The 72,089-nt window shown below is 36.5% G+C and overlaps 4 protein-coding genes across 4 annotated transcripts; 2 read left to right on the top strand and 2 right to left on the bottom strand.

Annotated features, from left to right (window-relative positions):
- Nucleotides 1-14,652: 14,652 nt before the first annotated feature.
- Nucleotides 14,653-24,075, top strand: LOC108676009. The gene is made up of 8 exons (XM_018164054.2): nucleotides 14,653-14,732; nucleotides 18,919-19,137; nucleotides 19,596-19,768; nucleotides 20,028-20,295; nucleotides 20,701-20,890; nucleotides 21,177-21,467; nucleotides 21,804-22,226; nucleotides 23,043-24,075. The coding sequence occupies exons 2-8, from the start codon at nucleotides 19,065-19,067 to the stop codon at nucleotides 23,863-23,865; spliced, it is 2,241 nt and encodes a 746-aa protein (XP_018019543.1). The 5' UTR covers nucleotides 14,653-14,732; nucleotides 18,919-19,064; the 3' UTR covers nucleotides 23,866-24,075.
- A 4,116-nt stretch (nucleotides 24,076-28,191) lies between these two features.
- Nucleotides 28,192-44,451, bottom strand: LOC108676006 (acetylcholine receptor subunit beta-like 2). The gene is made up of 12 exons (XM_018164052.2): nucleotides 44,276-44,451; nucleotides 43,486-43,637; nucleotides 42,918-42,962; nucleotides 42,491-42,600; nucleotides 41,318-41,498; nucleotides 40,798-40,954; nucleotides 39,249-39,376; nucleotides 38,787-38,962; nucleotides 38,078-38,192; nucleotides 37,797-37,920; nucleotides 37,175-37,290; nucleotides 28,192-31,759 (listed from the first exon to the last, which is right to left on the bottom strand). The coding sequence occupies exons 1-12, from the start codon at nucleotides 44,334-44,336 to the stop codon at nucleotides 31,580-31,582; spliced, it is 1,545 nt and encodes a 514-aa protein (XP_018019541.1). The 5' UTR covers nucleotides 44,337-44,451; the 3' UTR covers nucleotides 28,192-31,579.
- Nucleotides 44,452-45,970: 1,519 nt separating this feature from the next.
- On the bottom strand, nucleotides 45,971-52,440 carry LOC108676005 (ficolin-1). Its single transcript, XM_047881510.1, has 4 exons — nucleotides 52,361-52,440; nucleotides 47,373-47,504; nucleotides 46,773-46,906; nucleotides 45,971-46,343 (listed from the first exon to the last, which is right to left on the bottom strand). Exons 1-4 carry the CDS (start codon nucleotides 52,438-52,440, stop codon nucleotides 46,138-46,140), a joined length of 552 nt encoding a protein of 183 aa, XP_047737466.1. The 3' UTR covers nucleotides 45,971-46,137.
- Nucleotides 52,441-53,640: 1,200 nt separating this feature from the next.
- Nucleotides 53,641-71,295, top strand: LOC108676007. The gene is made up of 5 exons (XM_018164053.2): nucleotides 53,641-55,588; nucleotides 57,874-58,150; nucleotides 58,467-58,649; nucleotides 68,081-68,161; nucleotides 68,684-71,295. Exons 1-5 carry the CDS (start codon nucleotides 55,041-55,043, stop codon nucleotides 69,227-69,229), a joined length of 1,635 nt encoding a protein of 544 aa, XP_018019542.1. The 5' UTR covers nucleotides 53,641-55,040; the 3' UTR covers nucleotides 69,230-71,295.
- The last annotated feature ends 794 nt before the right edge of the window (nucleotides 71,296-72,089 follow it).

The raw sequence follows: 72,089 nt of genomic DNA, 5'->3' as shown, positions 1-72,089 counted from the left end.
GATGAATTTGGTCCTCCAAAATTCCTAAATAGTCACGGCTGTTGATTCTTTCATGGCGATCACATTTTTCCACTGCTCGAGGGATCAGTTCTGGAGGTTTTTGTGCACTCTAAACTCTTTGAAGCATTTGTATATGAAACTAGAGGTTTTCTAGTGGCAGCTTTCCATAGAATCTAGATTTGTGCAGCTATTAGAGTACACATGTAAAACTACGGAAATTGCATGGGTTCTGTAGGTGACCATTGAGGTCCACAGTAATTTTAACAGCCGTGGCCTTTCGATTGTCCCTCACAATTCGATTTAGGCAGTCACGGTATCTCTCAGACAACTTCGACTTTCGGTCAAGCTTGCGCTTTGCTGAGGACGTTTTTCCTTTTCTTTCATAAGCAGTCAATACTTATGAGACAGTACTTCTAGAAAAGCCAAGCATTCGGGAAGTTTCTGTCACACTAGCATCTGTCATACGGGCACCAACAATATAGCCTCTTTGAAAGTCAGAGAGGTTTGTCATTTATCGTTTAGGTTATGGTAATAAAAATTACTAACAATGCCGGTGCAAGGATAAAATATTAATTAGCATCAAAAAATTAATAATAAAATATGTCCCGTTTTCATTGTTTATAACATGTTCAAAAATTACGTTATCAAAATGTCAGGTGTTTCCCTTAATTTGTCCAACCCCTGTACATGTACCGCTGAAACAACAAGTACCGCGGCAGTGAATGTTTTACAAGTTCCAAACCTCCTACGAATTGCCCAATAATTTGAGTCCTGTTTTGTCCTCCAATATAGGCGATTTCATGCCTCCTTACAATTAAACTCCAACCGCCAACCGGTGGCCGCTACCAACTAAATATATAATCGATGCAGTATTAATGTAAAGTGGCTAGCTGAAAAAGAAAAGATTATGGAATTTTCAATAAATATTAACCGATTATAAATACCCTCAATCAATTATATTCATGTACATATTATAATAAATTAATACCGAACATCCGGATTCATGGCTTAGCGAAAACATGTACCAAAATAAAAGATGAGCGAATTGTTTAGAGTATTATTCTTGCAGTGAAATTTATCGAGTGAAAATGAAGCGATTACGTCTCATTACCCAAGATAAAATGGAGCGCGCAGAATTTGCTACGGGAGTGATGGCGTCTTGAGAAAAAGAAGCCTAATTCAAGAATCGTGTTCTTTAAATAAAGAATAAGTTTCAGGCCGCATCGGGACTATCAATAAGAAGAATGTGCGAGTCTCAAGGGAAGCAGCCACTTCGCTATCGAGGCAGTGAGGCAAAAAAGGCGCGGTCAGTACAGCTCTTTAAATCACCCAAAATTACGACCCACACTTCGTCTCAACTCAAGCACAAAAACTTAAAAATGCACCACAAAACCGACTAAAGAATAGCTATTTTTATTCAGCGACGCTACATAAGAAGCTTTGAGAAGTTTTAGGCACATTATATTACTCAATATTCACTTGATTTGACCGGTGGAAGTCTAGTAACTTTTTCAAACTATCGTCAGTCTTGAGAAAATCCGGCCAAAGCACATGCTTTTGGATCATCTGTGAACAAGTCACGAAAAGTACAAGAATCTGCGACAGGCCACATCATGCCTACTCTTCAGCGCCGACATCACTATTGGTATGTTATGTTATGTTATGTTATGTTATGTTATGTTATGTTATGTTATGTTATGTTCCGTTGCGTTGCGTTGCGTTGTGTTTTGTTGTGTTGTGTTGTGTTGTGTTGTGTTGTGTTATGTTGTGTTGTGTTATGTTGTGTTGTGTTGTGTTGACACTGAGAACTCCACGACGACACTGAGAACTCTATCAATAACGTTCAAGAGTAGACTGAATTTGAGCACGGGTTCTAACGAAAACAAAAGAAACGTGTAACGACACGAAATAAGGTGTCGCAATGGTTGTTAACCCAGAAAGCTGAAGATCGACTGACTCCTTCCATCCAAGCCTTCGCTTTCTATGCATTTCCTCCTAACGTCAATTGATGATGCTTAACACACCGTCTCGTATTTAATTAATCAATCTCTCCAGCGTCTTAAGAACATTTAGTGAGTATGAAGTAAGTAATGTAGATTATCGCCTCATGTTATACAAATAAGTAAGTGATTGAAATTATGTTAAAAAAGAACAAAATCTCTTTTTCCAGTTCCTACATTTAATCACCAGATATTCCATGCCTGGCGCCTAGACGGTTGCAACATCCGAGAATTTGACGAATGGCGTCGCGCAAGGAAGAGTTATCATGTTCTTGCTCCACGTAGAGAGGGCAGAACGAGATTAATATTCGTTGTGTGAAGAATTAAAAGCATCCCGTCCTCAGAGGATCAAAAGAACTACAACTGCTGTCATAAATCATCTTCCCGGGCGTTTCGGTAGCTATATATACATACACTAGCAGCAGCGTCAGCCGCGGCTACAGATAGCAAGCACTGCCCGGGTTGTTGAAGGATGTATTTTCATTCAAAGGCTGAAGGATGCGAAGGAAAATTATTTGGGGGAATTCGAAAGACGACATCATAAACTAAGATGGGCACATGAATGAAGAGATAATCATTGATGTAAAAATGCGTCATCGGACCAGTAATTAATCGTATATTGGTCCAAGTGGAAATCTAATGTTGATTTATTGATAACTCTTTTGGACGATTTTGCGTCCAAAAGAGCAACTATTAACAAATAACGCAACTATTTCAACGTCGGCAGTAATAATGTAACTAAGATCTAAACAAATATTCATGAAAAAGAAAAATCTCTAACAGACGAGAAATCACTCAATAAAATTCCTTCACGTATCTTGTAGTCCATTTCAACAACCAAACATCATATGATCATTCAGGCATACTGTATCATGAGTTCTTGAGCGAAGATGCAGACCAAATAGAAAAAAGTCCTATACCATTTTGGAAGTAAATCATATAAATTACAGAAGTCTTCTTGTATTCAGCAATGCTAGCGCAAGACAGTGCACGGCACAGCGGCAGAACATTAGCGTCATCGGAAGCACCACAAGTAAAGCAAACTCGAAAGTTCAGGATTAAAGTTGCAAGGGATGCGCGGTGCTCGCAAATCAGCTTTCTATTGTCTGACGCAGCAAGCTAGGAGACTAGCACACCGTTCTGGGGGCTCGGAAGTTACCTTTTCTTGTTTGGGGAGAGCATGAAAAGCGAATATTATTACGCTGAGACTATATTTCTTGTACAGTAATGCAGGAAAGTACATTCTCTTTGCAGTACCGCAATATGAAAGGAGAAGCTCTAGATGTGTTGTGATTTCAGTCAAGGGAGGATGTTCAACAGAGTTCTATGAGCACGAGAGTGCAATCGGTCTTCATTGGACTAAAAATTATAGAAATTCCTAATACAAATATTTTATGAACAATGATTCGTTATGTATTTGTGAAAGCGTGAGAGTTCGTGCGTTGGTTTCAACTCTTGCTCTCGAATTAGAATGGGGCTGATCGAGTCCGTATCTACGATATTTATCAATTAGGGATACGCAATAATTAAAGCTGTTAATAAATTGTACTTATAGTGGAGGTGTAATTAGAAAAAATTAGATCAGTACTCACTGCAGTGAGTGACAGAGAAAGCATTTTCTCATCGACGAAAACGTGAAGTCACGGACAGACGACGGACAGACAGACATGACGAACACAATTAAAAGCGCATTTTTTCCATAAATCAGAAAATGCGCTAAAAATCAAGAGAAAGGCAGGAATCAAGAATTGAATCATGATTTCTACTCTGGTTGGGGTAAATTATATTCAAGAATATAAAGTTGAAATTTCATTCAGAACTAAAAACGGAAATCCAGTGCAAAATTTCGACTTACTAGGGCATTTTTTCACTAATGCACTTCAGTTTTCAAGTTATTAACTGGATTTGATGTTTGGTGTTGCTGTTTACAACTCTCTTCGGATCCTTAAATGTACCTCAGAAACTAATGTACATGTAAGCAACACCTCGTGTCAGTATTTATCACATGTTCGTCAGACGCTATCCACAAAACCGTATACCCTGTTGCCGTTATTTGTTCTAATCAACGTTACGCTTCATTACCAGCGTTACGCCGTTCGTTTACTCATACATTTGTGAAGACAGAATTTATTATTTATTTGAATTTATGTTTTTTGTTCCCTTTACCAAGTTCAAGATATAAATAAGTTTTTACATTCTTCTTTCTAGGTCATTATCCATTTCTACTCGATTCTTTCTTATTAGTATTTCATTATTTTTGACATTCTTTCACGATACCTTTGAAAATGCTAAGGTAAATTGCATTGTCAAAAAGCAAATGTTAATGCAAATGTCAAAAAGTTCTATTTGTCAATTATACGATGAATAAATATAAAGCTCAAAGAAAAAAGTTTGATGAAACTTCCAAAGCAAAAATCCAGATTTCGTTTTGGTTTAAGGAGATATTCGGTGTAGGTTTACCGCACTTAATGCGGTACAGACGATCAGATGAACCTTGTCTCCCCCATAGATGAACCTTGTCCCAACAGCTATATCCCAGTAAAAATTTACTGACGAGTCAGCTTCTGATCTGAAGTACCAGAAGCTGGGGCGACTCTAAATTTTGTTAGGGATGGAGCTCGCTTCCCAGCAGCTATCCAAGTAAAAGTTTACAGACGAGTCAGCGTCTGATCTGAAGTACCAGAAGCTGGGGCGACTCTAAATTTTGTTAGGGATGGAGCTAGCCAGTAGGCTTGCATGTGGAGAGGCAGCCGCTAGCCGGACCCACGCGTGGCATTGACTGAAGGAACCTCTTTGTTCTCCGCAGGTCATTAAGCAATGCATTCAATGGACGACCGCCACTCTGCTCAACCCATTGCTCCTATTAAATTTGACCTGTCAGCCTAGGGTAACGCTGGCTATTTTTTTACTGCTCTTATGAGCAGTAAAATATTTATTATTCATCTATTTATTTATTATTATTATTTATTTATTATTTATTTATTTAAAATTATTTATTATTATTATTATTCTATTGCCATGGGCCTATTTCTTCAGCGCCGACATTTCTATTCTATTCTATATTATTTTACTGCTCACCTCGCACAATAGTTGGGAGGAACACGAGAAACGGAGTACTACGAATTATGTAAAAAAATAGAAATTGAGTCTATATGATGATAGAGTTTTGTCGTGGCAGTTGAGGTTCCGTCGATGTAATCTATTTTCAGGATTAAAAAATATCCGAGTTGGTATAGTCTTTGATGGGAGATGAAAAAGAAAATTATTCAATAAACTTTTTCTCAATATTTTGCTTCATTTCAACTAAAGTATTATTAAACATGAGTCATTTCAGTGATAATAACTGCATACATTAAAATGCGCGACGTAAAAAATTTGTAAGTAATCATGATAACATACTTTTGTCGAGATCATTTTCAATGTTAATCGATGAAACAGCTTAGCCCAATTAATGCTCCATATGAATAATGATACATCAATAAGCATGATATATATCGAGTCGAAGCAATATGCATCGAAACAATTAAGGTATATGAAATCAAATCAATTTATTCACTTATATATAAATGAAAATTATCTGATTGTTTTTTCAATATTTTCACACGTTCATGTGATCGAATTGTGGATACAAGACGTCGATGACGCGACAAATGTAAATTATTTTTATTAAAATGTTCTTAAACCGAATGTAGTTCCATCACCCAAATCCAAGTGTAGCCATCATTTGATGAACCTCCTATGGAGCCGGGATAGAATACAATTGAGATATAATGGATAATCAATTTTATATTTATATATATATATTAAAAAATACCTTAATCTTATTTAATTCTTTTCTCAACGTATATCCTTGAGGCACAGTGGCAAGTTACGAGTATATATCAAGCTGTTCTACACGAATAGATAAATTTATTAGTCCTGCCGTCGTTATATGTTGCCTCAAATGAGACAGTCTGTATATTTTGTTGCTTATCTAACTATACAAATTGGTCGTCTCTAATTGCACTCTCTTTATATTTATGTTTTGAAAAATATTTTTCTTGAATTTTCACTTGTTGATCTTGTCATTAATTAACTCGCTTCATAATTATATAATGTCTTTCTATAAGATCATATTCTGAAATTCGTTCGTGTAAATGAGTGATAAAAAGTATTCAGTCGCTGCTCTGACGATAAAAATAATGAGCAGCTCATAATTTATGTGAATTCTATCCTTTGCAGCTTCTTCAGAATGAAGTTCGCACAAATGGGAATAATTTTAGTAGAAATTTGCTGAACTTGTGCTATGATCCGAAAATATTTCAGTCTTCTATAGGAATTAAAATTTGTTATTGTTTTTGTTAGGCCCGTTTTACGTCTATTAAGAGTGGCAGAAACAGCTATAGGCTGTTCTTACATGCAACTGTGAAATAGCTCTTTCAACCGCGTCTATTTTTTGATAAAGTTACCGTAGTCATCAGAGCCCATCGTATAATGACATAAGACATATTTCCTTGTCTGTGGTATCAATTAAGTTTAAAAACTAAGTTAAAACTAAACTAAAAACTAACTTAAACTAACTTAAGTTTAATTGCAGTGTTCCAAGTTACAAATTCCAGTTATTTGAATTAATGACAACTTTCCCCTTGAATTGACAAAGACGTGCACGAAATTTACATACGTTGCACTCACCAAGATAAGCCTAAAACTTAATGGTGTACCTATATTACCACGAGTAATATAACGTACAATTATCGACTGATCAATAATCTCATATCAGTAATAATTATTGAGTCATTCCGTGTGTTTTAATCACTATTTAGATTAGCCTAAAACTTAATGGTGTACCTATATTACCACGAGTAATATAACGTACAATTATCGACTGATCAATTATCTCATAACAGTAATAATTTTTGAGTCATTCCGTGCGTTTTAATCGCTATTGCATATAACATCAAAGCCTGCTATAAAAACTATTTATTCTCTTGGCTACTTAGTCACTATAATGGTTATGATTGACACACGCCCCACACGATGCGCTAATGCAAAATGATGATATGTCTCATATCAAATCAAAATTCGAGCATTTTTCACTATTTGATTGTTTCACGCCTATATTATTAAGCTATTCATATTTTCCATATACATATAAAGGAAATTATGGTCAAATACAATCCTCACGACAGTGTAATTAGAAATTTTGTTCCGACAGAAATTATTCCAGCGATCAAACTCCGATCTAAAAATCTTGGCAAGTCTGAAAAAAGTGTAAAATAAGTTGTGTGCAATTATTCGATGCCATTTTAAAGATATAAATTAACTTGTTGTTTTTTCGAAAATTGTGATGTTTCGACAAAACTTTCTCTTCTGGTACGAATTAGACGTTGATCTTCCCATAACGTGTAATCAGGACAATGTTAAGGAAAAATTGCTACAGAGCTAAGTTTCCATATATTTTTGAAGATCACAATAAATTTAACTTACGTTGCTAGGGATTCTGTATAGTTTCTTCAGGCACATAGACGAAATCTTTTCGGAAATTATTGGTTCCACTTTTAGGAGAAATTCTAGCGGTAGGAGGGAAGCTGTGTTCTCTCATCACGCTTTCTCGATCTTTTCGCCAGCATTTTTTTACCAGAGAGCCGGCTGAGGAACGGCGATGGTTTTCGAGATGATGTTTTTGTATTGCCCAGATTATGGTATCGGTTTCCAATAATGCTCTCGAGACCACTCGAGGTGATCGCGCGAGAAATTCCAGAGTACCGAACACCTTTTCTTCGCCACTGAGTGCCGTTATTGCGTATGTCGGTTAGAGTGTTGTCTACCGTATAGCGATGTGCGGGTACTGCGTATGACGGTTAGAGTGTTGTCTACCGTATAGCGATGTGCTGGCATTGCGCATGACGGTTAGAGTGTTGTCTACCGTATAGCGATGTGCTGGTATTGCGTACGACGGTTAGAGTGTTGTCTACCGTATAGCGATGTGCGGGTATTGCGTACGACGGTTAGAGTGTTGTCTACCGTATAGCGATGTGCGGGTATTGCGTCGGTTATTGCGTATGACGGTTAGAGTGTTGTCTACCGTATAGCGATGTGCGGGTATTGCGTGTGACGGTTAGAGTGTTGTCTACCGTATAGCGATATGCGGGTATTGCGTATGACGGTTAAAGTGTTTTCTACCGTATAGCGATGTGCGGGTATTGCGTATGACGGTTAGAGTGTTGTCTACCGTATAGCGATGTGCGGGTAATGGGAATGACAGTATTAGTATTGTTCACTGATGTCGTGATGCATTACTATTGTGCATGATGCCAATGTTGACAACACATGTAAAATGATTAGCATGCGTATTAAGGAACGTTTGATTGGGTTCATTTCTCAAATTGTTTTTTATTCTATAGGATGTTACCGTAAAACGTAGTGACTTGGACCATTGATGATGTGGCTTACATCATTTTTAGCGTTCACCTTTCTGTGAGACAAATAGTCACATTAGATATATAAAAATATATCTCTTTGTTGCATTTACAGGTTATCTCTCGGTACTTCAAGACCAATCAACACAATTTTTCTAAGTCAAAAACTTTCTGAGTATAGAGTACTATTTTCTTAAATGTCAAAACGTTCCAAGTTACCCCGTTTTACGGTATCTGTGTTCCGGTAAAAGTATCAGAACGCGGAATGTGAACACACTACAAAAAAGTTAGCAACTGTACCAGTGACTACGGTCGGTGGAGATTGCAAGTGTTTATTCGACAACGACGATCTTTTTTTCCTAGCAATGGGTTAACAACGAATTATGTCACGCACCCCTTGGCATAATGAACTAAGCAACGCAGAGATAACCACTTTTTTGGAAATTGTCCATCGTTTTTCTTGTGCAGAGCCGTGTTTCAAGCTGCGATTATTCAGTTATATTTCGGCAGTGCCGCAAATTAGGGTCCATCACACGATTGCTCGCTTCACGAAAATGACACCGAGTAACAGGGTTTTCTGAAACATGGAAAACCATGTACACCGTCTGAGTTTATGCTAATGCCAAAATGATATGTCTTTTTCGGTGCGACATCGTAGCTTTGGATTTTGTAATAATAATTGTTATCTAATATATTTTAATAGAAATAATGTATGTATGAGTAGAAAACCTGCTTCACTATGACATAGATCCAGTGAAGGAAAGCCGAAGGCTTGCGAAGCAGGATGTCCAGAAATATCGCCTGTAAAGACTTGAGGAGGTGAGTTAGGGCGTCAAGTTCTTTATGACATCATAACATCACCGGAAGAACTAATCTGCGACCTGTAAGGTAAAGGTTATAGCTGCAATCGACCGAGTTATTACAAGTCGTTACCGAAGAAACTCTCTGCCAACACTTACAAGTAGTATGCGACGCCCACATCTCTTTCTATCAGTAATGTCTTGTAAGCTATTCTGGCACATGAGCTGACCATTATAGCACTCACCTAACACAAGTTCGTTTAGTTACCGACCAGTCTTTATTTCACAGTTTATTCTAATTACCATCATTAAAGATTGTTACAACTATGGTCTGTTATTTTATTGTTTCAAATTCAGCGTTTTTCATGCAAAACGATCGCTCTCGATGTAAAACGAACAGGATTATGAAATGCTCATTTATCATTTGGCCTCCTAATAACCGAGTAAACGATGAGCTTTATGAAATTCGATTATAAAAATACCATCTCCTTTACATAAGTCCTGTGATCGAGTGGCAGTAAATCCCTTTCCATTAAAAATAAACAACCTACCGAACAGTCGAACACGAGCACGGCTAGCAGCTATGCATCATCTCACTTTTAAGTAACTGATAATAATTTTTCGACTGAATTTTGCCTATTAAACCACTTTACATCGGAAAACTGAATATTGTTTAGGGCAGTAAGAGCGAACGTAAAATGAAGCAGACTATTGATAGTTCTCCTTTAACTGTGAAAACAAGCGTAGCATTTCCAACAATACGAAGTTTTGTGAGAATGAGATAAACAGCGACCTTTACCCACTGTGTAACTCGCGTTATCTTATTCTTCAATTTATGAGCGCGACAAGATTGAATTTACCATATACGAATTAATTGTGTTATTTCAATCTCAAAGAAACGTCTTAAGCCTATATTGATGATTGGACCAAACGATATTTTTGTCCTTGAACAATTTCTAGGTGTTTTCATACCTAATTAAGATAAACTTTCCCTCCATACGTAATTTTTTCATATATATAACCATCTGAATATTGTAATAAGAAAGAAGACCTGATAAGCAGGATTCGAAATAAATCTAACACCCAGATATATATTTTGTTTATATTACCTATCCTTGAGACTCCTCAATGAATTTAGATCAAAACTTGGTATCGGATTTGTCATCTTTTTGTTTCCATTGTATCGTCGCAGTGACTCACGAGCGCCGACAACGCATACACATATCACGCCTCGATCTGCAACCTGCTGCGCGGCGTCTTGTGAGCTATTTAACCTTGCATATTCTTACTTTATAAGCTGAGGTGTGGCGAACATTATCGTGGAATGAGCGAATGTTATGAACATCGTCGTGAAAAGAGCGTATGCCTCAAATATTATCATGAAAAGAGCGAATGTTATGAACATCGTCGTGAAAAGAGCAAATGCTTCGAATGTTATCAGGAAAATAGCGAATGCTATAAACATAGTCGTGGAAAGAACGAATGCTTCCATCTAGCATTCTACATAGGTTAACGCTACTTCTCATGAAACTGACAACTCAAGCTTGACAAGCATTATTAAAAAATGTAATTTCAGTTAGGGAGTTGAAAGCTTTAATTAAATAACCAAGTTGACGACAAGAGCTTAGGTCTCAGGCTTTCGGCTCGTTCAATTTACGAGGTTTTCTAATCCTCCCAAGTGGTTTGAATAAATACATCGTTTTTGCTCCAAGAGTTGAAGATCGATGGCTCTGATTCCAGCTCTGGGCGGCGACAGGTTATTTTAGTTGACAACAGATGCAAGCGGCCGTATTCAAAACGTGATGTATGTAATGCTGCGACTCAGCGGCAGAAATGTTCGTGATTTTGCACTGGTGTGGTAGCAGGTTTACTGGTATCTAATATATTACCTCGGCAGCAGAAACGGTCACGATATACACATTTATGCGGTAGCAGATATGCTGGAATCTTGTGTTTTACATTGGTGGCTGACTTACTTACACATTACCGTTATAGGTTTAATAGGTTATAATAAGTCAACAGAGAAATTGCCTTGCAAGTTTTCTTTTCGGAAATTACATACGTGGAAAAACTATTACGATACAAACAGTTTCTTGCTTGGTTTCTTATATAACTTATGCATTGAGCTGTAACTTTCAGAGCAACTTTTTAATTAAATCAAATACCAACACTTCAATGAGCTGCGCTTGCACAAGGAGGTCGCAAAGAATTAGAATCGAAGCTTGGTTGTGAGAAGACATCGATGCATATAAGTGGGGCACAGAATAGTTTTAAAGTTGAGTCGTTTGCGGGGGTGACACTGAAGTGAAATGTTGCAGGCGAGCAACTGGTGCGCTATTAAAGTCATCGTAAAGTCCCCGCCAGCGCGCTAAACATCACGAACGCAATAAAAGCTAAAGGAAGTTGCAATGGTCCTCGAGACTTGGTGTGCTGGCCAACGCACCGCCATTGTTGTGCTCGCGAAGCCCGCCACCGTTCGCTTTTATAGAGAGCTGCCAGGGGCGCTTAAATTATGGCTAACTGTTCTTCCAAATATTTCTCTCAACCATCGATTGCCACAGTCTTGTTCGACGCCATATTTCTTCACTGATAGCTTTCGGTGACTGAACAAACGGCTTTAGTTTCTCTGTTAATTTGTTTTATTGCTTTATGGGCGATTCATCACTCGATGTGCGCATTCTTTCTGCAGTCTGTGCGTGCATGCATGAACGGGTCAGGCGAACGAGGATTTATTCTCTTCTGTCTCCCATGAAACTTTTCATCATTAATGATTCTGCTTATTCGTGAGTTCCTTTTCGCATTTATGAGCTTGAAACGCGCAGATTAAACTCAATCAAGAAGACACGTTTATTGCAGCCTTTGTTACTGTTGAACAATTTCAGAGCAGCTTTGTAGCCTTTTGCTGCTTGTATTCAGCTTCATTGTTTTTTTTTTAAATATCCGAAGCAGAAGTTATATTCGATCTGTGAATGCAGTAATTAACAGTCGGAAAATTTTCAAGACTCGTTCTATGATGCGAGAGTCAGGAATAAATCCCAGGAGAAGCGAAGCTTGGACGTTCACTTCTGCTGGTCCACATTTGTTGGTCTCAGCAAAACTGCGAGTCTACCGAGTAACTTAACATCCGAGGATCATGTTCGTGTCTGTAATATGCATAAATAAATAAAAGTAATATGCATAAATATATAAATGACTGTAATAGGCATAAATATAATAAATAGATGAATTTGTTTACAATTAGTCAAAGGAAAAATCTATCCATCCTGAAGATGGGTCGATTCCTGGCAACGCCTGTGACGAGTAAAACTATGGACAAGTTTGTTCTTAATGAGTAAAACTGAAAATCCATTTTTAAAGTATTAGGTTCCATCGTTGATGCATGAAGATGTCGTCTCCTGAAGGCCTCGCACTTGATGCAAGGACTGATGCAATTCTGTCGCTACTGAGAGCTCGGCGTGATGTTCTTTGTGAAACCGCTAGGAATTTAGCGAGTGTAACTGCGACACTGACTGTTCTGATAAATTAAGCCTTGAAACTCAATAGGAGTGTCGGAAAGAGCGAGAACCAGCGACGTAATAATGCACTCGCGTCGCACTCACGGATCAGGCAACTTAGACAATCCAAGCCTCTGAATGGAAGAGCTAGGGTGGACCTAACAACAGCGACGGTTGTTGGACTTGCGTCAATCGATCGGAGCAGTAGCATGGAATAAATCGCAAATGATTCATGTAGTTGTTATTACCGAAGAGTTATTCAAAATTAATCTTGGTCACTAAACTGTGAAGTCAAAGTTGGTGCGACCACACATCTGAAGTAACAGTATGAATGTCTGATCTTATTTGCAATCAATATTTGCGCCGGCATTTAGCATTAGTTCGTTTCAACCTAAAAAAATCGCCTGAGAAGCTTCAAATTTTTGTGATATGAGTACATTGAAGAAGGTGAAATGGCAAAACCCTTTGAAGTTCGCGTTAAGAGCGAATGAGAAAAAGTAGAGAAGTGATAAATAATAATCTACGTTTTTCAACGATTGAAGTTGATACGGATTTGAACGTGTCTAAAGTTCTGCAGTGTACGACAAGCAGCTTATTGCTTCCCACGTACAGAGGCGTTAGGGATAGAACTTTCTTTTAGCTTGGGTTAAACCGTGTTCAATTAATTAATAACATGTAAAAGAATATTAGGTATGTATCTTCCTGAATCTATCCTCATTACGCAAATATAATTTAACAACCTCCACAATGAACAGTTTTCTCAGTAGCTATAAAATTGTACACAGTTAATCAAAACTTCAAGTACTACATGAGGCAACTAGCCCGATAATTAGTGACGGTTATCACTAGTCACAGAAAATGACTGCCACATTTAGCCCCGTGTGAAAAGATCTGGATAACCCGACTAAAAGCTTAAGCCCTCGGCCACGTAAGGTAACCGAATATTAGACAATCATTGTAGCAGTTGAATTGCAACGGACCAATACTGTATTCCAGAACATTGGATTCTATTTGGCTTTCTCGAAACAGATAAGCATTCAGAATTGTTTTCATCACTTATAAATGTAATTATTTTCAATTTAGCGACGAAATTAAAAGTAATGAATGGATTTAAACATGAAAATACTTCTGTAGTTAATCTATAGGAATACACATGTATATTTATACTGACAACCAAAAAGATAACTTGTTAAAATTGTCTTGTTTGGGGGCTTATGTGCACAGGCCGTACGAGACGTTAATTTTCGTTGTTAACTGAACAAATTTTAGACGTTTTTTTTGGAAGGCAACAGTTCATTTTTATTAAGAAAAAGAGAGAACTGTAATCAAATTCGTATAAAAGGCGACGATTGTTGATTGTTTCCTAATATTTATTCAAGGAAGTCTTACTCCGAACATTTTCAGCGAACTTTCACTCACACGCTAGCGAGCGTTTTGAAGTGGAACCCCTGCTCGTAATGCCAATGTACTTCTCCTTTTAGTTGTGGTTAACCCTACTAAGACTAGTATTTTATTATGCTACAGGTTGAAGCCTATACGCTGCGGAACCAGCTCTGGTTTGCGCGATTTACCGTGGGATGTTTATATAATATTATATTGGCAAAATTTGCGGTAAATTGCTGCGCATTTGTGTGCGGTAAAATGTTATTTGAAGTTACCTTAGAGCTTAATTATTTTGAATTTTTGCCTCCGCAAACGGTGAAAGACTCGTGTTGAAGTTTTCGAATTTTAGAGCAGGCTACTATCCAATTAACCAAAACTAACAAGTTTCAAAAAGCAAGATATTATCCTTCTGAAGAATGTCAGTTTTCCGAGGTTAATTTGTTTTCTTGTCGAATTTCAAATTGTATTTAAACATTCCATGTAAAAAATCACAATAATTAGCGAGAAAACGCTTTTTTCTAGCGTTTTTCCTCTATTGGGCGAGGATCATTCCTTTAGTTTATGGTAACAGATGAGAACAATCCGACGTAAATAACCTTTAGCTTGTAAACAAAATGCAGACAGTGAGCACACTTGCTGACTTAGCTCGTTAAAAGGGTAAGCTGTATTGTTCAATGTAGAACTTATAACAGTTCATGTTTCGTAAGAATTTTTTTTTGCTCTGGTTACCTTGGCCACGACTTACAAATGCAAATGTTACGTACTCCAATCCAATGAGATTTGAGCCCGTGGCTGTCTCCGCAGGCTCTGTGAAATTGTGTCATCTTCATGTGAAATTGTGATTTGTGAATCATGTCCAATTTGGCCATGATCTTGCTAGTTAACTTATTTTAACTATGCTATTGTCCTACTCTGAAACTGCTAATTGTTGAGAGTGATTCCACTTCTCCTTAATTTCCTAGAGACTGACTAAAATATCAGGCAAATGAGGCAACAACTGTAAATTCACGCATTTTATTAGAGTAGTTTAAAACGGATATGGCCAATAGCTAGCACCAGCTAAGTTGCTAACTAGAAGAAAGCATTAACTATAGCATGCTTGCAACTGAACTTGGCAAGCTAGTTAGTAGTTACTAGTTGCTAATTAGATTGGAATTTTCATACTTATAAATAAAATCTTGCTACTCCAAACCCAGGGTACAGAATTTGCAAGCTGCATCACTAACTTGACACCAAGATATAGGTTTTTAGCCCAAAACGTCACCAGCCATTTTCAAGATGCGTTGCCAGGTAATTTTTTATAAGAAAATGTTGCTAACATTGATGGTATATCCCTTACGGCTTACCGTAAAATGGGGTAACTTAGACCACTTTTATTTTTATAAATGATGCCATTTTTTTTACTAGCTAAATTAAACTTGAATTGAAACATGCAAAATACAGGTCTATACTCTAGCTTCACTCACCATAAATTGCTGGCTCCTGCCTCTCATAGTCTTTATGCAATTTCAAAAAAAGTGGTGGTCTTTGTTACCCCAGCTCTTGGGGTAACTTATCCCCGCCGGTCTAAGTTACCCCATTTTACGGTACTCTTTATGCTGCCACCCACGCCACCGCTACACTTACACTCATCACAACTGATTTCCAGACAAGCTTCACTGAATATTGATCCATCCAATGTACTGGAAACCTTACTGTGTGCACTTGTGGTCTTTCAGATTTTCAACTATTATCTAAAAAGTTGGCCAAAGACTGGCAAATATCTAAAATGCAATAATTTCAATCCAAATGTGTCGGCAAGATCTTCTGAAGGCATAAATTTTGCTGCTGAAGCATCACCAAAGATGATAAGATCTCAAGATCTATACCCACTTTCTTGACCCTGGCTCCAAACTAATCAATTTCAATAAATTTGAAATTTCCCAGCCCAGTGTGCAACTTTTTATGTTGTTATTGTGATTTGTGTCAAGTCCTGCATCTTTCCCGTTAAGGGGATAACAAAAATTGCAAGCAGCGTCTCCTAGATATGGATTTTTAGCCCTAAGCGTCACCAGCCATTTCAAGATGCATCGCTGGGTAATTTTTAATTAAAAAATGCTGCTTACAACTTTGATAATATACCTATGTCTTACTCTCCATGCACTGCAACACTTACTCATTGCAACAGGGTGACAATCTAATTTTTTCTCTAGCTCGTGTTTAGACCCCATTCATAAAAAAATTGTGCGCTCATATTCTTCTTCTTTTACTTTCCTGGGGCCTAAAATAATAGTTTTTTTTGTTTACAAATGAATAACAGTTCATAACTTCATGTTTACCTTTTTATTTGATAATCTATTATCACACAAATACCAAAAAGTGTAATGCAATAACAAGCTTCACTGCACTAAGTGTGGAATTCTAGAGTGATAATAAATTAACCAGTACACATAGCATATTGGGAAGCAGCACCTGAAAGCTTGGAAAGGCCATGAACCTTCCACTTTTAGTCAATTATATACTGTACATATCCTATTGCTTTCCAGCTGTGATTGGATGATTGAATTGTGATTTTAGCCCCTTTCAGCTTTCCAGCTGTGATTGGTTAATGGGGATCCTTTCCAGCTGTGATACCTACGTTGTGCCCTTGAGTCCCACCCCCAAATATGGTATATGTACTACAGTACTGGTGAACTTGATACTTAACTCAAACTTGATCATTATAAATAAAGAGAAAAATTTTAAACAAATACAGGTTGCAAATAAAGAGGAAAAAAGAAAAATGTAAAATATCAATCACACAAGAGACATCCAAACAATTCTATAACAAATCTGAGGTACTATACAATTGAAACAGTTTGTCCACTTTTGATCCTCCTTTTCTTGCCAAGAATACCAGATTGTCTAGCTCAAAATAACAGCAAAATACCAGAAAATTTATTCATCAGAAAATGGATTAATACCTCTAAATTTGATTAAATTAATCAGTAACATTGGATAGAAAAAAGAAAAATAATTTTTCATACTTTTTTGCACAGATTTCTGGCTTGATGTATAATTAGCAAAATTAAACGCATTATATTTCAGGTCAAATATATGCGTGGTACGGTATATAATTTTGCATGGCATTGATTTTTTGGGATTCATTGAACAATTGAATGTTGGATAAGTTGGGAGAAGGAAAATAAGAAACATAAAATAGGGAAAGGAATATTTGTTTTCATGGCTTATATTTAGAATTAAATTCAAACCCTCGAAATAATGTTCTATTCCAACTTGTCATTGTTATAAGAAATAATGTTGTCCACTTGCTAAAAATTACCTAGCACATAAAAACCTGCTAGAAATTAGCACATAGCCAGAAGTTGAAATCGAAGTGGACAAAAAATTTCTAACAATACTTTCAGGAGCGTATTGTTTAGCAATAGATTTGTTTTAAATTTTTTCAAGACTGCTTTTATTATGCGTGGTAGGCCTGCCATGAAAAAATTCATTTCAAGAGTGTCCAAGCTGTAAACCAAAACCAACAACTAAATAGCAAAGTGTCAGGGTGCATCTGCTCTGACTTTGGCACTATGCATCACAACTGATTTCCAGACAAGCGTCACTGCATCTTGATCCATCCAATGTACCGGAAACCTTACTGTGTGAGCGTTCAGTCTCGCAGATTTGCAATAATTGCAATAATTTCAAAGTAATTTTTAAAAGTCAATAATTTCAATTCGAATATGTTGGCAAGATTTTTTGAAGGTGTAAATTTTGCTGCTGATGCGTTGCTAATATCTTTTGATATTCACCCACTTTCTGCACCCTGTTTCCCAGCCAGTCAGCCAGCCTAGTTGTTTAATTTTATTCCTTATGATTGATGAGATTGTTGACAATTCATTCAGTGCAAATCTTGCGGCTCTAAAAATGGCTGAAAAGCACTAGTTCTTGCTTGAATGTTATATGTATTTTACACCAGGTAGCTACAAGCCCATTTTCACAAGCCCATTTTCACAAGCTTATTTTCACAAGCTGCCCCAACCTTGAGAAACCATACCATCAACATCAATAATGCATGATTCACCACCCACTGCCACCCAAATTGATGAATTGGGTAGAAACCACTTGTAAATGAGATAAAATGCCTGTGTTTGTAGACAAATTTAATCATTTGGGCCATTTCAATGGCCATTGCTAAATTTCTCTTATAATAATTCTGCAAAATCATGTTCAAATTATTTCTTTTGCTGCTGTTTTAAAACTTTAATTCAATAATCAAAAGTGAGTTTGGTAAACTATTGTAAATCAAGAAGCCATTTAATCTTGCCAATAGAGTAGTTCCAATTTGAAATATCAGGCAGAAATTTCCTAAAATTATGTATAAAAATGATTGTTTTGTGGGCAATTATTGAAAATTGCAGGTATATAAGTTGACCATTTATACATGTTTTCCTGAAATAAAAAATGTACATCCTTTCTGTTGAAAGACAATGCATTTATTTTCATAATGGTTTGTATGCAATACAAAATATTTTCTTGTGCAAGTTGTGTTTTGTTGTTAAATTCAGATGTTAATATAAGTAGACTAATAAGATGTTAAATTTTATTGCATTAAAAATAAATATCAGTTGATTGGAAATGGAAGACATCATGTTTGCAGATGCTACTAATTCATTAGTGGCATGAATGTACTAAGAAGAGACCATAAGCTTCTAACAGCTTGGCCTCAGTCTCACCATATATATATATATTCTTTTTCCTATTGAGCAATCTAACAGCTACACACTTGGAAATACAATTACCAACTTCAGATGAAAATGTTCCTAAATTACCATCTTGAAAATAGTATATAAATGATAAATAAAAATTATTGTTTCAGGTCACGTGTCCACCATGGCAAGTTCAACAATTGCAGCTTGCAAGTGCTCTACCAACTGATCCAAATTTTTACCCTAAAAATTGTGAACCAGTGAAGTCATTCACTATCACTTGCTGACAAAAGAAGAGTTTAGCCAACCTAAAACCATGAAGTTACCAACAATTGCTGCAATAAGTTTGAGCTTTGGCTGTTTATTGGGGCTTCCCATGCAGGCAAAAAGTGAGTTCTGACCTTGGAAAAAATTCGGTTTTTCAAATTTTGTTTCTCATTTTTTTTTATTTTTTCTCTGCAATTTTATTTAGCAAATTAGAGCACTGTTAGAAGTTTCTTAGCCTCACTCACTTAATTGATTGTACCCACTGCTACCTGAGCATAAATCCTATAATTAAAACATAATATTTATGAAGCAAGAATTGTGTGTGCATGTTTTTGGCCCCTATTCTCTATCCATAATTTTCTGAAAAAATAATAATGACAGAGCTAGAATTAGAATAGAATTAGAATTAGAATAGAATAGAGATGAATAGAGAATAGAATTATGATGAGGATGCCACATCAGTTAGTGTTTTCATCAATGAACTTATTAAAAATTGATGAGCTTTTCTTTTGTGGTTGTTGCTTTTTCATGTTATACCATTTGAACTTTTGATAATACTGATGCTTCTACACTGTTTAAGGTGATGGTGTGCTGGCAGCAGATGCACCTGACTTGAAGCACTGCTCAGATGTCAGTGGGTTGATAGTTCAGCCAGGCATGAGCTACACTCCTGGTCCTGACTACTGCACTGTATGCAAGTGTGAAGATGGCAGTCCTAAATTTTGCCGAGCTGTTCTTTGCCAACCTCGTCCTGTAAGTCTACTGATTTTCAATTGTATCAAGCTTATATCATTCACAATAATTGCTTTGAATATAAATTGGAGATGCAGATTTTATACATTTCTAGCTTTATTTTTCTTGCTTAGGTACTACTTTGTTTAAAGACTAAATTGTTCATATGGGTCATAATGAGCCCATATATTGCACAAGGTTCAGTTTTTGCATAGGTGCAGGATCTTTTATTTCTAACAGCTATTTCTAATCACACATGTATAATCTCTTATTTATACAGGACTGTACTTCCTTCCGAGTTGGCACAACTTGCTGCGACTTCATCTGCCTGGACGACATGCTGCCAAACCGACCTGGTCTCAACCCTATAGGCAGACTTCCTGATGGCACTCATTATCCTTCCGGAGGAAATGGCATCATCCCGCACATACATGAGAATGGCGAGAACAGTCTGGGCATGAGACTTGCCGCAGCTATTCTTACGGCACTCATGGCGTTTGTGCTTCTGCTTTTCTTGGTTCATAGGCTCAGGCAACGTCGCATTACAGGTATATTATATCTTCTCAATACATTAAAATGAGTCATTTATGTGTTGCTTGTCTATGTAATTATTGATGTTTTGTAAGTTTTCTGATACATTGTTCTTTTGATATTTACGCTGCAATTATCAGCAAGCATTGCAATTGAATGCATATACTTGCTACAAGGTGTTAACAATTTTTAACTGATGACAAAAAAGTGGTGCTAAAACTGTTATAAAAAGTATTTTCAGTTTTTCTACCTGTTTTTAGCGCATTTTCTCATTTATGGAAAAAATGCACTAATGTGCTCGCCATGTCCGTCCGTCCGTCCGTCTGTCCGTCCGTCCGTGACCTCAAGTTTTCGTCGACGAGAAAATGCGCTCTCTGTCACTCACTGCTGTGAGTACTGAGTTATATTTTTTTTTGTCACAGCTCAGCAATACGTGAATGCTCAAGATGTTGCCTGCTGTCACCCTGCTGCCTACTGGCACAACAACGATCAGGCTCATCTGTTCCTTCAGTCACCACACTGGAAACCTCCCTCCTGTATTATTGACGCGCCTCCTCCATATACTGAGGCAGATGCACAGCGAGCTGCCAGATCTGCTGCTTTTGCACCTGGGTTAGCTAACTTAAGGATTCTTGTTAGTTGCATGAGATTTCCTTACATTATAAATTTATGCCAATTTGTATGCATCATTTGACGACATCAAAAGCTGAAATTTGTTTTGTGTTTTATTATCAAGGTTTGCATTATAGGACGCAAGTGAGCTTTAGTTCTTGTTATGGCAGTTCTGAATGCAAATATTTTTTTTTCTTGTTTTATTATCAGCATTTGCATTCATAGGACGCAAGTAAGCTGTGGTTCCTGTTATGTCTATTTTACAAGTAAGTGCTGTGTTTCACAGGGCTCTATCATCGGTGCCTTCGTCAGCCCCTCCTTCATACTCTGGTCCAGCTCCTCCAAATCTTCAACTGCTCAACGATAACCGTGCTGTAAACCCTGTAAGTTCTGCCACTGCGTTTTCTGTGAACTCTTTGAACCGTCGGGTCGACGCAGTGTCTCGAGACTCGCCCTCAGCCCTTGCTACGCGTCGAGACTCAGAGGGCGGCGCGGGAGGGAGCGGTTTACCTCCTGCCAGTCTGGGGCCTCTGGCCGTGCAACTTCTTCCTGCCGCCGCCAATTCTGCCGAGCTCAGGTATGTGTAACTTCGTTCTGGCCAGGTTTGCTTTATATGATAATTATTTGACAAGACTGATTTTAAAATATATACATGGTGTGTAATGTAATTCAGAATCAGTTTGAGTACATCAGGATTGACGAATGAATAAGATTTTTTTCTAGTATTACGGTTTCGATGCTTATTTATAATTAGTAGAATATGTAATCATGGCCTCATAACATTTAGGAAATGTATTAATTAAAATTGGTTATCATTTTTTTGGCTCTGTGGTAATTGAGAGTTATCTTTTAATCAAACTATGTTTTATTTACCATGAAATATTTTCCATATTAACATTCATCTAATTTACAGGGAACAAATTCAAAGACAACGTCGAAACCTCACTGATCACAGCACCAGATCTCTGCCTCGACACCACAAACCTCCGGACGCTGGAGGAGTTCAGCTGTCAGTGGCACCTGATCATTCAGGGAGCAAAGGTGTCCGCACTACGCTTACTCGACCATCCACAGAGAATGATCAGGTCATTCAAAACTCCAAGTCAACAGTGTTAAATACTGAGAACCTTACCTTGCCCCGTAGTTCCGTCGCGTGCGGCGTTGTGGCGACTATTGACAACCAGAGTATTACGGGAGAAGTGGTTGAGGTAGATTTGGTTCGTGGTAGTGCATCGAATCAAGACGAAGGATTGGATTTGTCTTCAGCCAATTCTAATATTGGCAATGAAGAACATGCGGATGAAGATGAGAATGAACAAAATAAATTGAGCGTCCGGTGAGTATTATTACCTTTTCAACAGTCATGATGACTATATAAGCTTGTTTTTATCACTTGTTATCGTTGGTTAATGAGATTGTTAATTTCACGGACCATTATTAGAATATCTCTAAAGTTAGTTAACGTTCATTACAACACTTCTCTTTAACTTCACTTCTTGTTTGTCTGTCTGCTACATATCTTATAATCGAAATTCAACACACTTATACTTATCCTATGATTTGAAATTTTGCACACTTGCGTAAAGTTGGAGGCAATGCATGAATCAAACAAAATAAATTATTAATTTTTTTTTTCAATATTAAAAAAATTAAAAAAAAATAATTTTGTCAGCTACAAATCTTATAACTGATGTTTGACACACTTTTACCTGTCCAATGATCTGAAATTTGGCACACTTGTGTGAAGTCGGAGGCAATGCTTTATTCAATTGACAGAATAAATAATTTTGAGAAAAAAAATTGTATATACCGTCAACTGAGGTGACTTCGGCCGCCGGGGTGACTTCGGCCGCGTTTTTTATTTTGTTTTGCAAACAAAAACGGGGTCGGAAATGCCGGAGTGGCTTTGGCCATCGTTTATGACCCCGCTTTTGTTTGCAAAACAAAATCAAAAACGCGGTCGAAGTCACCCGGCGGCCGAAGTCACCCCAGTTAACGGTATAAAAAAAATTGAATGTAATAATTTTTTTAATATTCGATGTTAAAATGAAAAATTCATTGTACATCTTTAACATTGTAGACACTGGATTCTTTAGAAGTGTTGTCTTTAGTAACTTCTAAACGTACCTATATTATTTTTTCTGATTCACAGAAAGTCTGTCCTGAAGTTTGAAGCCGCAACTGCCGCCCGGGAGACACCAGACTCCAGCTGCGTTAGGAGCTCGTCTCCTGCCGCCCCTCCTTCACCTTCCCGCGCCGCAGCTTCTTCGTTTGCTCCGCGGGATGCTCCTCAAAAATGTTCTCCCTGTAGCATGCGGGGCAACGTCACAAACAAGCCTATTTTGGCACGATGCCATCAGGCTGAGTCTAAGCAAAATAATCACAAATATCCCCCGTGTTCACCATCCTCAGTTCAACACGAATCGTTCACGTTCCTCGGTGGTCCACATCAGCCAACATTTAACGCAGCTGGCGATGTTAATCCTGCGGATGTTTCGTTTTCTGATAATTCCTTTGATGGTTATGACTGCGATCACGCGGAAGCACCTCGACTGTATCCATGCTACAGCGGGTTACACGTGTGCTCGCGTCAGCCTTTGCTGCCACAAGACCAACTCCCTGCATCTCCTGATGTGCTAGGCAAGCTGTCTCGTCGCAGGCGGAATTCCGTTGACCGAAACGGTGCCGCGTGCGAAGAAAGAGTTTTCTCATCTTCTAATGGCAACGGTTCAGTAACAATCCATTACACAACCCAGCCCAACTTTAACAAGAGTAAGAATCAACTCCATGAACTGCACGTGGATGGAGTTTCGGATTCGGAAGTGACTTTCAGAGCCGAGCAGATTGACCGTCACGGCGCTGATTGTGATCAACATGGTGAACCCTCTGAGCGCAAAAGCGCTACCGTTCGTGCCGTCGGTGACAGCAAATCAGTGACCGTCAACTGCGCTAGTGGTGCTAGAAATAAAATGTAAGGCTGATACTTCTAATATGATTGAAACAACGGCTAATATTGTGTCGAATGGCGTAAAATATCTTTAGGTATTTATAGCTACTAAGCTTGTAAAGAATACGTAATGTAATTATGAACGGCGGATAGGTGAGGGAAATGAATTATATACATATAGAAAGGATAGCTGTATAGTCAATGAAAAGTCTGTTCCATAACATTCACTTAAGCCTCGTAGTATAGTATTAAAAATTTTTTAAAAGAAGTGAGCACTGAAGCTATTTAAAATGAATAAAAAGAGCAGCTATTTAAAATAAACAATCACTCGCCTCTTCGTGCGCTTTTAAAGAAACCGTAGTCATGAAATTGGGGGACTAGCTGCCCTTGTCAACCTCGGGGATGTTTTATTTTCTTCCCTTCGAGTCATGAAGTTTACAACCAATTTCCGTTCCTAATTTAACTCTTGACTCTCATTTAGAGAGGCAAGTCTGCTAGGTACCGTACGTCAATTTTAAGCTGATGTTCTCGGAGCAGCTTTAAATTCTGTATGAATGCAAACACAAAAAAAAAATCTCTCATAGCAGCTATTTGTACAGTGGGGAAATTTACTAATGCACTAATGCCCAAGTGCTGTAAGTTAATATGTATTTTAATTAATATAATGTATTAGAACACTTTGAAGTTCCTTGATGTAGTATTGTGTACTGTCTTCAAAATCGCACTGATAAACTAATCTTAATCATCATTCCAACGCATCGCTGCTAATAAGTGTCCGCGCTCTCCATGTCTTGACTTTTCAAACCATGTACGTAACTCATTCAATTTGTAGCTTTTGGGCCCGTAGGGAATTTTACCTCCGACTTGATTGTATACTTGGCATTGCTTGTGTGTGCGTGTCAAATTTCGGCCCGAATTATGATTAGAGTCTAAATTACTGAGAATTACGGTTCCTTTCGTTACTGCTCGATGCTTTAAAAGTGAACATGACCGTTGTTTTTTTTTTAATTCCAAGTAAAGCGAAAAATATAAATGTTAGTAGATCATCACAAATTTCCGTGCTATTTTTTAGATGTTCTGCCAGTAGTGACCGGAGTTGAGGCTAGGCCACAAGTTTTCTGGTGATTTGTGAAGAAGAAATGTTTGATTTTACGTGGATTAATTTTATTCTTTGCCTCATAGCAAAATATTTGTGTATTTATCTGTCCATATTTTTAGGGTCTTAGGGCTAGTGCAACTTGTAGTTTTAAGTGAACTCACTCGTGATAACGACAGCGTCATTTTGTTTTGTGCGCGACATGTTCCGTGGTCGAAAAAAACCTTCAAGTTAATTTTACCCTATCTTTGTTTACCATAAGCCCAATGTAAAGTATACTGTCCGATAAACTTTCCTTCAAAAATTATATCAATGGAAACATTTCGTTAATTATTTACTAAAGCATTTGATTCTCGAATCAACAGTGCTTTTGCTGCACTTATTAATTATTATTATTCACTAGGGTTGGAATTATGCTAGAGAATAACTGTACCAATTTTGCTTAAATTCACATTTTGTTGAGAATTTGTATCTGATGTCTAAAATAATGACTAGTTATCTTTAAATTGATTCTAATTGCGGCTCATTTGTTAATTTTCTATTGATAATTTTGTGTAATAGCCCACTTGTTGAATAACTCCTGGAACACATCTCTATTTACTGCTAGATATTTCACGCATTTCCGCTAGCTCACGCGTCTATTTACTTTATTCAAGTCTATATTACTTCACGCGCATTTTTTGCCCAGTTCACTCACCTAGTCAAGTGTTTCAAGTTTTGTGTAATTAACTGACATTTATTTCAAATTATTTTTATCTATAATATTATATCACGTCACACAGTGGATCTTACTTCTTGATTTCAAATCTACCTCAGACAATGAATAAGCTTTAATGTGTTTGTTGTTTCGATTATTTATACATTGAAATGGTTTATTGAATCTTTGAACAAGATAATCTCAGTCGTCAGTTAATTTGGATTAAATGTATTGGTGATGGAATTCATCATTTATGTTTTCTCAATTTTGAAAAAGGTGAAAAAATATCCATGTTTCCACTCCTGATAATTTCTGATATGCGTTTCGCTGCCTCTAATTTGAATTATTCTATGTATTCTGGTGAAAATAATTGTTCTGCACGTAATCTTATGGAAAATAATTTTGATCTATTATAGTTTAGTGTTGTGTTCATGTCTCGAGTCCGTATAATGTATTAGTTTAAAAAAAACATGGGAATCTTTAAACAAAATTTAACTATGATAACCCAACTTCCAATACCTCAGGACTAGAAAAAAATGCTTCTCTCAAATCTCAATGCTTCCTCGTTTGTGTGCCAAAAATGACTGGAATCATTTAATCGATAACTTTTGATCACTCCCTCTGACATTGTACGATTTTCAAACTTTTGTCATGGGTTCTTTGTGCGAGATGTATGATTTTCTTGACATATGGAAGGGATAAACTGCTGTGCATATTATGACTTCCTAAGTATTATACTATCAAATTTCTTTCAGTTGAATTATAACTGTACGTTATTACCCAGTTTGATGATTACCCTGCTGTTATTATTTTTGTTATTGAGCGTCTAAGAACACCGTGTTCAACAAATAATCCTAGTGCGTCTATTTGCGAACCGGTAATATAATACTATGTGTCTATGCAGACCACTAAATGTCTTCGTAGATTATGAAGATACTCTTTTATTGATCGATTATTTTCTTGGACGTGTGGATGCTTGAAGTTACGGATAAGTTCATAGGGAGCAGCGTTACTAGGCGGTTGATTGTTTCTGACAATTGATTATAGTGAAGCTATCACCGATAATGGAATTCTCTGAAGACATTACAAGGAATAGGGAAATTTTCAGAACTGCGAGTCACGATGTATGAAGATCATAGCGGAGCAATGTGACCTCTAATTTTTTAAAAGACATCATCGCTGGAAAAATGAAAATGCATTAAGGTTCTGTTATACTTTATTTGGATTTGAACCATAAGCTGAATTGCCAACAGTCGAAAAGGTCCGCAGAACGAGAGAAACTAGAAAGTCCGAAACTTCGGTACTTAACCTCACACTGGAACAACAATCGCAATGAGCAATGATTTTAGCTTCTAATTGACTGAAACTTTGATTTAAAAAGTTCAGAATCTGTATTAAATATTTTCGACATAATTTACTGGAAAATGGAAGCGTAATTCCATACTATTCTTAAGCCGGCGTTAGCACCCATGTAAAAAGCGTTTATAGCGTTTAGATGAGCGAAGGTTTTCGTGCGCTTTCGGCTTCGAACGCTCACTAGGATTAAAGTGCGCCAGATTGCTAACTTAGGTTAGGTTTTCTCGCAACCATCGGTGCTTCACATCCACGTATAGGCTCACGTCTTGCATTGCTCCAAGTCGTTGTCACAGAGGGATTGTAAACTTCAAAGTAAAGATTAAGTGAGTACGTCTTAACTTACGATGATTTTTTTTAGAAAAGGGGATCAATCCCCTTTTCAAGCTCAACTCCCCCTTTTCGAGCTCAACCACTCAATCCCTCGGTAGTGGTTGACTTGTTTTGTCGCTTGTAAGTCAATTTTCATAATTCGATCTTACATTTAAACAAAATTTTTCAAAAAATGTTAAGAGTTCTGCGAAGTTAAGAATCGGCGACAGGCCTACGGCCTAATAAACGCTGAAACCGCTATTATTATTATTAATACCAATCGTTGACGAAAAAACACTTATTCTCGAAAGAATTTCTAATTGGTGAAGTATTTTCTAGCAAGCAGTCAAGATGCTTCGGAATTTCAATTTCTCATATGAACGAGTAGTAATCTTTTAAGCTGTACTGTGAAAACCGACTGCATACAGTAACGTGTCCGGGCGATAAGCGTATCGTGCATTTAGAGAAAACTTCGCATCTACATAAAGGTAAATAACAATATATAAAGAAATGCGACATTAACACTAATAAGAGAATATAGGAGTCATTTACGATTCTAAGACCAAAACTGAAGGATATTTTTACTGTATGAAACAATGCCAATTGCAATTTGTAATCTATGCAGCATTTCGTGGCAAATATTGAGCATAGAAATTGAATTTGTTCTTCAACCCTCTATCACCTGACATGAGTAACCGGAGCAATATTGTCACTAGCCTACTTGCCAAAAAGAATACGTTCTAGTGAGCGCAAAATGACTTGCACTGATGGTTGCCGACACGTACGACAACTCTAAAATGTTCTCTGTTACGTACAAACGTCCTCAGGTTGTTACACTCAATAGTTTAAATATAGTTTAAGTTGAAAGTTATGTTCCCAGAGAGTGACATACGGCGGTAGAGGGTTAAAATGTTCTCTGTTGCGCCCAAACGTCTTTAGGTTGTTGCACTCAATAGTTTATGTGTAGTTTAAGTTGAAAGTTATGTTCCCAGAGAGTAACATACGGCGGTAGAGGGTTAAGCCCTTGAAGAAACGGTTAAAATCTTAAGTCTAGCAGATGAATCTGTTCAAATTCTAGTAAATAAAAGTTTATTTTTCTTAATGTTGAAATATTACCGTAACAACAATTACCCGATTGCTGTTTGTATTGCTTACACTCTGATTTTAACCAGCGATCCCTTCAACTCCGAAGGATTGGTGGCTTGCATGTAGATAGAAAAGCTACCACTAAATATGTTCATTTAAATCTCATAGGTGACTAACTCTTATTTACAGCTATTACTTTAAACTTCTAAAATTGCGAAACGTTGAAAATAATTTCGAATTTGCAGGAATCGAAAATTCTATTGTCACAGAAAAATCGACCAAATGAAGATTAAAATGATCATTGAATTTATTTCTATAAATGGTCACTTTAACGGTTAGCCAAACTACTCCACAGAATTAACTAAGTCTATAAAGATTTAATTAACAGCAATATATTTAATCTGATGCGAAAGAATCCCTGCACAAGTTGCGAGAAATCGAGAGAAAGATTTAGAGTTGAGCCACGATTTCTGCCAACAAACTAACATTAACATCACTTAATTAGACCACGCACTGAAACGTACAATAATAAAGGTTCATTTAAAAGTGAACAGTTATTAATACTAAGTAATATACACGCGTACAAACGGCAGCGTAACACCGTCAAATAATGCAAATAACAGGCAATACAAACTATTTAACGCAAGCATTTAGCACACGAGTAACTATTTCTCTGCAGTCCAGCGACGATAATTTCAGTATTTCAAAGTGAGTATTGTTTTATTTTTCCTTTCCAAATAAAATTTCTATTTAGTGTTTATTTCACACATTAGCGGTTGCTATCTACAGCGAAGTGCTTGCGGATAGATAAAAATGTACTCAAATGGATGGGTGAGGGAATAACAGTTAAGCTAATAAACTTGAACGTGTTCTCGGGCCAGTTTCATTCGTTGCGTTCATAAGCGATATGACAGCAGCGGCATCTATAGCCTGTGCTCCATAGCCTGTGCTCTGTACACACTTTATTATACAGTGAAGGCGTCGTAATGGATTCAATGGAACATACAAATGTACAGTAATGGATTCAAGAAATGTACATATGAACTTGAAAAGATAGCGGCGAGAGGATCTGACAGTTTCGTTCACAGGGCTATTACTGAGCAGCTGCGTTTTACGGTGAGAAGTGTACAACTGTACTATGCCCAAGTTTGTTTATAATTTGGAACTGGAAGCTTACGATACGAAAAGAAATTGCAGCAAATTTAGATTTATGCTTGAAAATTGACAGAGGAAAAATATTTGAGAAATCCTGTTGGTAAGGACTCGAAGAAACATTATATTCAAACTTAAGTTAATAAAACCAGTAAAAAAATTACTTACTACTTAGATGCAATTCGTGAGTGTTCAGACGCGTGCAACAAGGATTATTTTGGTTTTAAAGAGGAAGCCTTGGGAATAAAGTTTTGAGAGTATAAAGCGTCCATAACTAAGTTTTCGGAGTGACCTTTTGGGAGTATACAAGTATATTTATGGTTTATACAAGATTTCATTAGGACTACTAGAATGTGGCACGCACACAAACTCTAGAGGCCACATTTATATTATATTAATCTTCATAACATATCTAAATAGCAGTTTTTAACCTAGGAACAGGCTTCGAACCTTGCCAGAATCAGCAACAGGCCAGATTGCTTATCCTCAACTCAGATACTGCTATATAATATTTGTATGGTTTGGCAGAAGTTGTTCTTAAATGCAAGTTTCATTGGAAACAAGTCAGATACGATATTGATTCTTCAACTAAATACACTATACAATACTATTCCTGCCGGTAGATTTTCCGGATTCTATCGTGATTCAAAATACAGTCATAAGTAAAACGGACCTTATTTGGCGGTCAGTTGTTAAGGTATTTCAAACAAAAACGTAAACCAATTTCTTACCATTAAAATAAATCTCTAAATACTTCATCCAGTGAGCATGAAACTCTTGTTCTGGAAGATAGGAGTACGAGTGTCTGTTTTTATATGCTCGTCGAGATGTGTCAGTGCTATTAGAAATATGATTTCAAATTCACTTTTCTTAGTAATACGAGTTCTACATTTATACGTTCCTCGAGTTGTGCCAATAGCTTTAGAAATATGATTTAAAATTCGCTTTTCATAGGAATATGAGTATCTATATTTATACGTTCCTCGAGATGTGCAATAGCATTAGAAATATGATTTAAAATTCGCTTTTCTTAGTAATACGAGTTCTACATTTATACGTTCCTCGAGATGTTCCTATAGCATTAGAAATATGATTTAAAATTCGCTTTTAATAGGAATACGAGTATCTATATTTATACGTTCCTCGAGATGTGCCTATATTTGGATTAAAAATATGTTTTATATTCGCTTATAAAGCGAAGGGTGAAGGAAGACTTGCGTGCGTTAGAAGAAGTAAAGGAAGTATCACTTAAATCAAACGATTATTTACAGCAAATATCAAGAAACTTTACGTGCAAATAGGGCGAAAATGAACTCATATGCTTATACTTGAATTTCTTCATAAAGATAAGCTAGTATATTTTAATAATATTCATATAATCTAGGATGCTAACATTGACACATGCTAAATGCAATTTAAGGAACGGTCACGAAAAATGTTGCACGTTAAAGAACTACATGGCATTTTTAAAGAACAGTATATTATTAAAATTAATAGAAAAGCAGTGAACTCATTTTTTAGGCCGCACTGAGTGTTGTTTGTAACGAGATATAAAAATGAATTGATGAATGGCATCAATTTGAAAAATTAGAAGGATGAGTACTAGATACGCTAGAAAAATATGGCAGATATGCAACAAAAGAAATATTAGGCAATGATAGGAGGTACGATGCTTTGGAAAACCTTATTGACTAACAAAGCAGCTTCGAGAGTTGACCGCTAAACTTGATGTTTTTTGCCTGAAAAAAGATGCAATGAAATAATATATTCACAGAAAAGATACTCGTACAAAAGAACAAATAAATATCATTAAGAAATGTGATTTATGAGACCGATTTCAGGCAAGCTCTAATCGATGGGAGTTAGTGCCTGAAAAAAAATATACAGTGATTCATAAGATACAAGAGAACAAATAAATATTATTAAGGAGCGTGATTGACGAGACCGATTTCAGACAAGCTCTAATCGATTGAAGTTAGTGCTTGAAAAAAGATACAGTGATATAATATATTCCTTCAAAAGATACGAAAGAAGGAATTAATATTATTAAGGAGCGTGATTGATGAGACCGATTTCCGACAAGCTCTGGTCGATAGGGGCGCGCGTGTCGTAGAGCGAGGGAGCCTGTAGGATGATGCCACACGTGCCCGCCACACACGCTACGAAGAACACCCACAGGAACAAGCGGTCCAGCACCATCGCCACGTACTTCCAGTCCTGCACCACCTACCGTGTTACACGCAACAGTTAGTGGAAACTTGATTAATACGTTTATAGTGATATAACTTATTTAATAAAGGATTTAATAAACGTACATGTGAACTTGTAAATGACCTGTGTCTACTTCTAGTCCTGCACCACCTACCGTATTGCACGCAAGAGTTAGTGGACACGTAGGTAACACGTTTACGGTGATATAACTTATTTAATAAATGAACATGTGAACTTGAAAATGACCTGTGCTGTCTACTTCCAGTCCTGCACCACCTACCGTGTTACACGCAAGAGTTAGTGGAAACTTAATTAACACGTTTATAGTGATATAATTTATTTAATAAAGGATTTAATAAATGTAAATGTGAACTTGTGAATGACCAGTCCTGCACCACCTACCATGTTACACATAAGAGGTTAGTTGTAGCACAGTGAATATGTTTATTGTTTACCGTATTGTAACATAATAAATAGTGAATTAAATTAATGTACTTGTAAACCTGAAGCTGACAGGTATTGTCTACTTCCAATCTTGCGTCACCTACATAGAAACGTGTGTTATACTTAAGAGGTTAGTGGTAACGCAATAAAATATTTTTGGTATTAACCTAATAAATATTGACGTCATATAATGACCATGGCATGACGAACAACCTTCCTGATGACATCGTTGAAGCTCCGAGTATGGATGCGTTCAAGAACTGTCTAGAGTATATGGTCACTAGACAAAGCTATGCAGTTAACAAAGTTAACAACCGAATGGTCTTGTTCCTAATGCTCAATTTTAAAAATTTTGAGTTGTAATGCTTGTACTGAACCTCAACTTGAAAGTGAAACATACAGTGCAATGAGTATAAAATAAAATGAATAAGCAACGTTGTCTATTTTTGTTTATGACAAATTAAAATTAGTATTCAAGTCAATGAATTATCATGTATCTACTTTTATATTCAGTACCGATAGAAATCGATACGATTCACTTATTTTAACCCTGTATGCTTATAATATACCAATACATATAATGTTTCATTATATTATGAGTAATGTGTAATATGAGTTAAAAACATTAAAAAACGAGATGAATCGGACACAGTAAATAAAATTCACACATAATTGAGTACAAAATACCACAACAAGAGGTTAAATAGAATCAAGGAAACGAGGTACAGTTAAATTAATGGACTATATATGAAGTGGGGATTTGCATGTAATTCTGAATGAGTACAATTCTACAATTTTTATCGAAAGAACTTAGAAATGAATAGTCTCATTTGCTGACTTAAGTCCAAACATGAAGAAATTTATTGCGAAATTATTTCAAGTTTTTACCCTTGATACTTCCGGGATCTTAGAATTTACTTGACATTGTTGGATTAAGTATTAATTAAGTAATAATTACTTATAATAATTACTTATTATTAATAATTAAGCAATAAAGAAGCCTCATCTTAGACTTCAAATACAGTATCTTAGTCCAAATTAAAGCATTTTGATATGATCATGTTAGCCGACATTGTCCGAAAAAAAATTAAATTTTAATTTCCACTTCTTAGAAAGTTAATTGAACACATTTATTAAGTTCCTACTTCTCGACTCGTATGATTGAAATTAAATTTACTTTATTTCCTAAGAAAGGATCTGTGAAGGAGGAAATTAATGACAATAGTTTGAATAAAGCAGCTTGCTATAGAGTCATTCCCGATATTATTTATTAAACTGAACAAAACCCTGGAATTGTTCAGTATAACGATTCATTTGATATGTAATTTACGCATTTGTACTAAATTTGACGCTTAGAATGATGGTCTTTAGGTGAAGGTGCTGTTTAATTTGAAAAACTCAATTTCATATTTTTTGATTAGTTTACCGATACAAGAGTTTATTTATAAGTGATGCTGGTTACTTTATCATGAATTTTTTCAATAATGTACATGACCACATTGAAGTTGCCAATGTATTTTTGCTGTCGGTATCGTCAGAGTTGCTGCTCGGAAAAGATAAGACGAACTAATTTTTGTAATGGAAGCATGGACACTAACAAAAATTTGCTTTATGTAATTAAAATATTTTCGTTTCATCGTAAAACATTTTTACTAGCGGAAGTTCACAATATTAGGCGCTTGAAATTTTATTCATAAACTTTTTAAGTTTATTATAAACAATTATGGCTGGAAGTGAGCTGTTACTCGATAAAGGTGAAAAGAACCTTACGTTCATCAACTAGAAAATAAACTGGTCGACCGATGAAATTTGTTATAGTTCAAATAACTGAATAGCGAGGAAAGTCATAGAAAAAGGTAAAATTAATTTGCATCGTAGTAAGAAAAGTGTTTATAGTATCATTGCAATGTTAAATTAAATCCCAACTTTGCGGCTGTCATTTTCATTAAACTGATTAAAATCACATGCTTAAAAATGCAGAAAAAATGATATGCGCAAAAATATTCAAACCTGGCACCGGAATGCATATCTCGATCCATAAAATGCTATTCAGTTAGAGCAGCAAGTTCCTTAGAATCGAAAATAAAAAAGAAGGAGCAGGAAATGAGTAGGTTTTTAAACAAATTTTAACGTTTGATAACACCGAAGTTTGAATTAGAAACATTGTCAAGGCGAAAAATTAGGAGATGATTCTTTTCAAAGTGCACCCGTANTTAAAATGTAAACGAGGAATTTTTCAGACTAGTGTGGATTAAGTTTTTAAAATGTAAACGAGGAATTTGGCAGACTCGTGTGGTTAGATATTCCTTAAATGATGTCCGTTATAAGTCTCTGATTATAAATATTTTTACTGGATTAATTTTTTCAAAAAGGCTCTATACTTTGATGGAGTTGCTTATAGATGCTGAGTAGATACGAAGCGGCGATGCTGAGTAAATAAGTTCTTAGCCACTGTAAATGGCTATTGTAGTATTCAAGTGAAAATAAAAAATTAAAAAGTCATTTTATAGTTTAAAAATTTCGAACGTTAATTATGCGTTTAAAGAGATATTTTGAAGTAAAACTATTCACTTAGAAGCCAAGACAAAGCATGCCAATCGTTCGTAACACGGTAAACGTTTGAAAAATATTTTATTGAACGAAGTCCTGAAATAAAATAACCTAAATAACCTGAAATAAGCGCATCTGAAATCGTACAGTTCGAGGCGATTAAGGTTAACCGGACCAAACTTCGCGGAAAAGTCCATGCGAATAATATAGCTGTAATTTGTTCATATATAGAAATCTTCATCTATCACTGCCTTGAATTTATAATTTTTATTGGCTTCGGCGAAATTTGGTCAGAGCGAGCCAGTCAAAATACCTCACAAAATTTGATAAACATGGTGCACAAGGACCCACCAAAACATGACACGATAAGTCAAAAATTAAGTATTCCAAATATGTTCCTGTTTTTAGGAGGTGCATGCACCCATTGGAACAGGTTAGAGTACTGCAAGCTCTCGAGCAACATTTTACAACACCGAGAAAAGTTATATTTTGTGAATAGCGTGATAGGTAACAGTACAGCTCGGTTCCACAAGAGGTTTCTTAAAGACGGACAATTCTCATGTTATTTATTATAGGTTGTGCGTATCTATAGAGGATAAATGCAATACTCACGACCGGTATGAAAATTAAAGATTGCACATTACGAACTGCTGACACTTCCAGATGAAAGGCGTTGCTTTGCGTTAAGAGCTTCCGAGATGCTGTCTTTGTATTGATAAATTGTTTTTGAAAGACTCGAGTTCATTGTTTAACGAGTGTGGTTCTAAAGGTTGTGAGAGGATTTATTGAACTAAACACTATCGAGTGGAATAGTGGCTCAAGTGTAGGCATATAGTTACTGGCTCAAGAAGAACAAATGGATTAGAAGACATTGAATTTGATTATCATAGTAATTACGTGAGTCCCAACTTTTGATTGTCAATTACTTCGTTCAACATTCTTTGAGCATTAAATAGCTATGAACGACCTAGTTTTGAGCAATGCCAGGGGCTGAAGAAACATGTATGTGTTGTAAGAGAAAATAGAATTTGTGTGGAAAGATTGCAGTGCGTCGACGACTAGCTACTAGGCCTAGCTGATATCGTTTAACTTTTAATCATTGTAAATTTAAAGATGAATGAATGCAATCTTTTATTATATTTTTCCTTAGATATTTTAATGTCCTGAATAGAATAAAACATTGAAGCCAACGAAGAATTCAAGCCTATTCATTTCATGACTAATCGGATTGAGCTGATGACTATTGAATCAGCAATCATTATTGAAAACCCCAATATCAATTTCCGAAAAGAAAGCAGACTAATGTGAATGGTTTCAAAATAAATAGATGAGGAAAGAAAGGTTCTGTAAGGTTTGATAGGTAAATGACGAAGGTATATGAGAAGGATATTATGTATGGATGTGGTGCTGCTGGAGAATGATTTGTGATAACTGTTCATCGATAGGAACTCGAGTGTCGTAGAGAGAAGGGCTCATGAGAAATATAATGAGGCCGAACATATTGAGAAGGAGGAACACATAGAGGAATAGTCGGTCTATGACCATCGCAACGAATTTCCACTCTTCACACTCCTGAAATAATAAAAAAATATTATGTGATATAATAGCTTCTTATAGACCCCTCAGAGATCTATTTTTTTAAAGAGATCACTACAAATTTTCAAAAGCTAAACAGAATGTCTCTCTTACCAGTGTTTACATGCAATTTCCTCCAAACGCTTAATTTTTCCATGGACAGCAAAATTGTTTTTTACATTTTAGTTTTCCAATAGTTTCTCGAAGATAAACCTTCGATGGTAATAGAGTGGTGTGCCCTGATACAAATTTTTAATCAATATGACCATGGCAGTAGGGAAAAAATCTTAAAAACTTTTTTAACAATGGTATATTATCGACGTAGGTAAGATAATTTGGCAACATGATTCCATACAGTGGCCTCATGTGGCATGATCATTTCTGGGACCACGTTCGGATGTCAATAAGTATTGTTGAGTGAAGACAATGAAAGCAAAATGTCCCAACTCTCGCATTAGTACTATATTTATGTCGAATATTTGGCCGGTCATAATTTTATAATGATATTTTTACTAAAATTGTGCTTGCGTCATTTTATTGTGAATAGAGACACTTTTCTTATAAACTTTTCTTATAACTGTAAACTGAAATGTCTGTTTACCATTCGAGAAACATTGAAAACCCGATGTAATAAATAATTTTGCTACACATGTAGTAGTTTTGTGAGTAAATGTTATGCGGATTATAGAAGTAACCGCGAAATCATAATCACCAAAAAGTAAGCTAAAAATCAAATAGAAGAATGAAGGAGTCAAATTTTATATTAAGGCATCAAATAAACAATGCAGAAGGATTGATTTATAACTCAACTGATACTAATGCATTAATTATGAATAGATTTAGTAATGAATTAATTCTTACTTCGTCATCGCGGTCGGCATCTTTGATGTGCTGTGCAATGAACTGCACTCCCTCGATGGCTTTTTGGACTTCTGGGGAGTAGTTCTTTTGGCCGTGGAAGTGACATCCACCCATCTCTGTTGAATAATGAAGAAAATTACATTACTGGGAAAATTGTTGTCATTATTTAAAAATTAGTTAGAAAACACTTAAGTTTGAATTCAATCGGAAATGCTCCTCTCAGTAATCGGGCCAGGAAAAACATAATTCACTCAATGGAATAGTAGATCGTAGTTACAATTTAAAAAAGTAGCGGTTTCGGCACTTATTAGGCCGTAGGCCTGTCGCCGATTCTTAACATCACAGAGCATTCACAGCATTTTGCGGTCTCGAACACGCAGCTCACTGCTACAATAATATTCTGCTTTGCTTAACCGCCCGGCCTCCTTGCCGATTCTGACCAGAAACTGGCGCACAGACCTGGGATCGAACCCGCGCCTCTCTGCTCCAATCATGGTACTCTGAACTTTAACCACTGTTACTACTAGTAACTACTTTAACCACGCACCTAGAAAAACTACGATGAAATTTATAAATCTTCAATGAAATAGAAGTAATTTCATAAATTTCAGACTTGTCTTACCGCATTTACTATCAAGGAAGTCGTCTCCGAACTTCATGCCGATTTCGTGGTCGCCCGCGCTGAAGTCACCGATGCTGTCACGGAGGTCGTCACTATGGGTCGAGCAAGTTGCCAATTTTAAAACCTATTCAAGTTAATTCTCGTATATCTATAGACCAACAAAAGTTGTGAAATTCAGTTAGTCTCAAGGTTTGGGTAGGTTCAATTTGACTTTATTTATTTTTTAAGACTGAATCAGGCAATTAGAGCGTTAACTTTACATTAAGGGGTTATAATGTGGCGCTGAGGTTGCCCTCGTCAGCGTCGTTGTGCGGACGCTTCATGAGCAGCAGACTCGGCATGATGTGGATGAAGATGCGCTTCACCCACGGCGACATCTTGTGTGTGGAGGGAGACCTGTGGCAACATGGGTAGATAATTACAAGAGGCGATCAAATTATTCTAGGAGGCAGCCAACTAATTCCAAGAGCCAGTCAATAATTCCATGAGCCAATCGAATAATTATATGAGCCAATCAAATAATTCTATGAGCCAATCAAATAATTCCAAGAGCCAATCAAATAATTCCAAGAGCCAATCAAATAATTCCAAGAGCCAATTATCACGTTCTCTACTTTAATTGCTTACTTAGCGCTGACGGGAAATGCAAGTTAATAATACACGAAAACATCCCCATAGATAAATAAATACTTAAGTGCATTCAAACAACGCGAAAAAATCATTACCGTTAAATATAATACCAATACCGCATGTTAACAATTTTTCTGCGTGCGAAGGATGAGTTCCGGGGATTTCCCCTTTGAAAACTCAGGATCATTTCAAGTTCCCTGATTAAACTAGTAATCATCCATTCCATAAAAATCTTAGAGAGTGCGCTTGATAAAAAATTCATTCGAAATAAATTGAACACAAAAACCTACAAATTATATTTGTGTTTCGATGAATCATTATTTTGAAAGCTCCGTGATAACATATGCAGTGGGCATTAACCTGAAGTGGATGTTGAGAACCCCGACGGTGACGCAGATTGAGAGCGTGACGAGGATCATGGTGAAGAGGAGGTACTTGCCGAGTAGCGGCACCGCCAGAGACGTGGGAGGGATGATCTCGGCGAGTAGCAGGAAGAACACAGTCAGTGAGAGCAGGATAGAGATGCAGAGAGCCACCTGGACACAAGGCACAGTCAGTGAGAGCAGGATAGAGATGCAGAGAGCCACCTGGACACAAAACACAGTCAGTGAGAGCAGGATAGAGATGCAGAGAGCCACACGAACACGAAAAAGAGTCAGCGAAAGCAGAATAAAAGTGAGAGCATGAAATATGTAATATTTGGTCATCTCTGCGTTGCTATCTAATCTTGTAAATATTCGTAACAGTTTTGGGAATAAGAATGCTGGAGATTGAATCACAATTATCGGGATGAAATACTAAATAAACTCATTTGTAAAGGACCTTCTCGCCGGAGTCTGATGGCAAGTAGAACACCAGCACCGTCAGGAAGGAGATGCCCACGCATGGGATGATCAGGTTAACCGTGTAGAAAAGCGTTTTTCGTCTCATTGTCAGGTAAAACGTTATGTCTGCACGAAAAGAATTGCGTTATATTAGCGAAGAATATCGCACAACGATAAAGGAGTTCGTAATATTCATCTTTTACAAGTTATTGTCTCTGGTTGACCTAGTTAAAGTTACGTTGCTTGGAGTGCAAGCTAGGTTTTGATGCTTCTAAATATAAGGAGTCATGAGATTGAATAATTTTAACCTCAGTTAACCCGACTTTTAAATTCAGTATATTAAAGGAATCTACTCTCTCCACAATGCCAGTTTGACTATAAAAAGACGTTTCCAAAACATTATATAAATTTTGTATTTATTGACAGGAACTTTGCTAGTGTGAGGCTGCTAGTTGCTGGAATTTGACAAGCAAGCCTCACAAAGGAATAGCTCTTCGATTCCAGTATTTGTGTATGTTTAACGCAAGCATAACAGGATAAAACTATATTACGGCTGTATTTTCTGAATGTTTGACGCAAGCCTTACCAGGATAAGGATCTTTTGCGGTTGCATTTGTAAATTTTTAACACAAGCCTCGCCAAGGTAAGGCTCCTTTACCGCTGTATTTGCAGATGTTTGGTGCTAGGTTCACCAGGATAAGGATCTTTACGGCTGTATTAGTAAATTTTTAACACAAGCCTCACCCGGATAAGGATCTTTACGGCTGTATTTATGAATACCTAACGGTAGGTTCACCCGGATAAGGCTCTTTCCGGCTGTATTTATGAATACCTATTGGTAGGTTCACCAGGATAAGGCTCTTTACGGCTGTATTTATGAATACTTAATGGTAGGCTCACCAGGATAAGGCTCTTTACTGCTGTATTTATGAATACCTAACGGTAGGCTCACCAGGATAAGGCTCTTTACGGCTGTATTTATGAATGCCTAACTGTAGGCTCACCCGGATAAGCATCTTTACGGCTGTATTTATGAATACCTAACGGTAGGCTCACCCGGATAAGGCTCTTTACGGCTGTATTTATGAATACCTAACGGTAGGCTCACCCGGATAAGGCTCTTTACGGCTGTATTTATGAATACCTAACGCTAGGCTCACCCGGATAAGGATCTTTACGGTTATATTAGTGAATGTCTAACGGTAGGCTCACCCGGATAAGGCTCTTTACGGCTGTATTTATGAATGTTTAACGATAGGCTCACCAGGATAAGGTTCTTTACGGCTGTATTTATGAATGTTTAACGATAGGCTCACCAGGATAAGGCTCTTTACGGCTGTATTTATGAATGTTTAACGATAGGCTCACCAGGATAAGGCTCTTTACGGCTGTATTTATGAATGTTTAACGATAGGCTCACCAGGATAAGGCTCTTTACGGATGTATTTATGAATGTTCAACGATAGGCTCACCAGGATAAGGCTCTTTACGGCTGTATTTATGAATGTCTAACGGGAGTATTTATGAATACTTAACGGCAGGCTCACCCGGATAAGGTTCCTCGACGCCCGGGAAGTACTCTTGGTTTCGCTCGGCTGGCACCTCTAAGATGTCCCACTCAACTGACATGTAGAACTCTTTTAGGTCAATGCCGACGCGCACAGTGTTGCTGCCGCTCTTTTGGTCCATGTGTTTCAAATCCACCTGATGGTAAAATTAATCATTATTATGTTTACGTTTATATTAAATTTATTAGTTTCAAAACTTTCAAAAGTTACTAAATAATATTTAAATGATACTGATGTATATATCTGGATAATGATGATATTTCATCGAGAGATTGAAACTTGTATTCATTGAAAAATTGATTCGGTACACCTACTCCTATGTTTTCAAATGCTTATTCTAGTTAACACTTTGATTAGCCCAATATTTCACAATTCAATTACTGTCCAGTAGGTTGCTGAATCTAACACGTTCGATATTGGTTTTCATGATAGTAATAAAAATTCAAATGTAGAAATCATTAAATGCCTAAAAATAATAACAAATTGAACGCTTGCTCACCATGTACCCATCGTAAGTCCAGGAGCCGAACTTCATGATGCAGGATTGTTCGTCGAAAGGAAAATACTCGACGTCGATCTTACATGAGGACTTGTATATGGCGGGAGGCTTCCAGTTCACTTCGCCCGTATACTTGAGGGTGGCTTTAGTCATCAGGGTGACTTCGTAGTTACCGTCGGCGCTAGTGGAAATTGTGATCATTATTGTAATAATAATTGTGATGATTATCGTATCGTGATGGTCATTGTGATCATTATTGTAATAATAATTGTGATTATTATCGTGATAGTCATAGTGAAATAGTGATAATTATTGCCATATGGGTAAACTTCGTAGTTACCGTCGGCGCTGGAGGAAATTGTGATCATTATTGTAATAATAATTGTGATGATAACTGTGAAAATTATCGTGATAGTCATTGCAAAATAGTGATAATTACTTCGTAGTTACCGTCGGCGCTTGTGGAAATTGTGATGAAAATTAATTGTAACAACAATTGTAATAATATTTATGGTAAAGATTTTGATAATAATTTTGATATTCATCGTGAAAATTTTTGCGGAATTGTGATAATAAATGTAATCTGAGTAGCTACACAGTTACCGTCGGCACTTATAGAAATTGTGATGAAAATTTAAAAATAATTGTGACGATAATAATATTTGTGATTGTAATAATAATCGTGGTAATTATTTTGATGTACTGTACTGTACTGTACCGACTGTAACTTCATAGTTACAGTCGGCGCTAGTCGAAGCCAAATTTAATTAAGTATAATGTAGGGAAATTGAATTTGAATTAAAAATCAACACGAGTAGAACCATGTAAATTCCAGTAAGCCGATAAAAAAGAATGAACATATATATGTACATAAAATCACATTATTTGCATGTATAAATTTAATGAAACTCAACAAAACAAAATTTTTTCTGTGTGTAAATTTAAGTTCTTAATTTTTGAAGCTTCTAAAAATCTAAAATTAATCAGAATGAAATGTAACGCGATATGAGATGTCACGGCTGCAAATTTAACGCAATGCTCATAACGAACGCACTTGTTGTACACCAAGAATTTAAAAGCAAAGAAGTCAATTGAAGAAATGGTGAATTTTATGTGCGTTTTGTTTGTTTTTAATTTTAAATTGTGATTTAAGCAGACAAATGCTATAATTACTTGTTGTATAGCACTATGTCGGGCAGCCAGATGTGCTCAGACGGTACGTATAACATTTCCACTCCTCCGTATTCCTCGGGATCCCATCGTAGTTTATAGTCATGCCATTTCTGCACAAAAATTACACGTTTTCCTTTGCTCAAGCGCATGTATAAATATTGTCACGAATTACAAGTTTAAGTGGCGGTAAGGACTCGAAGACTTGGAGATAATGAACATTTTATTTTGATGTACGTAGAAAATTATCTCATTCTAATGCCTTAAGTTGAACAAAAATTGAATCCTAAGCATGAATAGATACTAGGGATGTAGCTTATTGAGTGCACCCTGGAGAATAAAATATGACCTATTATTATTCCGTATGCTACGAATTATAGGAAAAAATCTTATAGGAAGTCAGCAAATTTTAATTCAGTAGAACTCTCACCTGTACCACCCACACGTTAGATGTCATTATCTGGTTCTTGAGATTCTGAAAATGACAGTAAAGGACGTTAAAAAACAACACCAAGACTACTAATAATTTTTTAAATAACGGCGTATGAAAAGAAAACTAATTAAATTATTATAATAATTATTTAAATATCTGGCGTATTGAGATAAAATTTGATATTTCCTTTAGAAAATGTATGAATGCGGTAAAAACCGCTGCATATTTACTGATTCGAAAATTTTATATATATATTTCACAAAAAAAGTTTTATATTTTTACTCTTTGTAATGCCGTACTGTACACATTATACTGTTGAGATAATAGATAATGACGTCACACAATCGTGAATCACAAGTTAAGAATGCACGACTTCAACGTCGACTTTCTGATATTCATTCTTCTTGATTTTCGGCCTTGCCCGAGTTAGTCTGAAACTTACCACTCCTATGAGCTGAGAGACCTTAAGATTAAAACGGTTAGAATATCCGTTGAAACTCACCACGCCTATGAGCTGGGAGAGCTTTAGTCCGAGTCGAACGGTTAGAATATCCGTTGTACTCACCACGCCTATGAGCTGGGAGAGCTTTAGTCCAAGTCGAACGGTTAGAATATCCGTGTTATTCGCCACTGGCCGGATGAGGCGGTTGTAGTTACTAAGTAAGTCATCGTAGAGTCGCTTGGCGTCAGGATTTCCCTCCGATTTGTGGCACAAAACTGAAATTAAAAGAGGCACTGGGAGACTTTTTGCATCGCTTCAAACCCGAGCAATAAAATTCCCAAATGAAATAATAAAATAAATGATGAAATTAAAATAACCTGAAAACTGCAATTTTTAAATTAAATAATATTTTTAATGAGCTGTGTAAAGTTAGAGAGATACTTGACTGATTTTTTTTTTCTCAGTTCATTAATTTGTTGTCATGCATAACGCTTGTGTGGTCTGGCCGGCCCAGCGAAGTCTACGGATTTCGAATAAACATTTAGATTAAATTTAATAGAATATGGAGAGATTTCAAGATCTTATAAAGTGTAATATATATAGTTATTTACGTACTGTCATTTACCCGATGAAGTAAAATAATAAATAATCAGATGAGTAAAATTATTTTTTATAAGCAGCAGGTAAATTTAGATAAACATTTGAACAGCTCATTAATAAAATGAAATAATGTACAAGTTTTATTGCAAGCTTTCACAGACGCTAAAATGTTTCATTGTTAGTGTATATAAATTAAATAGCGACATTAAAGGTAACTAATAATAAATTTACGCACGAATACCAGGGAAATTTAAGTGTATTTAAATTTTTTTTATAAGTTAATATTTATTTCATAACTTATTAAAATACTTACATATGAGTCCAAGAAATACTGCCACACACACTCTCAGACTAAATTGCGAACACTTCATCATAATTTCGATTATTAATTTATTTTCTTTAATTCTGAATCCACAAGTTCAAGAATCTCGCGTCGTAGCAGCAGCCAGTAGATCTCGGGTCCATACGCTCATATATTTCTCTTATGTTATGTACTGGTCGAAAAAAACTTTATTTTTTGACGGATCTTTGTGAAACTTCGGACACATATGACACATATGTCGCTTATCATTGTTTGGATACGTTTTTTTTTCAGGGGAGCATCTGGGTCTAAAAAACTTTGTTTTTTATTTTTTGACGGATCTTTGTGAAACTTCAGAGAAATATGTAAAAAAACTAAAGAAGGAAATTCTGCTATTGTGAATGTTATAAAAAAGGAAAGAAGACGTGAAATACATAGAAAACGGCAAAAAGAGGGTTTCTTTATAAATCTTTATAATTTCCATCTTCCATTAACTTGCTACAACATCGAAAGATACATCTTTCGATTTGTAAAGAGAATATCTATTGACTCTAGATACCTTTTTGTCGAATTTTTATTTTATGTTTTTATACGACTGTTTCCATTTGTCTTACATTTATCCCCCCTCCCTCCTAGTTTTTTCAATATATGATCCAAACCATGTAGAGATCAGAAAGAAAACATCTAGAATCGCTAGAAATGATTTTTACAAATCGAATGCTATATATGTCTTTCAATGCCGTTGCTTGAAAGTCATAAATTATGAGGAGGAGGAAATAAATGTTTAGGATGGAGTATTTGGAAAATTTTAATTGTTCATGGGAACCAATTCAGTACAATTGATAGAAAGAAGAATAAAATGCTAATGGCAGGGTGGCCCAGTGGTTAAAGTTCAGAGTACCAAGATTGGCTCAGAGAGGCGCGGGTTCGATCCCAGCTCTGTGCGCCAGTTTCTGGTCAGAATCGGCAAGGAGGCCGGGCGGTTAAGCACAGCAGAATTGTAGCAGTGCGTTGCGAGTTCGAAACCTCAAAATACTGTGAATGTTCTGCGATGTTAAGAATCGGCGACAGGCCTACGGCCTAATAAACGCTGAAACCGCTATTATTATTATTATTATTAACAAATTTCTTGATACTGTAGCCCCAACTTTCCCATCGACAATCACTCATATTGAGGATACCATCACTCGCCTTTACAATTTTTGTCTATTTTACCCGACCAATAAGCTATATGTGTGATTTTTCTAAAATATTTATAGATACAAAATGGCCATTTTATAGAAGTTCAAAAAGGCCTTACGGAAAAAAAATATTGCATGAAAATCCATATTATTTACTTTGTAGAATGCTTCTCTTTTGCAGCTCCAAAATGAGTCCACCAACACACCGCAATTAACGCAAATAATGTTCTATAAATTCCAATTTTCAAAGTAGTCGATGTACAATTTGTTGAAAAATGTTCATTTCATATAAATTTGGAACTACCTCACGCAAAAACTGAAGTACAAACATACATACGGTTTGCTGCATTAGGCGCGCCATTTATGCAGCTACAAAAAAGGTCAAAATCAGCTTAATTCACGCAAATAATAATTTATGAATAAATTTTTTCCCAAATAAACCCTTGTAAATATTGGTAAAAATGTTCATTTATTTATAATTTTGTAACTGTTTTACGCAAAAACTAGAGCACGCACATACGTGCGGTTTGTTGCGTTAGACGTGCCTTCTCTGCAGCTACAAAATGAGCACCAAAGGGCCAAACTATTCGATTTTTTGACTCAGACGCTTCTTATCAATGACGTTTACCTTAAAGGATTTTTTATGAATAAATGATGAATTCTTGTACCGTTTTCTTTGCCTTTAGATTCTTTCTATGCAATGTTAGATGGCTTGATGAGCATTTTAAAGATTTTCAGGGAGTCTTTAACATTGCTGAAAGGATGCCAGGTGACGCCGCCGTATGCCTGAGGTACCACTCGGTTTCTTGGTAGTCTGTAGGCGCCTGTACCTAGTGCGTGGTAGCACTGCTTGTACCACCAGCCTCCCCCACCACCGAGCTGAGACGCACAGTTGTTTTCTGCAACAAGAAAACAATGCAACAAGCAGAGAAATAAGTGATGTTTTGTTCCAATAACGATCAGAGAAATCCGAGAAATCCTTGGCAGAGATCGGGCTGGGAGGTTCTTCTGCTACAACAAGTTTTGAAAACCAATTTTACAAAAATTATGAGACATGGTCAAATTTTTTCCTGGATGGGTCATCGTGAAGCAGTTTGACCCAAAAAATGAGTATCAGTGTTACTGCAGAAAATGTGTCACTATTTGATCAATATGACCATTTCATTTTTAGAAATTATGATAATAATGACATTTGTAAAAGGTTTACCATTAATCTCGGTGATCCTAATCACCCGGCAACCAGAGTTCATTATCTTAGTGATGGTTGATAACTTTTAAAGACCTGATAAATGCAAATTCCTAATAAATTGAACGCGAATAAGACTAACGTTTTTCGGTATCCTTGTCAGAGTCAATGGTGGAGAAGAAAGCGTTGTTGTGGTCAGAGAGAGCGTCTCCAGCTGTGCTGCTGGGCTCATAGCCTCCAATTGAGAGCTTGTAGCTCTCACTTGCACTTCCAACCCTGGTGATTCATTGAGTAGAAAATTAATAGCATACCATAGCGGTTTCAGGGTTCATTAGGCCGTAGGCCTAATTCTTCGATTCAGCGTTCGATTCTTAACATGGCAGAACATTCACAGCTTGTTGCGGTCTCGAACTCACAACTCACTGCTCCAAATTCTGCTGTGCTTAACCGCCCGGCCTCCTCGCTGATTCTGACCAGAAACTGGCGCATAGAGCTGGGATCGAACCCGCGCCTCTCTGCGCCAATCTTGGTACTCTGAACTTTAAACACTGGGCCACTGTGGTCTAAAAAGTCTAAATACTGGGTCTGGGCCACTGGTCTAAGAAGCCTAAATACTAAAAGTTGTTCTGAGACACGAAAAGTATTTATAATCTATAATTTGAGAGATTGCATAGATAATTTAAAATTTAATCATAGAATTAAATGAATAATTCTAATGATGACGACCCTGTCGAGGTGTTACCTGAAGGAAGCATAGCGAGCAAATGCCGCCTTTGAGCTGAAGTCCGTGAGTTCGACACGTAGCTGGTGGGGCCTCGAATTGGTGAGAGCGTGAAGCGTCTCCAGACCTAAAATAAAATCATTAGGGTTATCCCTGAGATGAAATTATGAATTACACTCACATGCATGCATTTGATTGAAGATTATTTATTGAGATGCGGCATTGAGAAGTTCCAACAAGCCGGTTGACAGAAATTTGGCCCATGTGTGATCTAAGTTGCATCAAATAAATAAATAGACAGCTAGGAAGCTGAATATACCAAACGTTGTCAGAACACGTCCAAGATGTGTATAAAACCTACGCATCCACTAGTATATTGATTTGACCATACAATTTTATTATAAATCCATTTCTTTCCGCTGGTTCCAAATGGAACCGCTCGGCATTAATGGGTTAATACTCATCACCTGCCATGTATTTCTACTGGGAGCCTTTTTTTCTAGCAACTAATTCTCAATAAAATATGGTTCCCCTAGGTTCCCCTGGAAATAACTGGTAGTAGGTATATAAGTGTTTATGTTGCCAAATAAATTTCATTTAATTGTATACCTATATGGGAATGATTAAGCAAAGGCTGATTTCAAGCAAGTACTTACCAATCATTTGAGATGATCTATTAACTATGTTTCTTTCATTCAACCTCCCATAATTTTTTGCTTATGGCCACTTCCTGAGAAAATCAATAACAATGACTTATTTATTTAGGCCTACTTATTTATTTAGAAGTCCAGCATAAATATTTGTGTATAAATAGTAATAAATAGATAATATTGATGAATTTCAGTTTTATGTATTAATATCTATCTTATTATCGACTTGCAATCTAAAAACTCACCTTCTCAACCGCATCAAGGATTTCATTAATTTTGACATCCAGTGAACGAACAGATGCAGGTTCCTGAAAACGACAGGTCGATGTAAGAAATGGAAGCCATGTCCGTCGGTCTGTATGTCTGTCCGTCCGTGACCTCTAGTTTTCGTCGACAAGAAAATGCGCTCTCTGTCACTCACTGCAGTGAGTACTGAGTTACATTTTTTCACACCTGAACCCGGCTATGCAACGAATCATCACAAATTATTTTCATTAGGGATTATCAATAATTTTTACATAAGCTGGTATTTTCATGTTACTTTCAAGGCCAGTAAGCGCAGAAAAATAAGAAATTTATTATATAAATTAGAAATGGGAAACTGGATATTATTTTTGATTTTAAATGGTTGGTGTTTTTAGATCGAACATTGATAAAAGTTTTTTAGATCGAACATTGATTTTAGCGGTAATGTTATTGTATGCTATCGTAAATAATCGTATCGTATTGTATGTTATCGTAAATTGTATGTTATTGTATCGTAAGTTATCGCGTATGTCATCGTAAATTGTATGTTATTGTATTGTATGTTATCGCGTATGTTATCGTAAATATTGTGTGTTATCGTAAATAATATAAAGTCAGAGGTTTTTTTCTAACCTGGCTACTAGTCACAAGGCCGGCCAGGGGATCAGAGCTGGGCCTGGTGCTGCGAATGCGTCCCGGGACTGTCACTGTGGCGGTCTGCAGTGAAGCTCTGCTCACCGATGCCGCGACTGTCAAGAGGTACACCAACACAGCCTTCATCCTGCTAAGTCTGCTGCTTAACTGTTTGATCAGCCCCGTGAACCATGGTTTTATGTGTCGGGTAACGATAAATAAAACTTTATGGGGCCTATTTTTGCTTACAATTTTGCAACAACTTAACAGAATGATATCGTGCGAGGACCATTGCTCAATTGTTTGCTAAGTCTCTTGAACCATAATTTTTTTTGCAACAACTTAATAGTACGATATCGTGCGAGGACCATTGCTTAATTGTTTGTTAAGTCTCTTGAACCATAATTTTATAATTGACGTATTCTGATAAATAAGGCTTTATAGGACTTATTTTTGCGTAACATCTCACAATAACTCAGCAGGGCGATCGAATATGCTACCCTTAACGTTGACTGATGCGAGTTCGTGAACATAATTAATTTATTTGAGGGTTACGTTTCATTCATTTGAAGGTTCATTTATTCATTCATAGATTTGAGGATTCAGGTTACGAGGTTAACTGAGGACGCAAAATGAATCGTTTCAGAATCTAGTCACTATCTTTACTTCGCGTTAAAACTTACGAACAATTTGGATAGTTTTAGATCGTACAGGGGTGTTTTTTTGTAGTAAAAATCCATATTCATTGCGTCTAAGTGAGTCGCAGGACAACAAGCGGCAAGGACGGTCAAGTTGTGCAGCAGGCTTGACCACAATGACTAGCAATAAAAATAATCACTTTTGATTGAGCGACCATTTTTGTTGCCTGCTTGTAGCTCCTCGGAGAATTCAGGCGCTAGCTACTTGGGTACAGCTAAGCAAACATTATATTCCTTGTTCTATTATATGCAGCCCAAAGGAATGATTTCGTTAGTCTATATTGTTTAAGTTAGCGATGAAGGTGTTATAACCCGAAAGTCAACACTATTTTTTACGAATACGAAATGTTAATTAGCTCAAGCTTTGGTTGAGATATTAAAGATTCGTCTTTTTATTTACATTCAGTCAAAACCAAACCCTGTTGCTAAAACAGTGCTCTGTTTTTAGAATTACAATATTTTATCTTTCGTAAAAATTGACACAAGGATTCGTTACTCTGAATGCGCGAAAAATTACGGTGAAATGAAGTATAGTTCAATTGAGTTTTTTTTTTGCTGTTCACCTTGGTTATACAATTTTATGTACATAATTTCAGTTATTATAGGGGATTAAGAATCTTTCTTACTAAGGAGACCACACTACTCCTTATCGCGTAGATGCCTGTTTGTGTTTCCGACATCCGAATGACCTTGGACATTTACTACGAATGTGGCAGCGAAGGGCGAATCGATCAAGTACAACTCGTGCGCGTCACTTGCTTGAAACTGAATTCCACCCATGGCAAGTTTATCATTAAGAGCCACACAATGACGGTTATGGATAATTTCGGAGAAATGTTTCTATATACGTGAGAACTTAAATTACTGGCTGCTGATGGAATTCGAAATGCTTCTCAGAGAATTTACAAAATTTCCAAATATTTCTGCAAATGAAAATTTAGAGAAGATTTACAGTTTTCTCTCATTCAATTTGATTGATTTGTTCATTGAATGATCTTACTGAAAGTATTTTGAAATATCGGAGTTAAAGTTTATTTCTCCGGAGAAGTGGATGCCAAGTAACTCTCCGTAACGTAGGCCGTGTTTGGGTCTGTCGTGATAATCGTAAATAGCTATCATGAGGCGTGGATTGTCTGTTGACGACAAGAGTTGCCAATGCCGGTGGCAAGAGGAAGAAGGCTCAGAGAAAAATTAAGTTGTGCTCAGACTGGGAGGGAGTGGGAGGTGTGATTTCATCATACCCGAAGTCTTGAAAATTTCAATTCATTTCAAGTTGAAATGAGTTATAAAAAAAGAGTTGCATAGTGCCGTAGTGCGGCATTCGTGACTCGTCAGCAGCAGTTCCCAACTTCCCAGCGCCCAACACGGCAACAGCCAACACTGCACAGTGCATGGAGTAACATGATTTATTTCTCCAATAACGTATCTTTAACTATTCTGGTCAATTTGTCTTAGAATTTAAAGCTCAAAAAATGAATCAATGGCTCAAAATATTTTTAATTGATGCAAAATTTGATGAACATGCAGCTCCAAAAATGTATTTGGGGCTCATATATTTTTCTCACTTGGCCATGCCCATCAGCCTTAGTGAGATCATTCTTATAAAGGGGTGATTTTATCTCAATTAGCCAGCAACTTGCAACATGTTATTATTGATATGTATGACTAATTGACTATGATAGCTAGGGTAAGTAAACGCGGTATATTCCGACATCGTAGGTAATTTCGTCACTTCTCTAGTTTTTCCTTTATATTAAGCTTTGTTTTAGTTCCAGGCGTTCATTGATGCCTGATGGTTGAAATGGTGACGTCATACATTTGCGTGTCGAAATACTGCAAACGCAAAGCACTAGGTCTTGGCCATCTAGTGGGAAAATATTGAGATCCAAAGAGAGACAATGCATGCCACCTGGTGAGATCATCGAAAAATGTGTCAAATTTGACAGTTGACCTTGCTCTACTAAATAGTGAATAACTCATTGGAGTATGTCCTTCAAGCCTTGGTTCCCATTCTAAATAATTAGGCAAAAGCCACCTATTTATCTGATTTCCATTTTCCATGACATTTGTTTTTTTATTTTTATATTATTTCCAACTATAATTTTTGAAAATTCTTTGTGAAACAATCATTTTTATGCAAAATATCAGAAAAAATCTGCCTCGCTGCCTGATATTTTAAATTGGAAAGCCACCTATCATCAAATAACTGGATTGTAATTTTCCTACTGGTTTTTGAAATTTTGTGGCTTCAACAAGACAAATTTTCAATTCATTTGGCAATCTTGCAGTTCAATTGTGCACTTTAGTTAAGAATTAGATAAGAGGTACTTCATCTAGCAGGAGTCTCAGATCCAAAAATGGTGGAAAGGCTCTAGTCACAGACACAACGGTTAATGTTTTTCATGCTAGACTGCTAGTCACATGAATAAGACGAAAACTGCCGGTTCTTGCAGTAGATTTTACTGGCTTTTATGCAGGATTACAATTTTCTTATTTGTTTCTGAAATCTTGTGGTACCAAGGTGACAAATTTTAATACATCTGGAATCTTGCAGTCCAATCATCAACCTTGGTTAACAATTAAATAGGAGGCAATTCATTAAGCCTAAATCTTGGGGTTCCAAAAATGGTTGAAAAGCTCTAGTTGCAGCTCTGATGGTGGGCTAGGTGTTTTACGTGCATAGTCTCAAAGCCCAAAGTTTTTTAGAATCCTCAAGTTCTATTTTGAGTTCTATAAGTAGACTAGCAAAGTATCATGGACACCAGCATTAGCCTACATAAGTCATAGATATTGGTTTAAATCTTGAGTAGATGAGGAAATTAAAAATGAACTGATTCTAAGAAACCTCTGGTTTGCCACCATGTAATTCCATGCTACCTCCTATGACACTCTCCTAATTTCTGTCATAAAAAAGTTAATTGTTGATTTATGCCTATAATACATAAAAACTCCCTGTAAAATAATGCTTTTACTTTGTAATTATTCAAAAATTCTGCCCAGAAATTCAGATTGTTGCCCTCAGGCAGCCTGGTCCCTAGCTCCATAGTGATAATTGACAAATGGGATTTTTGAAAATCCAGTTCATTTCTCTGATCTATTTTAAAATTGTATTCAGTATTTTTATATGATAATGCTGGTATTCATGATATTTCACTGGTCTACTAATAGAACTTGTAAAAGAAAAGTCCAAAAAAGTCTGCAGTCTGCTATGCCATTATTGATTTACTTATTTATTTAGAAGTCCAGCATAAATATTTGTGTATAAATAGTAATAAATAGATAATATTGATGAATTTCAGTTTTATGTATTAATATCTATTTTCTTGAATTAGAGTTGTATGGATACTTTTTAACTTATATAAGTCTAGCTAAAACAGACCAAGGTTGACAGTGATTTGTAAATTCAACAGAATTCTCAAAGTGCTGCAAAGATGCTGGCCTGGCATTGGTAGTTAAATGTCGGGATGAAAACAGAGCCTTATGGGGCTGCCTTGAGCGATGGTGGGTTTAGGTTACTTTAAGAATCACATTCTAAAGAATATATAAATATTTTTGTACTTAAGATTAAATGCATGGAATTTGCACCTACACATTCTGAATATATAAATTTATACTTGGTAAATAATAACTATTCAAGTGAGGCTTGTGAAGTTGTCAAAGCTGTATTTATTTCCTTTATTAAATCCATAATATGTCACTTGCCATTTGATTGCAAGTCTTTAAAATTAATGTTAACTCAGATCTAGGATTTGATTTCAGCATACCACAAATTTAATTTACCTAGCTTTTACACAAGTTACATGTTATGACCTGGTAATAATTCTAGTTGAATCTAGTGTCAAGTTTTAATACCATTTACAATCTGAGAATAAATTTAGAAAACTTTTTCAGGTATTTCGATGAAGATTTCAAGGCCCGATGTACTCAAGAATACTTAGCAGAACGCAGCGAGTTCAGAAGGACAGGCATCAGAAAAAAACCAAAGAATGTCAGAGCAGAACTTAGGGCAGGAGCTGAAGGACCAGACTCTTCAAATTCAGCTGAACATAAGACTTGAGATCTCGGCTCAAATTAGCAAAATGTCTAGCTTTAAAACGTCAATCCTTGTAAATATTGTAGCCGCTTCAATCATCACAGTGATATAAATTTAACTCTTTTTGTTAATTGCTTGTTATGGGCAAGCTCTTCAATTAAATGATTAATTTAAAGCACTAATCCCTGTGATATGGACGCAAAATTTTTAGCTGGGTTCAAAATTATGGAAAATAATTCATACATGTTGAGGAGAAACGTCTGATGAGATTTTCTTGAAAATTTGGCCTTGGGATTTAACTAGCCTGGCTAGGTTTTAGATTCAGCTTCATGGCTTCTTTTGTCGTGAAGAAATAATATGAAGTGGTATAGGTAATTAGCTTGCTTGAATTTTCCCATCAACAACTTCCAACTCACTATCGACGTAAATGATGAAATGGCCATCTCATCGTATTGTTACAATGATAGATGTATTTGATTTCCTTACTATATATTTTTTGGTGTGTCATGATGTTTTTGTAACCAATCCTATTTATTTCCCCGTAAATGAACTTCCGACAAAAATTTAATTAATGAAATTATCGTGTTAAAGATATTGAGAGAGTAACCTCAATAGTTTAACATGGTATTCATATTTCCATTCAATTTATACGCCTAGAATCATATTTAGAGTTTGAATAATGTTTCATAGTTTGCAGTCGAAGATTATCAGCATTCAGTTACATCGCTAGGATTTCTGTTTTAGCGGTACGTCAATAGCCACTCAATGAATAGAATGGTGTAGCTAAATAAACCATCGAACCACTGAAATTTTCTTTCTTTACTTCTACAGTAATTTAGAATGGTAAGAAAACTGGCAACGAAATACCCGGCTTATAACAAAATGCAACTTTGAATTCATGCTGACAGGCGAAAGTTCTCCGCATGCCCTAAGCTTTAAAATAAAGTACTGAAATACATGTTGTACGATCATGTGTTGAGTTGGGAAAAAAGATTGGCCATCAAGCAGTTTCAAAGTTTCGACGATGTTCTGAACTTTGGACGAACGAATTTTAGAGGCTGACTTTATATTCCGGTCCCTCCAATCCGCATTCCGGCGGTTCCTTTGCTGCCTAAAACGCGCCTAGCCGCTCTGCCCGCTCACGGCTCGGGCTCATTGTTGGTCAGTACATTTTTGGGCCTGTTCGTGTGGGGTTGTGCCGCTCTTGCGCTCTTCTGACGTGACTTGATGTGTGCTGAGTATCATATAGGCTCCACTAATCATTTCACCGATGATACATCTTGTTTAGTTTATGATCTATTCCAACTTGATTGTAGAAGTTTGTGGAATTCAATACGATGAACTGAACTTATCCAATATTATAACATCGCACTGTGAATAAATAGACTTGTGTAATATTTTAATTGGTGATTTTACTCGTCCGACCACTATGGCTAATACTTTAATTTTTGCTTTGGTCTGTTTGCCATTATTGACGTCTCACGTCTCGTCGGAAGCTACCGTTGCGTACCATGAAATGGACTTGTCATTTGACCAAAAATCGCGCACAAATGAGGAAGATCAGAGACCGATCGACGCCGTAACATCTGTGAACGACAAGCACCGCGTGTCTGCTAATATGCACGACTTCAGAGCACACGACTTGAAACGATTTGTGCATCTCAGAAATAAAGTCGATCGACTTCAGTTACAACAGAAAACAGACAGGATAAAATTGGAAATCTTGCAAAAGACCGTAGAAAATCTATTGTATTTTAAGAGCAGCCAAATTGAGCCAGTCACAAATGAGAAACAATTGAGTGAAAAATTCGGGAAAAATGTTCCTCACGAAGATGGCTCATTTGAACAGGCTAGATTAGATGAAGAAATACAAGAATTCTCAACGAATCAACGCCAACACCAAAATTTAGTGAAAAATAATCAAGACGATAATCAGTCGCAGATTGAGATGCTGCGGGCAGATGTCGTACAATTGAGGTGAGTGAACGTGCTTGTAGATACAGTTTATCTTCAAGTAATCACCACCATAATGTATTTTTTTGCCATTTTGTGCAGCTTAAAGTTTTCAAAATTACGTCGGAACCACTCAAGCGATCCAATAAGTGTTTGATAGGTATAAAATATTAGATGACCGATTCGAACCTAAACGAAATTCAATATTATAATTTGAATTTGAAAGTTCGAAAATCTGTTGCAATGAAAAATGAAACGTGATTACTACAAGAGCTTGAAATTCTGCATTAATTTACTGTAATAACCAATGTTTACGATTGCGTTCATATTCGATGAACAATTGAACATGTCACTGCTGGCCTGTACAAAGGAGTCGTAGTATGCGCTAGTATCTGCGCGAATGAAGAAAATCATCTGAAAATTCGTTAAGAAATTAGAATTATGCTCTAATATTCGTCCTGCTTCCTCTCTGAGTGTGATATTTTGTCTTGGTAACTATGTGCATGGTGTCGACCTTGGATGAAATTACAAATTTTTTCTATTTTACTAACCAGCAGCACCGTAACCAATGAATGGACTCAGCTCATGTAAAGTCGAACGATCAATCACAATCATGTATCATCCATACTAAAATTAGTTAAGCTCATCGAGGCAATAAACGCGTACGCGCATCACGCGAAAGACGTGGATTGCCCGAGGCGTGTTAGGTTACTGCAGTTGAGCTGCGGGTGAGAGAGCAATTGCCGGCTTTAGAGTACTTCTTTGGAGCGGAATAGCATCGCTATAATCACGGTTGTCCGGTCTAAGCAAGCGTGCTAGACGCTCAAGAAAACGCTAGCTGCACCAACTGCCTGACCTTCACGACCCTCCGTGATCCCCGAGGCGAAGTAGAGCTCTGTTTTAGCTACTGCAGAAGCTGTAATGACTCCGAAACGTGCAGCAATTGTGTTGGATAGCTATTTGCATAATTCCCTGAAAGTTATGAATGCCAACCTCAGTCACTAAATAACCCAAAACTTGTAAATAAGGGGTTAGTTCCGTGATGAGGCTAATTTTACCCAAATTAGAAGGTCCTGAAAGATTTGGTAGGCATTTTGAGAGATTTGCTTCAATTACGAACAATCATAGCTCGTTTGAATAGCACCAACAGCATAGTAAGTACATTTGAAATACTATTGTAGACGTGTTTAGCCCTCTCCTCGTATCATGGATGGTACAATTTTCCGTTCAAATTAAAAAAGTTGCATTCTTTTGGCAATTATCTACTTTTTACTTGAGTCTTGTCGCTTAGTTCTGAACTGAATTTTAGTTAAGTAACATTGATTTGAAATTGAAATGTTCTGTGTCACAGAACAATTCAGTGCCAAACAGAAGGTGCAGCAGAAAAGTAATACCCCTGTAAATTATCTCTGCGTATTCCTGAATTAAATTTAAGTTCAAAATTACGACTGCAATTTATTATTAGTTAGTTTTTCAATTACGTCGAGCTTCGTAAACGTGAGGTCTCGAGATCGAAACGATTACCGAAGTTTCGTTTTGGCTACACCTAACCTAACCTAACCTAGACTTCCTGTCGAAAATGACAATCTAAGCTCGGCAGAAGGTCTCGGGCTGTTTATATACCAAAACCAGCTATTCATATCCATTATGTGCTAACGAACCGATTTCTTTTGCATTATTTTATTTTCAAACTTCATAGGTATTGGAACTTCTGCAAGATAATTATAGGGTATTCAAAAAATGCTGTGAGTAGACTTTATTTTTGCAATGTTGTAAAAATGTATTAGAATGTATTTAAACTGTGATTAACATGTTTTAATATATAGAAAATTCCGTGAAAATGTACTCACGAAATTACCCTCTACATATTCTCTTATTTTGATTAAGGTTTATGCAATAAAATACAACGCTTTATTGAGTGCCATCTTATTACAATTGCTGGAGTGACGTTAGCCGCATGTTGGTTGTCGGTGAAAAAGCTTATCGAAAGATCCGCCTTTTTATCGAGGTGATTGGCGCACTCCGTAAAAAAACTTATCATACATGTTATCAATCTATCAACAACAGAGACCTTTGTCGTGTGTCAAGAGGCAAGGTACAAACTCTCATATATATATAAGCTACAATATTATCTATGTTCTTCATAGTGGTAAGTATAAGCGATAACGAACTCAACTCACATGACAGTTCTATTCATCACCATTTTATGAGTTCACTTCTATATTCCTATTTACCTTATTTCGATTGTTTTTGAACAATGTCAAGATGCGACCACATTTAATTAATGTCTTCATGCGTTCATGTTTCAGAAAAGACCTTGAAGCTTTAACGTGTTGCTCTCATGCAACCAACGATCCACCACACCGTAAACAGCCTACAGCGTCCGAGTTTCCCTCTTCGGCCAAACTTCAGCTCCAGCAGTCAGACTCATCAAGCGCTAGTGCTGCTCTTGCCTACTCGCCATCAGCCGAAGATAACCTACGTAAAGAGATTCTTTGGATCAAGGAAAGTCAGACGCGACTTCAAAACATCCAACAAGATTTGGAGGAGAAGTGCAATGTCACTGTCATCATGCACGACAAACAGGTACGCAAGCTTGCTCAAATCCAACACACGTCGCAAATTTGGAATAAGACATTAATTCTTATCGATGTGAACATATTTTAGCTTCCATATCCTCACGGAAACCAAAAAATGTCTACGTGATTTTAGTTACCGAAAAGATGTATATTCTAACTATCAGGTTACAGCACACAGACAATGCTTTTAACGCATTCTGACTAAAAAGGCATTTCTGTCTCACGTTTTCCTCTGGCATTAAGCAGTCGTGTGAAACGAATATATCCCTTAGCTAACAACTGTTGAATTAATTTCTATATAGCATCTTGAATTTTGTTTTCAGAAACTCGATTCGCGTTTGGTGGGCTTGACTGAAGGTCTAGCCGTGCTGCAAGAAGGCCTGTCTCAGGCAGCTGCTCGGGCCTCTGCCACCGACGCTCATGTCACGTCGCTCTCACAGGACGGCAAAGAGACAACTTCTGCCATTCAGAAGGCGGATGCGAGGATTGCTACCCTCGAGAATGAGGTGAGAAACGCCAAATTTCCTGTATCATCCATGATTTCCTCGTTCAGAGATCAAACACGAGAATTTTGCATCTCGATTTTCTTAGCAGCAGAATCAAAATGTTTCAATATTAAACCTTGGGCTTGAGTCGGTATGAATTTTCGAATGCTATTTGACTAAATAAATAATTAGAACATGTTGACCCGAGTTCTTAAATTTTTTTCGCGACAACTTTTCTACCGAAATAAAATTGCTGTTTTCTCACAGCCAGTTGCACGACGATGAAAAAAATTGACTATTATCGTGCGAGTGATTTATCGTTTAGAATGCCATTACATTCACACGGCATCATTCTGCCTTCAATTTGCGTGTGTCGTGTTGTAAAATCGCTAAAATCTGTTTGATTTGATTCGGATGCGGATTTTACAATTATTGGTCGAGTGTAATAATGTAATGGGTCCTTATTTCACTGCTCAAACGATATCTGTACAGTCTGAAGTAAAGATGAGCATTGTGTTATAAGCTAAAAATAATAATTCACACGCCTTGTTGAGGAACGGTTTCATTGATTATAAAGTGTGTTATGATGCCGAGAACTACAAACAATAATCTGAAAGTAGAACGATTTAAAAATCTGCTGAGCCATGCGGTTCACTAAGGCCTTGTCGTCCCCATGGCATCCCGCCGCTTCTTCAAGGAGGGAAGTTGCTTCGTCATTCTCGCTTCATTAAGTCTGGTATTTTTCTATCTCTATTCTTGCTTTGTTTTTTTGTTTTATTTTTTGTTTTATCTATTGCTTTTTTTACTTTTTTTGGAAGTTGTTCTAGTTCTTGTATCTTGATTGTGGTTGTTTTTGTTTGTGCGTGTTCGGTTTCTTTTTCTTGGTTATGCTTGTTTTTATGTTTATGACCCTTTGAGCTTTTGGTGTGCTTGTGATTTTATATTTCTATGTTTCGCAAGTTGGTGTATGTATTGTGTTTCTTATCGGTGTTTTCAGACATTTGATTATTTTTGTTGTTGTTTGTAGTCTCTGCTTCGTTATCTTGTGTCGTGTTATGTAAATGTGTTGTGGGTGAATGGACAGTCCTCTATTTTTCTTGTTCCCTTTTATGTTTTTTCCGTTTTGCTTGTATGATTCTATGCGGCTATGCCATGCATGGTCATGCAGCAAACTTAATTCAACTGAAAATTAACTCGAATCAAGATCGATTGATTGTCAGATACATTGAAAAAAATACAGTCTTAACGCAAAAAGTATTCGTCATTATTTTTCTGTATTTATTTCTAGTGTAGCCTTGTAGTAAAAGTAATATCCTTATGAAATTCCCTTTGCATGGATACACGTGAAAGCGCTTTATTAGTTCGTACTCGGAAATGTGTAGAAATTAGAACCCTCTAAACATGCTCAATTTAAATGTAAAATATCATCGATGCAAAGTTACTCCAGCCAACTGTTGGCCGCTCAGTTTCAATCGACATTGTGGGTTGCAAACTGACGTGACAGTTAATCTCCTCAGTTGATTGCATGATCAAATGATCAACTATTTTCTCGAGGAGGATAATAATCTCATCTCCTGTCTCGAGTTGGTTTTGCGGATTCTAGGAATTCCGTGTCGTTTTGAAGCCATCTGGGAGACTTCCTGTTACGAGGTCAAAAGTTAAGCGGCGAGAATGGCTTGAAGGCATCCTAAATACTTGTTGATGATTTTAATAAACAAAAAGGTCATTCATGTAACACATTTTTTTAAACGACCTGAAATAAGTGAAAAAATACAAAGTTATTCATAGGCTAAAAAAGCTGTAATCACGGTGATGGCTTAAAAGTCATTTGGTATTGTAGAATAAAGACTACTGCTGACTATATCATCCCATAATGCATTCTCATTTTATCATTGCTTGTCGTACTATAGCAATTCTCAAGGATGACTAGCGACAAAAAGAGCGCATATTCTCCGCACCTAAAAACCGCCAGTTGCTGGCCATGGAACGAAGCATCTGCCTATTATAAAATGCTTATCTGCCTATATTATAATATATATCCTATATCCTGCCTATATTATATCTGCCTATATTATATGCTTATCACAGACGTAGTTTCGCCTCCAAACGCTTTGTGTTGTGCTTGTGGCACCTGCGAGACTTGTAGCTATGGCAAGGCTCCATGCAGCTGTCGCTCGCTAGTAGGTAACACCTGCCGAAAAGGAGGACTGTTTAGCCCGCCACTCCCGCCACAAATCTAGAACAACTTAACGTCCGCTGCAGGAATCTAGATTTTTTTCCTGCCCTTTTAGATTGTATTTATGTTTGTAGTTAATAATGATTGTATTGAATGGTCATCATATCGCATAGAAAAGGAGGACTGTTTACCCCGCCACTCCCGCCACAAATCTAGAAAAACTTAACGTCCGCTGCAGGAATCTAGATTTTTTCCTGCCCTTTTAGATTGTATTTATGTTTGTAGTTAATAATGATTGTATTGAATGGTCATCCTATCGATTGTTGCTGCACGTATGAAAATTCCTTAAATTGGATTCACAATTTTAGCTATTGTGCATTGTATATGCGCTAATTGGGTGATCATTGCGAATAAAACTGTCTAAAAAATCGAATATGGATATCTTACTTAATATTAGTACAATACCGATATTTATGGCCGATGAGGTCTCGGTTGTTCCACAACTTGAGTTGTTTAAAAAATATAAATGAATTTAGATGCGATCGTTGACAAATAATTAAAAATATAACTCAGTACTCACTGCAATGACAGAGAGCGCATTTTCTCGTCGACGAAAACGTGAAATCACGGACGGACGGACGGACATGACGTGCACAATAGTACATTTTTTCCATAAATGTGCAAATGCGCTAAAAAGAGGATACATTTACTTTAGTTACGACTAGAACAATGATTCTTTTTCTTCTTAAGTTGATATCTGATTAAATTATGGACAGTCATAATCCCTGGGCATTGGTCGATAAGTTTACTGCCTATCATTTTCAGAACTGCAGCGATTACTTTTGATTTGCACAAACATAGGCGCAAGACGTATGATAATTGGTTGAAAAATATATGTTTATCAAATACTAACGTAAATCTTCCCCCGTGATGTAGGAGGACGCTCATAAGAAGCACAATTTCACCATTTCCTGAAGTAATGGCGGGCGGTTTAAATTAGCTGCTTCAGTAGTAGTTAGATATACGCATCCGCACAGCGTTGAAACGACCTCATCAGGTATAAAGCTCTGCTACGGTGACAAAGGAATCGGCGAGATTCTAGTATCGCCAGACGCTGCTTGAGAATAAAAATTTGAACGTATCGCGGTGATGTGGGTTGAATTTATTTATTAAAAATTTAACTCAAATTTATAATTATAATTATATAATTACAACCAACTGGCCGCAGCTTTATTGTGTGTGTTTTTCATATATAGATCATGAGTGTACAGTAATTATGGGTGTTTTTGCTGATTGTAGCTAGTTACGCATTTTTCATTCTAATCCAAACTCTGTTTTTTTTGACGATGTTGAATTTGATATATTTTACGTTCTCTTTGATTTCAGTGCGCCGGAAATCTTTCCGCGTGAAATACAATGAAAACCAAAATAAAATTTTTAAACGTCGATTCAGTTTGTTATGTCTCAACATTTCATTTCTTGATAACAAATATGAATCAAGATGTCCTTCATTGTTTTCGTCCCGTCATTCGAAGATTTTAATTAATGTTATGCTACACACCAGTCATCTTATGTTTTTCCAACCAAACTCTGAACGTTTTGCCTTTTACGAGTGTCAGTCGAGACGTCGGGCTTTAGCTCTTGCAATTAAAAATCTGGAGATCACGTGCTATAAGTAGTGCCTGAATAAGTTTGTGCTGGGGGATTTGACCCGGATTATAAAATCTACGCAATGAAATAAATGCATGTTTATTTTTGTGATTGTGTGGCCAACAGTCGAAAATGATCATGCATGGGCATTTTTTCAGTCATTTTTGATCATACGGGAATGTTACCGAAGTCATCGAGTGCCGAATTTCTATCTAAGCCGCGATAATTGTACATGTATTATTGAATTATAAACCCTTCGTTTTGGCAAAGTTTATGAAGGTATTTCAATAACCTCGTAAATTTACGCCATTTATAATTTACTTTCGTAATGCTCAATTTATATCCCTTAAATAGTAGGGTTAAAATCACATAATTAAGTATGGGTTAAGCATAATTAAGAGTGAAATTAAGTGGTCAATCAATAATAACCAAAGATCTAAAGTTTGCAATGTTGCCATCAAAACAGTAAACATAAGGTTTCAAATTTCTGAACTCAAGGTCCCTTGATCTGATATTGAACCAGAGCTCGGGTGTCGTGGATTACGCGTGAGACGCCCCGCACTGCTTCCTGCCCGAGCTCCATAATCATTATGAATTTTATGGCAACTCAAACTGTGAGCTGAGAAAAATTTAAATCTTTAAATGAAGGCTTATTATTTCAAGGATTTTGGTTGTAGAAAATCGTAGTGTAGAGTTTTTGGCCCCATATTTTGAAAGAACCTACCTTTTAAAAAGAAAGAAAAGTCATTTGAAGTTGTGTGTAAATTCATAAGGGACAAAAAATTATTCGCCTATCGTCCGTCCCGCAGTCATTGTATCAATTTAATTGTATTTCATTGTTTGCTGTTTCATGAAGAAATCAAGGAAGAATTTAGAATATCGTTCTCAAATTGAGTGAAATGATCTGTAATGCGTTAGAATCAATTAAGGAGTTATGTTTATTATTCAGTTTATTTATTCAGTTCACGTCGTCACAGTAGTTGGCCAGAAAACTGTAAATAAAATTTAATTTATCAGTATTTTTCTGACAACTATTCCCGATAACTTGCTTCAAGTACCGTTTTGTTGCCTTACACAAGTAGGCTCAAAGTCTTCTGACGCACAATTAAATTTGCGGTTTTCCAACACTCCTTTTCTTGTTCGGTGAAGTAACTTCCTTTGGCGCTGTCGCATCTCCCTCAATTTTGCCTCCTTGTAGCAGAGTTTTGCCTTTACCTTCGAGTTTTTATTTTCTTTAATTGGGGTTTACTATTAGCTTCCCCTAATTTTGCTGGAGACTTCCTGTGCCTCGCTACCTGCTCTGAAGAAACCTTCGTCAACGTCTCCGAGAGGTGCAGGAGTTCTTGGATCTTGGCTCATTACCTTAAATAATGGATTACCCTGCTTCCCGCCGTGGAAATCAGACCTATTTCGTTTCTACTTAATGTTCTTGCAAGCTTCAGGGGCCTTAGCATGCTATTTTATGGGATTCCTGAAGTTAATTATATAAGGTTAATTTTGTAATTGTATATTACGTTCTTTTCTATTCGTGCCCATTCCCGCACTCAAGATAAGCTTTTATAAGTGAGTTGACATAGAAATGAAGCCCCACCTAGGTTCAGTCAATTTCAATCATTCTTTGCGTTTTGAAAGTGATGATTAAATTAGATGAAACAATATATTACCAAATGTAGGCTCTTAAAATTCTCCGTAATAATTCACCCTGAATCAAGCCTGTCATGACATTGATCTCAGTCCACCAATGCAGCTGCAGAGTATACAGTTGCTTGTCTAGACCAGTTTTTACTGTAGTAATGCACGCATATACTCGCAGGCAGTGATAGAAGGTAACATTTTCTTATACTCTGAATATGGAATCAAATTTCTAATGTAGAACACTTCAGTGACCAGTAAGTTTAAGTTGACATGAGGTTGTTATACAGGCAACCGCAACTGTGTTCAAACTTTGTCATTTTAGATTAGATAATTTAGGCTTCTAAATTCGAATATTTGAGAAAAAATGATTAATAAGCAGTTAATCATAATTTCATTTGCTGTTCACTTGAAAAAAAGTTTAATCGATAAATTTATCTCTCGAAAAATATTATTGGCTTTAGACTGGGTTACACCAATTGCCTGACGATAAAGAATATAGACTGGTCAGGTTGTCAGTGTACTGCCTGCAGTAATATACAGTATACGAAAGTTCCACCATTTCAATTTGGTTAACTCAAAACAATCTCTCCGTTAAAGCCGTCTCAAACTCTTGCAGGTTGATGAAGCTGTTTCCACTTAATCTATTGGCAGTGATATAAATGAAAACTTGGTTGTTTAAACCGGATTGTTTTTTAGCACTCTGCTGCTGCCTTGGGTAGAAGAAAAAGCAGGTTATCATGTCTTCTAGTAGTAAACGTAGTAGTAGCATGTCTACAGCGGTGCGTAATAAACGAAGAGTTGATAAATTGAACGGAATCTTATCGGATTTGGCTATAAAAATTGCTCATATCAGCCACGCCAGATGCAAGACTATAGATGCCAAAGATGCGTTTGAAACCCGGCACGCTCTGGCCCTAACACCAACTCCACTTACATGAGTTGCAGTGCTGGTAATAGCATCTAGTGCGGGCTCGCCGCGCAGCTGCTGCGGCACGGGCGGCGGAGGCTGCGGGCATTTTTAACATACGGTCTGCGGCAGATGGCGGGCGCCGGACAGTGGCTACTGACCACTTATCTTCTTCCATGCTTCTGTTGACTCGAGTGTTTTTAGGGCTATAGTTCGATGATGAGCGCGTGGCTTAGAAATATTTTGAAGACTTAGCCTTTACCTTGCTTTGGATAATGTATTATTTATGAATCATACTTTCTATGAAATGAGGAAAATTTTTAGAGTATTTTGCATGTTGCCAAACTTTAATATCTTCAGGACTTTTTATAGTCAAATTTCTTGGCAATCCTTTATAGTAGAATTTTTCTTTCAAATAAATTTATTGCTATTGTGTATTATTCTATTATATAAAAAAGCTTTTGCTCCAACAAAGACTAGTGGCTTGTCGCTGCTACAGCTCAGATTTTTTCCTCCTTCTTAGTGCAGGAGTTTTGATCTCCGTTCTGCCTCATCACTCCAGGTGCTCGTCTGCCGCATCCGATTACAATGTTCAGAAATGTTTCTATTTGATTTGAAACATTTATTGTGTTAATGTTCTAAGTGACATTCTTGATTGACTGAACTTGTTTGAAATACTAATATGTTGATCTTGTTTTGATTTTCGTTGTGATTTCGATTTTGAGGTTGATGCTTTTCTTTTGCTTTTGTCTTTCTCTATTTTTTGGTTTATTTTCTTAAAAAACTTGAGCATTTATTTTTTGAATTTTAATATACTTACAAATAAGCTTGGACGACACGTTAGTGCTAATTTTTCATAAATGAATTTTTACATTTTAGATTTTTGGATAAAATGCACTAAAAGTTTTGCATTGGGTCTCTTGATACGTTTTTTGAATGGTTGATTTTGATATTTTTCGAAAAAATTAAAAGGTAATGCCATTGGTGCTCAAGTACTTTCTGGCGATCCCGTTCACTTACCGCAGTACCACTAATATTACATATTATCATTAAGATATATTAATAGCATTATATTTTACGTTAGTAGGGAACGTGTTTAATTGCTCGCATTTTATCATACAAAATATGGTTAATTAATAATTAAAGAGTATTAAGCAGGTGTTCTATTTGAATTTACTGGAAGGCTGTCAGGCACTGAGTGGTTGACGTGGGATAATATTTCCAGATCGTTGCATGTTGGGCGGTAATAAATTTATGCATGAAGTAAAAATACCATGTATCCCCAAAAATCATTCGTGTCTCGAAAGTGTCCACGCACCTACTACCTAGGAGTACCCTTTGTGGTACGCGTAATACCGGTTGGGAACCACAACATTAATTATTATAAAATAATATCAAATAACATTAACAACGCTAAGAGACGAGCAATTATCATGGAATTAAAGCGGTTGGCTGCCGTGATGCTAATTTTTCACCTTAAGAATACTTCAGATTAAAAAAAAATTTACTTTACAATGGTCGTAAGGTAGCTGTTTCTTCAGCAGACAAATAGCAAACAAAATTCTGTTCGCAAACAACAACAAAGTTAACTGTTTGGTTTTGCTTTAGTTCCTAGTAAATTCTAAAGCGAAGCCAATCGAGAAACAAGTTTATACTGCGTTGCGTAAACTGGCGTACTGCGGTGCGTAAACTGGCGTACTGCGGTGCGTAAATGGGTGTAGCTTGCACTCGCATCCATGCTGAATTCTGAATTTAGGTGGATGAATTTTTGTTGCGTAACGTGATGATTTGCGGTGCATTGGTTTCAAAGTCAGGAATATTGGTATACCTTGAAAAAGACAGATTCGCTGTTTAGAATGATACCCTTGCTTTCTTCTGGGCTGATTTTTCGAAAATTTCGAAAATAATTCATTATACGCTATTTTCATACCGCTGTTTCCTGTCACTGATATTTGTGTTTGGCGTTTGCACATGTCATGTGTCATGCATTCCTTGGGCCCAAATGTCACAGGTGAATGTAATTTTTTCAAGGGTAAAATACTAAAATAAATAATTCCTCGTTGTGTGTAAGTGCCACGGCTATCCCAGAACGGTTGCAGGATGTAAGCTAGCTGACCTGCTGACGCTGTGCATCCTCAGTCTCCTGATGTCATGTTTTTGTCGTATATTCTTTAAGTACTCTTGAACAGCTGCAGACCGCGTACTGCTCAGTAACTGAGCCGGAAGCCTTATAATTAAGTTAGAGCTAAGAACTCTGATATACGGATAAAAACAAACCTATTTTTAATCCTTGCTTAGAGACGGAGGGAGGCACCCTTGTTACTTCACAAGCATGTGAAGCTAGCGCACAACCACACATGCCCTTATATGTCTATATATAAGGGCAAAAAATTAATGTCATCTGAAGAATATTGTTCGACCCTGAAAATTTAAATTGACGAATTCTCTGGCCATTAACCACCCGTGTTGAAACAAGCTTATTCTGCCTTCTGATACTAACTATATATATACGTATTTATTTCAGTCATTTATTATCAAACTGGTTTTTAACTATTATGCAGCTCGCTTCCAATCTGTTCCTGAGAGAGAGAGAAAGTTTTTTTCTGTTTCATATTCTGAGTCTTCCTACATAAGCAGTAAAAAATTGTTGCTTTGTAATTATTCTCTCACCTGCAAGATGTGCTTCAATAATTTATGATCTTTTTAATTTACTTCGCACGCCGATAATCATCCATCACTTACACTCCCGATAAAAATGGCGGTTATGATTGTTGAACATTCGGTGCGTTTTTTGATTGAAATATGTCATCAAATCCGAAAATAAGAGTTAAATAAGGCACAAATCAATTTGACCTGAGAAATCGCTCTCTACAATTCAACGATTGCTAGAACTTATTCTAATCATTTATATTAAGCACCATGCAGACGGCTGATGATTTTTTATCATTTGAAATCGCTCTCCGCAAGTCAGCGATTTCTAGCACTTATTCAAATCATTTTTATTATCACCAGACTGCTGATGATTTTTATCATTTGCGCTCGTGGTTTCTTCCATCGTACTTCATAACTGATTTATTTTTACAGGTTACATCTCTAAGGGAGGATTTTAATGAAGCTCTGTCAGCTCTTCCCGATGGCGCACTAAGTCCCGCATTTTATGCTTCGGTAAGAATCACCATAAATGTTGTGCAATCTGCGAGCCAAATCTTTTTAAATAAATGCACACATTTAAATTCATCGGTTTGCTGGAATAATTTATAGTTGTGTTATGCAAGCGAACTATGTTTTGCATAATACGTTTGGAATAAAGTATAATGTTTTAAAGGAGACTACTGGAAATTTTGTTCGAAGAATCGTTTAATTGTTAGTGTTTGTTGCTAAAACGTAATTTCCGCTATTAAAAAAACTTGTTAAATATTTAAAACCTCGATAAAAAACATGTCATACAATGAAATCGTACATTTTTGTACGCTTTATAATGAACCGATTTTTAGGTCAAACTTATCTAGGAGTAAACATAATTCAATTCATAATTCAATTCATAATTCAAAACATAATTCAAACATAATTCATAAGAAATACGATAGCTTGAGTTCTCAGTGTTTGTGGAACATCAGATTAATCGAAAAAGCATTAAAAAATGTGTCATCGCACTTTGAAAATATTGAACTTTTTTATTTATTTCAGAAATCTAACAATGATTCGAGGCCGGCCCCAGCGCGGTTACTGTATTCTCTCTCCGGTCTCTCGAAGCTGCAACGGTCTTCAGTCGAGCTCCTTGAAGCCGTCGACAACCTTCAGTCCCAGCACGAAGCTTCCCAAATCCAACTGACTCGCGAAATGGCGGACCTCGAGTTCAATGTCAGCCGAGCTCTTGTGGAACATCAAGAAACTTTGAAGCGCGTAAGAGCGAGTGCTGACTCAGAGGCTAACTTAGCGTCAGACTTGAGGAATCTAAGAGACGAGATGCAGAGTTTAAAGCTCAACTTCGATGTGATTTCCGCTAATCAATCGCTTACTTCATCGAACATTGATCGACTTGAAGCAAAATTTGCGCAATTATTCGGAGAGAATGCAGCGTCACATAGAAGTGCTCGTAATGGAAATTTACGGTTACGAAATCTGTCTCACAATTCTGGTACACGTTCCGAGATTGATATTCCAGGATCGATTAACAGAGCTTATGGAACTCGCCATCGGAGACGAAAACTAAAGCGGAAACACGGAGCGTAAGCACTTCAACTCAAAGCCACAACCGCAGATACATAATTTTTTTTTGATACGAAGGTCAATATTTTCTTCTGCAAAACTTCATAATACTCCTGAGAATAATTTATCGTTTTAAATACAAAATCACTTGATTTTTGATCGATTATTTGGTCTTAATTTAGTCTTTTTATATCTTCGTAAACAAAACTTTATTCTCGAACTTCTCCTTTCTGCTTAATTGATTTTTTTAATACATTCAGTGTAAGGATAAGCCTTTAAAAGAGCTGTACAGTTTAGAAGAAACGTTTCTTGTCACCGCAAAGCGTTTACCTGCCGAAAATATTTAGTCGATTTTGTACAAATAGTAACTTTCAAATGACATAGCGTTGATGGGATTGGAGCCATTTTTTAATCCCGAAAATTAGCTTGCGTATGAGTTTGATTTGTGAATAGTTGAGTTACCTGTACATGTGACCTGTGGTGCCTATAGTGCTGAAGTTGGACGTAGATCTCGGTGTTTTTTCTTAACAAATTAAGAATTAGTTTTATGCTTATATTCGTGGTCGATGGTAAATTGTTTATTGTTCCCATACGTTTATCTCTCCAACGAAATTTTTTTGGGGATCGAGAGAATGATCTCAGTTGATTTATTCAGTGAAATTTGATGTATTCAGTATTCTCGGTTACCTCATTGAGGTTTCATTGTTGAATTGTGGGAATTATAATTTGTATATAAATGGATTTTGTCAGTGCTAGCTGAGGATTGTATTATACTCTTCATCCTGTGCTGATCATTACTGAAATTTAATCATATCAATGAAAAACTATACCCTCGCTATACGAAGTTATGATAAATTGGAAATTTTTTTAACTGTTTCTAGCTTCAACCTCTGCATTTCTCTAGCCATAACGCTCACCAAAGACCAGCTCTAGATACCTCTTAAAAATTTGATTCGATTTATTTTAAATGTTTAGAAATAATCCAGGATTTCCTAGTTATTTTAGGAATTGGAAATATTGAACCGAATTGCGCTCTACAACTTTGACCATTTATTTGTTAAGATAGAATTATAAAATAATTAAAAAAATAAATAAGTTTTCAATGGCCAATTATTTAAATGTGGTTCGTGTGTATATTTGATGCTATTTAAAATATCTGTTCTCTCCCTAGTCATTTTTGTTGTAATTAATGTGATTTATTAGACTGATTTTCTCTTTACGGTTCTATTCAATCTAGACGTTCAGAACATATACATTATATTCAGCTTGAAAAGTTTGCGTATTTTAAGAAGCTTGGCTAATATTTTTTCATAGAGTGGCGGTTTATAATGCACTAACATGTGACCAGATTTTTATCAATAAATATTGTGAACTTATTCCATAATTGTCGTTCGTAGTTCATTTTGAAATTTCGGATAAAGCTCTCAGATGATATCTGATTAATTAATTTTGGAAATTGTGTATAACTAAGTTTAGAGTAAACTTAGTTTAGTTTGTGCCAAATTTAGTTTGTTGTACGCTTTTATGTAGGCATTGATGCGTGTATAGCTTGTACTATTTTTTTATTCTAAGTTCTTGTCCACTTGCTTAAAAGTTGCGCATCATGAGAGCTGTCCGATTACACATTTATTTATGCAAATTTGTTGCATAAACTTGCATGAATGAAAAAACTTCTGCCTAACTGTACCATTGTTCAATTATTTGCAACTAATGCCGGAACGCCCAAAGATAGACGAAATTCATTGATGCCAACACATGAATTATATTGCTTGTTCCCATATATATATTTTTGTGATGCTTTTTAATTTTGAATTTCATCTTAAAATTCTGATAATCTGCCAATTCCTTTTATCAAATGTTTTTCTTACAAACGTGAAGAGTTTGAATGTAAGCAAACGCAAAATATAATGCAATGAACACAGTTTAATGTTGCTTGTTTCTCTTTGCTTTAAGACTTTTCAATGCAAAACCCTAAAGCCGATCACTCTTCGGTGTCAGTTCCAGAGCAGGCGAGAAAATGATTACAGTGAATAACAGATACATCGTAACTTGGATTAACTTAACTGTTGAAATAAAATGTGTGCAGCGTGTTTATCTCATTATTCTCCAAATTTGTGTAAAATTACTTTTTTCGATTCAATTTCCGGTCACTTGAACGAATTTGGTCGTATTTGTTTATTCGATTATTACTCGTTTTGTTAGCACTCCATTTTGTACTGCATTAAAAAATTCGATAAATATTTATTTCCGCATTTTTCTCTGTAATATGGCTTGTCAAATGTTCCGATTAAATCTTTGTCGCGGACAAAGGTTAATCAAACGTTGGGAGTTCTTTTATTGTTAAATTCAAAATATCTCTCTTATTATAGCGTTTGTTTTTCTTGATTGGCAGTACTTTACTAAAACTTTCCATAAATTAAATGGAGAACAATAAACCCATTGACTGTCGTTACCTTGGTAGCAGCGGCTCTGAAAGTCTTTTCTATCGAGTATTCGTGAGGCCGGTGAACAATACAGCTGGAAAGCATGACAAATGTGTACAAGCAGTTAAGAGATTATCTCTTGATATGTCAAGTGATAATCTGTAGCAACGCGGGTTCTTCGCTAGTAGAAAGCTATGATTCCCCACGAAGATCGTCCAGGCTTAGGTTTGAGGTCTACGAATCAAGTGCAATCGCCTTCATGTTACTCCACCACTCGACCTCTCGATGAGACTCGGCCTTTCCTGTCGATGTTCGCTGATCCCTTGAGCTATAAAAGAAGACTTGGTGTAAATTCTTACTGTCATTTAACAAAATGCCTAAAATTCATTTAAAGCCATCGCAGTCAAAAAGGTGAAAATTATTTTTTAAACAACCTATCTCATAACTTCTAGAACTTATAA

This window comes from Hyalella azteca, unplaced genomic scaffold (genome assembly GCF_000764305.2).
Source record: "Hyalella azteca isolate HAZT.00-mixed unplaced genomic scaffold, Hazt_2.0.2 contig8153, whole genome shotgun sequence".
NCBI classification, from domain to species: domain Eukaryota; kingdom Metazoa; phylum Arthropoda; class Malacostraca; order Amphipoda; family Hyalellidae; genus Hyalella; species Hyalella azteca.
The sequence above is the reverse complement of the archived record's forward strand: the minus strand, read 5'-3'. Positions and strand labels throughout refer to the sequence as shown.

Excerpts from the sequence above, each read along its gene's own strand:
- LOC108676007 (XM_018164053.2), top strand. The coding sequence starts at position 55,041 with ATGGCTAATACTTTAATTTTTGCTTTGGTCTGTTTGCCATTATTGACG. Across the intron at positions 55,589-57,873 it reads GCAGATGTCGTACAATTGAG|AAAAGACCTTGAAGCTTTAA; the intron begins GTGAGTGAACGT and ends TTCATGTTTCAG. Across the intron at positions 68,162-68,683 it reads GTCCCGCATTTTATGCTTCG|AAATCTAACAATGATTCGAG; the intron begins GTAAGAATCACC and ends TATTTATTTCAG.
- LOC108676005 (XM_047881510.1), bottom strand. The coding sequence starts at position 52,440 with ATGGTGGCAAACCAGAGGTTTCTTAGAATCAGTTCATTTTTAATTTCC. Across the intron at positions 47,505-52,360 it reads GATTTAAACCAATATCTATG|GGATAACCCTAATGATTTTA; the intron begins ACTTATGTAGGC and ends ATTTCATCTCAG. Across the intron at positions 46,344-46,772 it reads TGACAAGGATACCGAAAAAC|AAAACAACTGTGCGTCTCAG; the intron begins GTTAGTCTTATT and ends TTCTTGTTGCAG.
- LOC108676009 (XM_018164054.2), top strand. The coding sequence starts at position 19,065 with ATGAAGTTACCAACAATTGCTGCAATAAGTTTGAGCTTTGGCTGTTTA. Across the intron at positions 19,769-20,027 it reads TTCTTTGCCAACCTCGTCCT|GACTGTACTTCCTTCCGAGT; the intron begins GTAAGTCTACTG and ends TTATTTATACAG. Across the intron at positions 21,468-21,803 it reads GCCAATTCTGCCGAGCTCAG|GGAACAAATTCAAAGACAAC; the intron begins GTATGTGTAACT and ends TCTAATTTACAG.
- LOC108676006 (XM_018164052.2), bottom strand. The coding sequence starts at position 44,336 with ATGATGAAGTGTTCGCAATTTAGTCTGAGAGTGTGTGTGGCAGTATTT. Across the intron at positions 43,638-44,275 it reads AGTATTTCTTGGACTCATAT|TTTTGTGCCACAAATCGGAG; the intron begins GTAAGTATTTTA and ends TTTTAATTTCAG. Across the intron at positions 37,291-37,796 it reads CTTCCTTGATAGTAAATGCG|AGATGGGTGGATGTCACTTC; the intron begins GTAAGACAAGTC and ends ATTATTCAACAG.